Here is a 72,089-nt window from a genome sequence, read left to right as displayed (position 1 = left end):
CTTTGACTGAAATGAGCATACGAGTTTTTATTTACTTGTTTCCCTGTTTGGTGATTAATTTCTTTTACTTGTTACATCCGATGCATGGGACGCATCTGGCAGTGGACAGTTTTTGTGCTCTCTCGTCTAGTTCCAGGTGAAAGCTTTTTTTGTTGTTATTTTGGTAGAGCAGGTTTTGTTCGCGTGTGTTTGTCTTCTATCCCAGGCAATAAATCTTAACATGATTGTAAACCTGAGACTGGGGCAGGAAGAGAACACAACAGAAGGTAGTAAAAGAGGAGACGTTGCCTCCTCTTTTACTACCTTCTGTTGTGTTCTCTTCCTACCCCAGTCTGAGGTTTACAATCATGTTCAACTTACACCAGCTCGCCTGCACTCTGACTATTTTTTCGTTAATAAATCTTACATCGGAAGCTCAGAAGCATTTCAACCAGAGCGATTAATTTGCGGAGGAATTATGTCAACGGCTTTATTAAGCAAAAAACGCAATATATATCAGTGGGAATGGTAATAACCAGTATAATGGCACAGGCGCAGGCGCGGCAGCCCGATAATGTCAGTCGCAGATGTACTCATAACGACACAAGTGCATACACACCATGAAACAAGGTGATCAAATCGTCATACCGGTATAACACACACTGAAGTTTCTTTATATATTTTTCATTTATCGACATTATATCTTATGCAACATCCTGTTTATGATGAACTCCGGTAATAAGCGATACGTACACGTTTCACGACGGAAACATTTCTTTGTTTGGAAATATTTAGCAATTTAAATTTGCCACTTGTGCCCTACTACGTTTTCTAGAAGCCACCGTGCTAGACAAAACTTTGTCCGCTATACAGGGTGTCACAAAAGAAAATTTGCACGGTCTTTTTTACCGCGAAAATAAACTAGGCATCGCCGAACGCTCATTCTCCGCCCAAAGGTAGAGCTAGAGGTCACAACCAGATGCCGAAGTTTGAGCCCGATCCGATAACTTAATCAAAAGTTATAAGTGATTTTCTGAAAATTTCAATGGGAAAATGGAGCCCATTTCTTGCCCGTTTTCGGTTTCTGGTGCCATAGAGCCCCATGTGTTTGAAAACTCCGTCGGCCGCCATTTTCCCATTGAAAATTTCAGAAAATCACTTATAATTTTTGATTAAGTCATCGGATGGGACTGAAACTTTGGCATCTTGTTGTGACCTCTAGCTCTACCTTCGGGCGGAGAATGAGCGTTCGGCGATGCCTAGTTTATTTTTGCGGTAAAAACGACCGTGTAAATTTTCTTTTGTGACACCCTGTATATATATTAGAGTTAAATACTTGTTGCGGAGTCGTGATTACAAAGTTGTGCCTAGCCCGGTTGCTTCTAGAAAACGTAGTAGGGCCCACATGAGTATATTTGGTGTTCAAGCGGTGTTTATGCGTGTTTTGTGTTTCCTGTAGAGCATCGTTCTATTGCTTTAGAACTCCACACATTTTACTGCTTTTTATTTCTTCATTCGTCTCCCCTTTTCCCGGCACTAATTCGCAAAACGTCACAATGCCGCGCGGTTGATCTCTTTATTTTTTTTCCAGTGAACTTGACTCTAGAATAACTGACAGTGGCAGTTTACAAACAGCATGTTGCCGAATGAGTCGGCGACCGATGCGTCCCGATGACTCTTGACCGCTTTTCCTCACCGAAGCTGCAATTTCCTACATACCGCGGTGTCAAGGAAAGGGTATGGCTAGCCTTGCCCTATGGATCATTTGAATAACCGCTTTCTGAGAACTACCATCTTGGTACACTGGGCAGCGGTGTGTAAAAGGAAGAAATCACGTTCGGCCACCCTCGGTGCAGTCAGAGACGTGGTTCGCAACATGTACTGTGCGTAACTTGCAACGTAAAGCCTAAAAAAAAAAAAAAAAAGTTGGAGATAACTGTAAGACGAATGCAGGTCTTGAAATTACCTGCAACGGCACATATCGGTGACTACATCACTCGTGTCGTAAGCGAATAGTTGGCATGCCTCTCCTGCTCATGTTATATGGCGAAACCGAGGAACAATAGCCATTTGCGTGGTCTAACAAATCACCTGTATCGAGGAGGACTCCTGTACCCCTCAGACGAACTAAGTAATCTGCTCAACATTCTGAACATATTTGCGGCAGATGTGTTATAATGCAACGTAAGGAACTGGCGACCCGTCGAGAAACTTGCCAGGTTAGCAAAGCAAGCAGTCTGTGACTCTCCCCTGCTAGTCTGGCTAACCAACAGCGGAGCTCATCGAAGTGAACTTGTTCGTCTCATTTGCACAAAATTCTGCTGGTGACCTCTAATGAACTATGCTTAAAGTGAAACAGAAAAAAAAGGAAGAGTACATGAAGTATTGTGGCGAAAGCCTCTTTCTCGTAAGTTTCGAATGTTGAACTAGAGACCTTCCACGGTGTAGTTTGTTATTAGCGGAGAGGCACAGTGAATTCACCCGGAGTTTTGTCCTACGCATTCACAGCTAGGATACTTGCGTTGCAGATCCCCTCCGTGGTATATAACAACCACACGAAAGACACCGGCAGAGGTCAATATCTTGCCCATTGCCTCCAAGAACGCAATTCAACGCAGTGGCGAGATTGCCTTTTAACTATATAGGTTTGATCTATTAGGCCTGGTTTAATGTGTGTTCTGACAATGTGCTGTCAACTCCTTTCTCGTTATTTTCAAAAAAAAAGTTTCCGTCAGCAAGCCTCCTGATTCGAAAGTTAACACGACACGTCTAGTCTCAGGTTATTTTTCACTCGGGTTTTAATTTGTCTATAACCAATTTGCTGCCGGTCGCTTCCTTCTATATTTTATTTATACAGAGCTATAATCTCGAATGCCTCGTAAACCAGCAACAGTCCGCAAGACTAACGCGAGCGGCTGCCAAGGATTACTCGCTTCGCCGGCACGATAACCCATTCCCCGGCGTACATGCTCCCGCAAAATGTTTCCCTAACCGTAGACACTGGCGCTGATTAGCGCCACCAGCCGGGAGTCACGCGCACTTTTTGCCAGCTGCCCTCGTATTGCGCGCGCTCTGCGTTGACAGGCATTGTAAAGCTTCTATAGGGGGCTCTGCACTGACCCGTTCGCGTCTTCCAAACACAACTGCGATCAAGCCTTAGCTCGCTCGACCTTGGCACTCAGCCTACGGTCCAGCTACACAAGTTGTGTTTCATCCAGCTACACAACCGTCCAGCTACACAACCGTTTGTATTTCATCCTGTCAGCGCTTCATTTGCTGTTTAACTCAGACAGCCTACGTGACTGATGTCTCGTAGTTCGACCTTTCCTGGTTAAAAGGGGTAGTATACAAGTCATTATTGTTTGGTCGTAAAAGAAAGTAAAAAGTTTTCTGAAAGTGCACGTGGTTTTGACTCCGTCAGTTTTAGCCTCGGACCACCGGGTTCGTCGGCCATAGGAGACACATTAAGAGCACTAGCGCAATACTCCGGCCTTGAATTCTCTTTTCAACGCTTACCGTTGCTACCGTTTACGGGTACAGATTTATGCCATCGAGAAGGCCATGTGAATGCAGCAGACACATAGCCTCTATTGCTTTGATCCACTGATTGCAAACGCCTGTACATACGACTAGCATATAATCTAAAAGTGTCACGCATACGGTGATCCTGATTTCTGATTCACTCTACCTCTTTCACGTAGTCACGTAATCCGACTTCAAGCTGCGAATTTACTATTAAGTGAAAGCCTGTTCGCCCTGTTACGGCTACAAAGTTTTTTCGAGAGGGGGTGTCTTCAGAGAGCAGTCCACGTTCACGCATGCACTCGCATGATCGAGCGATTCAAACAAGCACAGCAACAACGGGCAATATGCGCATCAACTAAACCACAACAGAAGGACTGACAAGAACACCACTTGGCGCACGCCTCCCTACAATTGCGAGTTCACTTCACTGTTGGGGTCAGACATGTACACGCTGCTGAACTAATGTAACTGCGCACTCGAAAAGTATAACTACTATGTTACTCGTTACTGCGGCTCAAAAAGAGCGCGTTACATTAGCTTGAGTGTGACTAAATATTTTCTCTATACTTTGAATCGTCACTTTTATGAACTATAATCTGTTTCGTACTTATACCCGTGCCACACGGGCAACTCGAATGGCGTTTACAACAATTGACATTTGAGCGGACGGCCAATCGGCGCGCGACACTCCGGGCGTAGTGCATTCCACGCGCGACAGATTGCGAGCTCATTCGCCGATCACACAAATGTTATTCGTTGTAAATGGCATTTGAGTTGCCCGTGCCACACGGGCAACTCAAATGCCATTTACAACGAATAACATTTGTGTGATCGGCGAATGAGCTGTCAAAGCTACTGGAGCGAGCGCGTGGCTTCATCTATGGTTTTGTTTGCATGAAAACGCGTGCAAATGATCAACGATATCAAGCTCATGCTTGCGCCAGTAGCTTTGACTGCGTTGCACACTAAGTATGAAACAGAGTATAGTGGCCCCCATGCAATATTCGGCGTCACTAATAATCCCCCGATTCTTACCGCGTTTGATCATGGATAACAGCGGCCATGCTGATACACATTGTGCGCATCTTTTCATGGCCTTCCTAGCGTTTTCTTGTCGTGAAAATTAAAGGTCCTGTCCAGAGTGAAAACCAGGTTTGATACTTGGGTTGCACACGCTCCCCTCCGGACGTAACTAAACATTGTTCGTCGTTGCTCTAGCAAAAAGTCAAAAATGTGCATTAATTCTTTCCTCTCTTAAAAAGAAACGTGGGCGTTACCATGTTACCATAATGTAACCGGAACGAGACACTTATTATGAGTTGTGAATGCGAAAGCATGCAAGCCGCTCGTCCCGCTCCCTTTTTCGTCTGCTGCTTACTTTTCGTCGCCGGTCGGCGCGTGTGCTCCCCTGGTGACCTTGGACACTCCGCGCTGATGGACACGCAGCGCCATGGGGTGAGCGGTTGTGGAAACTGACGGGCGCGGCCAATGGGAGCCCCGTCGACACGCGCCAGCCAACGGAACCTAAGGAAACTATATGCCGTTTTTGCGCTTCAGACTGGTGAAGTCAGCTCGCTCCATGAGACATGTAATGCTTCTGTATTTAAAAGCACGTTCCGTGTAACGCGTCACGTAATAGTCTGGTTAGGATCGCACTGAATTGTGAACGCCGACAGGCGGAGGCGTTCTTGCCGCAGTTTCTGTTTATATGGAGTCATTTGTCTTTAAAACTGCGTCCAGTTTAAAATTAGTATTTGTACGTTTAAAACCGAACCATCAAACCATATCGCTTGTGCATGTGAACGTCCTCCTAAACTTTCCTGAGGGCCGACCTACAAAGGACGTACTCTCGACATATTTACACGCGTTTAGTGGGCGCAATCGCGGCATTTGGCGGGAGCTTTCCGTAGAAGGAAAGAAGGGAAAGTCGTTAAACCACATAAGCCGCTTTTCGTCGACGCCTCCTAGCCGTTTGGTACAGTGCAGCAGGACTCGCGCTTCTAAATAAGAGTTTAAATCAAGTTATTAAACCAGATAAGATGTAGATCAGCTGCTTTATTATCGCGTTCCGCAAAGGGACAGAAATAACTGAATGGTAACCAGTAACGACCGCCTAATTTGCTAACGCTTGTCTAAAAAATGTACATTGCGATTGTTAAGTTGCCAACAAGTTCCAGCAGGGGGACGATTGCAATCTGTGGTCAAAACCCTTCTTTCTATAATTTTTTTTACATCGTTTGCCATAGAGAAAGTACATTTTTCTTTCTCAGTCGTTCATCGCTCGTTCGAAGGAGATATGGCGGTTTTATGCAGCTCACCGAAAAACCGCTGAAGGCAACAAGCGAACGGCACTATTCGGCAGCCGGGTCGAGCAAGCCAGCCATCCGCAAAGCTCGATAAGCCGATCCTCAAGCAAATTAACCAAGTTGCGGCTGTCAATTCGCAAGCTGATTGGCCGGCACCGCGGCGTACGCTTCTGGATACGCCACGCCGAAATACGCAGAAGCGTCGAGATCTGTCTCGGTCGGATCACCGAAAACATACATAGTTACGCAACCTTTGAGGCGTCGAAGATGCGTTCACTTTTACGGCCGCCCTACAATTGAGATTACGCCCGCTAAAACTCCCCAAAAGTGCCTCAAGAAAATGCCCGATGGGGTTTGGCCCTTAAACTTTATCGAGTGAATGCGTGTACTGAGAGCGCTATTATTATCCAGGCTTCAAACCCCCCGTTATTTTTTTTTGGCAATTTGAACAAGCCAATTATTAGTTTGTGTCAAGGTACTCTTGTTTGTGTTCCTTAGTTACCAGAAACCGAGGAGCTCTTAAACTCTTATGACGACTCTCCCCTCGCGCAACTGGCCCCCCACTGAGAATCATCTTCTGCTGCCGATGTCATTAATTTTGTCTTAACCACGTCTTGTGACCCCGTTGAATTGATTTCTTACCTGTCCTGTCTCAGTAGCCATTTAATCCAAATGTTTTCTTTCATGAAGTTACAAAGTATTTTCTCTTCAAATCTGCTAAACGCAATCGTGATTACGCCAGAGCCGATTTTGATAGTACTAACCATTAACTGTTCGATGTCATGGACTCGTATCTAGAGCATTCTTAGACTAGACTGTTGAAGCCATATTGGGTTAAAACTTAAGTTACATCATTGACCACCAAGTGCAATACTTGGCGCGTTTTTAAATCGAACTTTAAATCGCCTTGGTTCAAGGCTGCTCTCAAGAAATTGAGAAATAAAACGAAGCGTTTGTTCAACTAGAGAGTTGATGTTATATTGGAGTTGATGAAGGCTAAAATGCTATTAATAACGCTAAAAACCTTTAAACTCAAAATTAGCATCGAGGTTTACTAAAAAACCGAAATCAATTTGAAGCATTGAAGCACGGGAGGATGGCTTGGGAAAGCTACGTGGCTGACTTCACTCCGTCCCCGTGACTGGCGCAGCATGGGCTACGTGGTGTTTGAAAAGATCTGTGTTACGTAAAGTTACGTGGTTTTAGCTCGGCAGTTCTTTCCTGAACCTACCGCAGTCGAACCGCTTTACCATGCAGCTGAAGGAGCACCTATAGGGAAAACGCTCGCCGCTCGCAATGTGGGAGAACGCTGCGATCTGCTCACCCCCAAGCCTTACTCTTCGCGCAGTTTGTCACTGACTGACGGACGAAGTTAAAAGAATCGCTGAAGTTGTCGCCATGTGCTAAACATCAGTAGGTCATTAATGTCATCCCACAATGACATTGATTAAAGGTGTCGTTTCCACGGGACAATCGACGGAGGCAGCATGATCGAATTTGGCTACGCACTTGTACTCGTCTCCATACCCTGCAGAAAACCGCGGTTGACCTGGCAGCTGCGACTTGGCTTAATTTGAAATAACATCTTTGGAAACGATTTAATTCTTAATTTTTTTTTTAGGATCATAGTGGCGCAGGAAGCACCCAAATCAAGGAGAGCATGCGAAATATCCACCCGTCAGCGTGTACTAAATGCACTGTGTTACGGAACGTACAACTCAAATCGGTCCAAGCAGGTAGTTTTAGCGTACGCTATACTGTTGTGTATTGCATATGCAAGAGCCAGCAACGCTATACTAAAGGTGTCATTTAATAAACAAATGTAAATACCACAGCCATGTCTGAGTTCACACATCTTTAATAGTTTGAATAACTAGAATAAGGTATCTAAAACTCAGTTTCCATTCATTCTAAATCATTACCAGGGTAAACAAACTTTGAAAAAAATGTTTTACATCAAAGGGCGTAAGAATACAATGGCATTCGCCCAAATTACTCCAGCAAACAATGCCTGTACGGGCAAGGGAGATTAAAATAGTTGATGGACAAAGAGATGAAAGCTATTAATCTTGAGGGGTATAATAAAAGTGTTCAGATAGTTAATAGCAGATGTTTGTAGGAAGGGCTGTATTGCCCAAGCCCACGTTGAGGAAATAAACATTAAATGTGCGAAATGTGTTGCAATACACTGGGATGAAGGATATTTGAATGCACACCAGCCGGCGCAAAGGACGAATGGCATCGCTCCAGCCCCTTTTTCAGCGCAAAATTGCAGGGACATTTCTCCGGAGAACTTTGAAATATGTAAAATAAAGTTAGGTGTTCTGTGGGGAAGCAGAAGCAGAGGAATGTTTTATAATTCCAGGTTCTTACCGCAACGCTGGAATCAAGTTTTCGTACCTTTTAAATTAATGTGGAAACGGATACCTGAGAACACAATTTTGTGTTTACGCAGTGTCTTCTTTCCTAAATTTACGTGTACAAGTAGTTACACACAAATAAAAATTAGAAATATAAGGATAAAAAATAGCCCGAAATATAGTTATTGTGCTTATCTATCGACCTAATAACAGAAAAGGTTTGCCAACTACGTGCCGGTTGGCATTGTTGTAGGATTTTGATGTCGCCAGATTACACCGGCTTTAGTAAAACGTGCTTTAATTTATTGGTGGGATCAAAATATCCAAACAAGTATTAAAGAAAAAAAAACCTGCAACCTGCGCACAACTTTATTAATCTTTGTTTCTTTGTTTATATACCGATAGAAATTTTCATTTCATGTGCTACTTCCAGCAACATTGCCCGGATTCAACCGCAGATGCAAGGCGGCTTTGGGGTGATTGGGCAAGCTAGGTGCCAAAGTGGTAGCTTCCATATACATTGATTTAATGGCTGCTGTCAAAATAACTTCTACATAATACGCAGCACTACAAAATGTCCAAAAATAGACTCAGGGGGACATTGGAGTGTCACCCGCCACAGTGAGAAATGATAAGCGATTTGACATGGCTTAAAACATATACCTTAGGCATAGAATAATATCTAGGATCTGTAAAATGCAGAATCCCATTTAAACAACCGCTTCGAAAACATTTCATACGAGTAGCCCATTGTACCTTTGTATTGTTTCCCGAAAAAAAAAAAAAAAAACACATATACGTATATTTGAAAATATTGTTTCGCTTCACTATACATATGGTTGCATGGTTTTATCGTTCAGCTATATACTAGCCTGCGAGGTAGCGAATGAATATTGTAAACATTTACACCACGAGCTGTTTCCCACGTATAATAAACGGCCGCAGTTTCCACGCTTCATTCCTTGGGAACAGCTGCCAGTTCCCAAAATATTCACGCGCGCGCAAGTCCTCCCCCCACCCTCCTTTCTCCCTCCCCCTCGCATTGGCCTTGAATAACCACTACGATGCTAAAATGCGAGATCGTTCGGCTGTACCACCGCAACCAACGGTCGCTGAAGAAGCTTGGAACCATGATTCTTTTTATTCTCTTTTTGAATTAGTTACACGCCCGATCGTGCACGCACAGCAGTTCTTAGAGCTACATGAGAAAAAAATGCATAAAACAAATAGTAATATGGTCAAATGCAAGCTCTTCGGTCTCCAGAAATCTTCGAACATTGCTTCTTACCGAATTAATGCATTCATTCACTCATTTTGAAACCTTTAAAAAGCTTTAATGGGAATGAAAGGCGTTAAATACCGCACCCATTCTTATCATTGTTATAGATTTTTCCGTTGCCCTATTAACTAACGTTTTAATAGTTGATCTTGTCTCGTTTGTGTTTAGTATTACCCTTATTGTTTCTTGCTGTTCAGTTGTTTCTGGCTGTCTTATTGCTTCTTTTTATCATATTGTATTGTGTTGTTTCATTGTTTTAGTTAATTTATTGCTCAGTATTCCCTTATCGTTGAAGTTTGTTATATTTTCTTGATTTATTAAGGATTTTGCTCGTTGTTTTATATTTGTGTTGTTTTATATTGATAATCCGAATAATGCAAAAATACAAGCGAATTGGACAGGAATAGCAATAATAATCCTAGGATTTTTCTTTGTGCTTTCTGCTCGGTGGACTCTGCTGTGCGAAGCTGATATGTATAATGATGTTAAATTTCATTTTCTATGCAGACCTGAACGTGTGGACATTTGGAATGTTTTAATATGTATAGCGCTGACCCTGTTGATCTTTCAGTTGATTCTTCTACCAGTGTATTGTAAGTTATAATTTTTTGTTGCCCACCCCTCCAAAATCTCCAATCGGAAATGTAGTATCAATAAATAAACAAATAAGCAAAGGGGATTGTCTGGCAGACAAAAACAGGGGTTTGCTGGATGTGCACGTTCAAAAATAGTTAAAAGAAGCATTGCCTCTATGTGCCTACAGGCGGCTACCAAGAAGTCCTGCAGGCACAGAGCCCAAGAAAGTTCCGAGAAGCAGGTAGCGCGGCTGGAGAGGGCGGGTTTCCCTCAGGGCACTCTGGTGAAGGTACCAGAAGGCCTGGCAAAGGGAATTAAAGGGACACAGCAGCAACCCCGCGACAGAAATACGGCGAGGCCGGTTTTAATTCCGTACATGCACACCGACACGCTTAATCTTAAGAAAGTGGCCGCTCGGTACGATGTACAGTGCCCCTCAAACTTAATGCCGTCACTAGATCGTTCGGTTTACTCACTTGTTCAGCTATTCCTGAACCTAGTGGTCGAACTACTTGGTGAACATTCGCGTCCCCGATGAGAACCCAACCAGGGAAAGGTATTCGAGCAGCTGCAGCGACCAATTTATCTTTGGGCAGCATGCAATAGATCAATATTTGCGTAACCGAGTGTAACCGAGTGGCGGCGTTAAGTTTGAGGGGCACTGTACATACACGTGGTGTTCACAGCAGCCAATAAGCTGTCGCGCTTGTTCCGTAGGATCAACGCTCCGAGTGATTCAATAGATCCCTGCTAATTCAGGAACCGCACCAAAGAAATATAGAGCACCGTGGTGGTAGTGTACAAAATACCCTCGTCATGCGGATGTTCTTATATCGGCCAGACAGGCAAGTACATCAATGATCGTGAGCGCGAGCATGCTGCGGCCACGCTAGCAACCCCGTCCACACCATGCCCCTCACTGCAGTCGTTGCCCATGCGCCCCGTCATATAGCGACAGCAGAGTTTTAGCTAGGTATCTAGACACGCTTTCTAGACAGCTACATGAAGCTTTCAAAATCGAAGCAAAGAGTGATAAGGGTATAAGTCACACGTAACTGTCTTTATTTGGAAACGAGTATTCTTTTTTTTTTGTTATGTGGTTTACACCGGAATCTGCAGGGACGGTCTGTTTTACCACGGAGCAGCTTTTTTTTAAAATAAACGTTAAAGGCAAGTGCGGCCTGCTTCATCTCCTTTATTGTCCCTGTGCTTTTTAGCTCTTGCCTGCTATATCAGGAACCAGCTGGCCCAAATTGCAACTTTAATTAAATGTTGGCTTTTTCATTTCACTGGTGTGCAATCCCTCCATCGTTGACTCATAAATAAATCGGCTACTATACGATCTAACGTAACCCAGTGGTCTGGGGGGCTATGTTCGAGAAATGTTTCGTTTCTCCTAAAAAGAAATGGAAGTGACGGTAGTGACGATATCGCGTCTGATTGGCTAAAGGCTGCAGTGACGAAAGAGAGGACTTTCGTCATTTAAGCCTCTACTCAATCAGATGCGATATCGTCACTTCCGCCACTTCCGTTTCTTTTTAGAAGAAACGAAACATTTGTCCGAACGTAGCCCCCCTAATTAATCGTTCAAACCTTGGCGCTCTCCTGCGAAGAAAGCATCTAAAAATCAGGTGCACGGATTATTCGAGTTCGAAAAGTGGGCAGTTGTCAGCGGACAAGTACGAGTTACTTAAAAAAAGTAATTGCATTAAGTTACTGAGTATGCACGTCAAAAGTAATTTGAGTATAGTAGAAATTACTCAAATAGAAAGTAATTGAGAAAATTTCTAATTGCCGTAAAAAAGTTGCGCATTACTTTTGAAGTTACTTCCGAAGTTACTTTGCTATGCTTTTTATGCCAAAACGAAAGTACAGAGGTTTTAATCCGTTAGCGAAATTGTGCTAGCCAAATTTGAATTGGCTTGTTTTTCTTCACAGATATGCTTTAATAGCTGGTTCTGGTTCTGCGTACCTAAGTGTTTTGTACTTTCTTGTTTGTTTGGTCAATGAGGGGCTGCGAATGTCTCATTTCTACGTTGAGGTTTAGTCCTTCCTGAGCTTGATTTTTTAGACAGTGTTTGCTTGTTTGCAGTGTTGCGTTAAGTACATCTAAAAAGTACTTGAAGGAAAGTACAAGGTAAAGGAGAGGTTATGTATTTCAAGTAAAGTAGTAAGTACACCGGGTGCAATGTACTTGAAGTAAAGTATATAAATACAATATATTTCAAGGTAAAGTACAAGCGCCTTTAACAGAATCTTTCGTTAAGCCCTTTCAATCACTATACAGTGTTTTTTTAACTGGTATGCATTGCTCCAGGGGTAGTTCGAGGTGCATCAGGTTTTGACGGAAATCTTAGCAAATATTGCAGCAAATATTGTATAAGGTGAAGTCGCCACGGAGTAGTTGTTTTACTCTCACTGACGAGCTGTTTGACACAATCAACTTATAAGGCACTTATTTTCATAGGTCATACAGACGCCATTAGTTCACTCACAGAAACGACTAGATGACGTCTCGAAAGAGCGCATTTTCCCACGACGATACCACCATTTTTTGTTTTCAAATTCGGGGAAAGTCGGGAATTTTTCTTTCCTCGAAAATACAAGTACATGTTCAGAGAATTTACTTCAGATAAAGTACAATTTTTCTAAACTGTCGTACTTTAAGTACAATGTACATAAAGTACGTCCCAACACTGCTTGTTTATTATTTTTATATAAACACGTTGGGGGAATTACTACAGGTTTTTTGAACGATCTTTGAATCTTGGAAGATCTGCATATTCCGATTTTTGGAAGGAAAGGCAACGCAAGAAGGTAATCTTTGCGTTGCCTTTTAGCACGCGATTCTTCGAGTACAGCACAAACTACGAGAGCACCAGATGGTTTTCAGAGCAGGTGCTGCATTTTGTTGCCTCCTTTGAGTGAGAATGCAGTGTGTGCACCTCCTGTAGCGGGCGAGAGTTTCTACGTTGAAGAGAAGCGGGGACCAGCTCTTTCTTCAAAGGGTCAAGTCTCCGTGAGCTTCGCAGAAACGCCAGTCTTCGGCGCTAATCCCGCAGTTACTCGGCCTCTCTTGCGTCGTGTCTGTTCGCCCTCTGCGCCTCGTAGCAGTGTTGTTGGAGTGTGACTGTGTGTGTGTGTGGGGGGGGGGGGGGGGGGGGGGGAGCGGGGCCGGGCTTCTGAAAATTTTGAGGGGTTTCGGACTCTCCCAACCATTTTCTCCCCCCCCTTTCCCACGCCACATGCTTTCTCCTCTTGGCAAATATCAGCTGATCTTCCAACATCTGATCTCATCTGAGCATGAATGATTGTTGATAGGCAAAACAACCACTAAAATTCGAAAGCAATTTTTAACTTGTGTAGAAGTTATTAAAAAAAAAATTAAAGTTTAACTACTAATTACCGAAATAAAAATGTAATTGAAAATTAGTAAACTACCCTGAAAAGTAGTTAAACTGCAGTATATTGAGTGAAGTAGTTTAACTACGTACAGAGTGCGACACTGCTAGCGCGAACAAACGATCCCCTGTTTTTCCACTTTTTCTCTTTGAAACCAAGCGAAGTTATTAATGCTACGGAAAAAGCTCATTTATTTCTGCAATGTAAGCGATAAAATGTCGTGCTCGCTAATATCATTTAGAATTAAAAAGCGGAAATGCTCCGATGTCGTTCGCACTAATAGTCTCGCGATGTGTACAAGTCTGGTTGTTAGGGACTTTTAGAACAGCCTATGCAAAAGCTTCGCATATTCAAAGAAACAGCGCCGTCGACACGCGCCAATCCAAAACGCAGTTCGGGCTTGGCGCACGAGCCGTTGCTACGACCCCAATTGTTTGTGTACGCCATTCCAACAATCGCTGTTATTGGAAGCAGTTTTTGTGTTAACGATTTAGCGATTTTAGCACTTTGTAAGCTTTTTGATTTGAGTTCAGGATATTGTTGCGTCCTCGATCACTTCGGGCAGATGAAATTTCTTAAAATGAATCCCACTCGTTTATATATTATGTATCGGCGAATTCAACTAGCCGCGAGTAGAACTATGTCGACATTTACGCATATTGAGCGAACGCCATTGGTCCAATGTGGATCTGGATACACGCAAAACACATCTGTCAAACTACAACTCGTGGCAATCCCAGAGAAAGGCAAATCTCTCTGTATGTACGGCTGGGACGTGGGGTGATATGACGTGACGTCCGCTGTTTCTCGCGACAGAAACGATGTCTTCTTGCTTACGGTCGCTGCATAAACTGAGAATCCGAATGATGTGGCGGTTTCATTCTATACTCGAGGACATCGCAGAATTCATGCTCGCGGCAACTCGTGGCGGCTTTCGATTCTTTAGGGATCAATGTCGCTAACCGCGTGACATTGGTTACTTCCATTAAACGCGCCAAAAAAGAAAAAAAAAAGAAGCGAAGTCGCGTTTGTTTTTGCATGCTCTCATTGACTCGAAGAAAAGCCAGTTCTTCAGTTTTTTCCTATTTTTGCAATACTCCGTTTCAAACTTAGTCCGACCACACCCGACGCTACGATCCAATGAAGTCAATCGAGCAAACGCCAAAAGTGCCTAGTCATGGCGCTCCTTGTCTCCACCAAACATGTTCAGCCGTCAAATGCTCTTTGTACCTCTACACTGCATTATGTTTTACATGCTCGCACGTGCGTCTTCGCTATTCCCCGAGCTCCTTCGGTTGATCGCGGTAGCTCCGCAGCCGATGCCATTGCGGCCATTTGCATAAAAGACCGTCGAAGAACCAATCACGTAGCAAGAAGCGCGAACGTAAAATAAGGCCTGCTTTTATCAGGCTGTTAGTGCCCATACATCGAGATGCTCGCAGTTTGACGAAGTCGTATTGCGGAAAAGGTGTCAGTGAGATGTCCGCTGCATGCCAGGAGATCCCCAGGTGATCCTTCGCGACTCCTCCCCTTGAACGTGCGTGGCGCCCTTCGTTGGTTTACTTTACTTTTTACTTGTTTTACCCTATTCCCAAACTTTATGGAGGATTAAATACTATAGGTAGGGCTCCGTGTATTAGGAGTTTATTTTTTCGTGAAATTCGGAGGGTGTTTTTCGGAGTTCATTTTTTAGCGAAAATTCGGTGTTTATCGGAGTTTATTTTTCGTAAATCTCCAATTCTCCAAAATTCGGTGATTAATTTTGGAGTATTTCCTATTAAAAAGTAATATATAATAGCCGGATGCAAAACTATGCCAGATAAAGAAAAAACGCGCCTGTATCAATTAAGATTTCTTCAGTTGAATTTCGATGAACGTCGATACCTTAAAATTAATAAACTGCCGGAGGTAGCCGCAAGGAAGCTCGTAGTCATCCCATCTATCTATCCCGCGGTCGGGATAGATTGATGGTGGAGCGGTTAAGGATGTAATAGAGAAGTTTTAACGGTCCCTCTTCCCTATTTTATACAATCTCATAAGGTCCATAGCTTTCACTGTTACTCCCCCTCAGAAACATATACCTTCTCCTTCCTCTAAATCCCAAATCCCATGGCCCAAACTGGAAACCAAAAAAATGACCGCATTCCACGTGGCGAATGATGTTGATTGGGGCGAAGCTCTGGTGGTGCTGATGATACTGATTTTATTGTTGATAGGTAGTGTTGATGGTGCTGATTTTTTTTTTATTGCTCATAGGTAGTGCTGAGTTCTGGGTTGCGTTTCGACTTCATTATTACTGCTTTGGGAACGTATCTCCACCGCTTAAGTCAACGGTACATGTCAGAAAGAGAATGTGTGGTATGGAACGCGGTTATACGCATTTGAGCATTTGACCGCAGCGCCCTTTCGTCCATAAACGTTGAGCCAATGCATGCAACGTTTAACGCGATTATATACGCATTTGACCGCACCGCCCTCTCCTGTATAGACGTCGAGCGGCTGGATGCAGCGTTTCATCCATAACAGAAACCCCAGCTCTTGAGTTACTACCACATCTCAGAGCCCCCTACTCGTCCCGCAGTCGTGGCCGAGTGGTTAAAGGGCAACTCCGGTCCATACTTTCGATTTGGGTATTACGACAGTTTTAGTGCAGTCAGGGCGTCCCTGAATTGTAAGGTGTATTTTTTTTTCTCGTTATAGTGCGTTGTTTTAAAGATATCGACGCCTCAAAGTTTTGTTTGGGGCGCGGCCAACGAAACCGAAACTATCCGCTCGAAACACCGACAACGCTGGAAATCAGCCGCAATGTGAACGTGACGTCAGGATCGTTCTCGTTCAACGAGTACGCAGGCCGAGCGGTACCTAATTCTGTTGCGCTAGCCGTCTAAAGATGGGAGGTAAGATGATTTTATTTTAATCCTGTATACGTGGTAGTTATCCAGCATATGTAGCAAGAGTTAGTGCGTATACCCTAAAGCCAGCGACTGGAAAACCCGTGAACTCGTACGATGCCGTACTTGGCGGCCGCCGCCGTGCGTGCGCTATGCCGTACTCGTCGCTTGTATACCCAGAAGCTAGCGACTGGAAAACAAGTGAACTCGTTCGGTGCCGTACTCGGCGGCTGCCGCCGTGCATAAGCTCTTCCGTACTCGTCCCTTGGCCTAAATTGTGGTCGGGGCTCCGTGGATGGAGCGGCGTTGCTCTAAGCCGCGCTCCCAGTGATGTACAGAACTGGGGGCCCTATCGCTTTCGCGCGGCGGGTCAGTCCCAGACATCAAGTTTCGAGGCTCTCCGGCATGGGCCGCGGCGCCCGAACACACGTGTGCTGGGCTGTACACGTATGTTTTTTTTTTCGCTCTTTTTTCCTCGGGCGCGTAGAAGCCGAAGTTCAAAGTCCACTCGTCGAACAGCGTTTACCCACACCTTCTGCGATTTCCGGTCCGTTGGAAACTTGTGAAAAAGTACCTAGTTGCGCAGCGGGTTGTGTGAGAAGCCCACAGCGCTACAAGTTGTACTCAGCATCTTTCGAGGAACAGCTGGGTAGTCTTGGGCGCACCGAGTTGCTCGCTAAAACGAGTCTCGGAGTCCTCACAAGCAAATAACCAAAAGGCTATATTGAAGCTACACGGGCTTCAGATAAAAGCAGCGGCTAAAGACGCCAATCACAAGCCGAAGTAACGGTGGTAGGGCCTCAAAGAAGCGCACTCCCCGCAACGCCCGAGCCGGAGGAAAAAAGAGAACGATACGGACGTCACGGCCCAATGATGCTTTAGCGATCGGCAACCCGCTGGCCGCCCGCTAAGGAGCAGCGGCTCGCGGCGGGTCGCATTTTTATTATCGGCATTAGTTGAGAATGCGGCGTCGGACGGACGTAATATTTTGGCTGGGGTCGTATTTGTGTCACTACAGCGATACCAGTAATTTATTTCATTTTTAGTTTTGGCCGGAGTTGCCCTTTAAGGAGATGGACTAGAAATCTATTGGGGTCTCCCCGCACAGGTTCCAATCCTGTTGGCTGCGCAAACATTTGTTTCGTTTTATGTGAGCACGGACGCCGGCTGGGCGGACGGACGGACGGACGGACGGAAGGACGGACGGACGGACAAGGCTAGACCTAAGGAGCTTCGCCCCTGAAAGAGTGGCTTTTTTCGTGACACGAATGGTACGATGACCTGCTTCCCTGATCCAACCTCGACGAGACAAGCCGTAAGATCCCCTTTTGACAACGGTCCGAGGCTTGAAAGATTATTATGGTGCCATTTTCTCAGGTCCATAAATCATGCGCGGCTCACAATGTGAAAAAAAAAAAAAAAACTTTTGTGTGTGCAAAGGGGGGGGGGGGGGGGGGGAGGAGGGAGGAGTGGCATGGGCACATAACGATTCGGAGTTTATCGAATAACTCCAAATTGACAAAGATTTTACCGGCGGATGTTTTTCGGAGTTTTTCGGATTTATATGAAAACACGGAGCCCTAACTGTAGGGTGGTGCGAACTGCGGTTCGAATTGAAAAACACCGCGTCTTTGATAGCCTTCACAGTGCTGTGGAAACCGATGACATTTCATTGCAGTGATAAAGATAAGAATGACGCGATCGATCCAAACTGTTATTCACCCACTCTATTAAATACCGATTATTTGAAAGCAGAAAGGAGACTGGGAGTTATAATTCGCGTAAGACCATTAGTCGGGTTTTGTCGGGAATGTTCGATGGCGTGAGGCGGCTCCATGAAACACCGGAAGGTGACAGAACGCCAGTGCGGTGGGCGACCTAATCGGACGTAGTTCTGGCAGGCAATTACTCACCCCGAACAAAGAGGAACCTGCACACCCTCCCCACGCCCAAAAAAAGGGAAAAAAAAGAAAACAACAACAACATCAACGTCAACAGTAACACCTGTGAAAGACACCCAATCACAAGGCGGTCGGGTGTTCTAACAAAAGTTTATATAGTTCCTAAAAACCTAAGGGATATTCACACGGGGGAGAAAATCCTCCACTTGCACTCCGGGATGCATCACGTGGTAACAACGTGACACCTTTGCGTGGAGCCTCGCTGACGTAGAAAGCTCACGGGAATGGGGGAGCTTTTGTTCGGGCCGCACAAACGCCTTGGCTCGGGATCCCTCTGCAATTGGCGGTATTTTGTTCGCGTGTCTGGCAACTTTACTGATTTTGCTCACCGGTTTACCGGCGGTGGCCTCGGGATCGCTTAGCTTGTAGTGGCTTACGCTGTTGCGCACGTCGTCCGAGGCAGCCGAAGGAGTCTTCGATATTCACCAATGCCGTCCTCAAGCCGCTCCTGGTACAACTGGTTTTGAACTTTACGTTCCTTGTGTCGCCTCCACCCATTCAAGACGCATACTATTTTTATTACCAGGAAGCAGTTCGTTGTATTCTGCATCTAACAGCGCTGCTGCACTCTATAGAAAAAGGAGAAAAAGGTAGTAACTGCGCGTTTTCCTCCCTTCTACTGAAGCGCCCTCAAGTGGAAATGAGAAGATGGGAGGAACGAGACGTTTTTCTCCTTCACCAGGCAGACGGGCGGAAAGTTCCGCCCTCCCACCTCGTTTTCTTTCGCGATTTTTTTCGAACACGTCTCGCGTATTGTTTAATAAACGTTGTTGAGCTGACCGAGCCTCAGCGGCAGCGAAGGCCGACAGCTATTCCGTCTCCCAGTCCAAACACGCTGGATATCTCGCTTGCACTGACATTATCCGCGCTAATTTTGTCAAACGTGCAAACGAAGCCGCTAGAAATAGCGAAGTTCCGGAGCACTGCCAGCGGTGCTACGAACACTGGGCTAAGATGGCTGTCTCCGGATTGCAGAATGACATGACGACGTTGACAACGTTATGCAAATCGCAGAAACTGCGTCAAAGACAACGAGGTTTCGCTGTGGGTGACTGCGTGTCTTCTGTGCTGCGTTCGGCTCTGTTTTCTGATGATGTGTGCCAACCGACAATCAAACTGGTTTTGTATAACCGAGAGTCGGCAACATAGCACAACATCGCGATGACAGCTAGTGTTGTGTGTTGTGGTGTTCGCGTATCAGTGGTGTAAAAGCAATATGAGATTACGTATGCTGTCGGGCATTCATGCCAGGCTGGTCGGGCCGTGATCGGAGGGGGCGGAGTGTCGCAGGTTGACATTTCTAGACTGACTAAGGAAACCTCTCGAATATCATCTCAACTAGGCTCGGGGGCACGACCGAATTCGTGGAACATGCACTCGTCAGATGTAGATCATATTTCATATGTAAACAGAGCTTAGAATATCCTACCGTTGAACAACCCAGTAGGAAAACTGCCATAGAGTATGCTATCAAAAAAACTTTGCAGTGGCTTAGCTCGGCTATGCCAGGATGTACGTAGCGTGAGCAAAGGTTCAGCTATTTATTCTTAGCTTTCCTAATTGTCTAGGATTAGCTTGATTATCATGCTTAATGTTGCTTCAATGACACACACACGGTATATGTATTATATGACACATGTATGTTTATTTATTTTTTTTGCTCAACGTCTGGTTGCTTCTCTATTGCCACAAAGACGGCTCGGTGGTCAGTGTAGTAACACGCTGCCGTCTCTATGGCCTTAACGCAGTATTTGGAATTGATTATCTTTCTCTGATACACAAGATCAATGGTGGTTCCCCATTGGGTAGGCGGCGCCGCTAAACTCAACGTTTCACGCAAGGCACTACTTACCGGCGTCAAGTCTTTCATGTGCCACAGTCTTTCACACACGTCGCACACACATCCAAAAGGATTGTTTACGAACTCCGTCTCGACGGTCCGAGTCGCACTGGCGCTTTCACTAAGTTTCACCGTATAGTCAGTCAATCGGCGAGCCTTGACGTTAATGATGGCGTTTTGTTGTTGCTGCTGCTGAGATGGTCGGGCACGTCGCTCAGCCTCCTGGTGACGCCGCTTTGCTAGACGTTCCTTCCTTTGCTGCGATGTCTCCGCAGCACGCTTAGCCTCCTTCTGTTCGGTCTTCTTACGCTCAACCGCTAATTGCCGGGCAACTACTTCGGGGTCCGAGTTAAGCTTCGCCGCTCTTCTGCGCCGCTGAGGTGCAATTTCACTCGCCTTCTCCATGGCTATAGGTCTGTTTCTCTCGGCCACGGGAAGCTGTAGCGTTCACGAGACGCGACCACAAAAGAAGCGCTTTCAATAGCATCCGCGAGACGCGACCATTTAATGGTAACGTGAAGCGTCGTCCTAGCGTTCCATCATGTACACTCCACAGGCAAACTAGCGTCTGTATAGCTTCCCCCGGATTCAGTTGCCTTTTTGGCGGTGTCTTCAACATACATACGCTTAAGTCCTCGCCATATGAACCTGGAATGTTTGTCATTATTTTAATCATACAGGTTGTTTAACGCTATTTCTAAACCTACTCCTGAGTCACTCAGCAAGTTGCTTGTCTTTTTTTTTAACAGATAGTTATGAATCTGATTTGTATTATTCTCAACTTCAGTGTTTGTACTGTTCGAGTTCCACAATGTGTGTGGAATTCATTGCACGTTTTTCTCTTTTGTACACTTTGGCGTTTTTGTTGTTGCATTGGTGAATAAGTCTTTTTTTCATCCCATATACGTATCAGTCACGACTTCTCCCTCATTCTTGTAATCCCCCTCATGTGATGCATCAATAGATGCTTTTGAGGTCAATAAATGAAATGAAACGATTGATCTAAGAAACTATCAATGATGAGCTTCAAAATTATATGCTTGCTGATGTCGGTTTAAAATGAAACGTACCCTATGCAAATGAAATATATTTTAGAAATATAAGCGCAAATAACCTTGAACGTTTTGAACAACGCCTAAATCGTGAAGACTGGAGTGCGGTGATATCTATATTTCCTCTCACCCTAGGATGGACTAAAGCTAAAAGCTGCGGGCCACCAGACCCAATCACAAGTCACTTACAAATTGCGTAGTGTTTCGCTTCGATGCACGTGTCGGTGCCTGCGTCTAGGATCACTAACGGGTATGGGCGGACAGTGGTTCGAATTGGATAGCACTGAGTGACTTATAAATTTTACATTGCAAAGAAAGCTACGACATACAGACTCTTTGCAGTGTCAAAGCTATAGAAAGGATGGAGCGCTTTTTGATTCGGAGCATTATGCGTCCACGCCTAATCAATGTTAAGCATATCATAGTTTAGCGTGTAACGTGATTGGACCTAGTGGCCGTGGCTTTGGCCTTTAGTCCATCGTAGGATGAGTCACAGTATAGCACATCGGCTGACTACTTTCTTGATAGATTCATTATTTTGTGCGATCGTTGTTGTCCTTTCCGATTTTCCCGCAAATCTCGCAAACCCTGAGTTACGCATAAAATAAAAAAAAATAAAAATGCCGTTTGCCACCGATTTTTGTGCATAAAAGACACACAACTATCGTTTTTTTTTTTTAAAGAACAAACACTTATTAGCCCAAATTTTTAGACATGCAAAACGTGCATACCGCAATATTTTGTTTGAAGGTTCGTTTTACGCACATATTAATGGTCATTCATCATCAATAAAATCTATTCGGTCAGGCGTTCCCCAGGGAAGCATCTTGGGCCCTTTTTTATTCAACCTTTACGTAAATGACATTGTAAATATCAGCCGATCAACGAAGTTTATCATTTATGCTGACGACACTAGTTTATTTTTTACTGGTGATACCGCCTCAGATCTCATAGATACCGCGAATGATACGCTAGAAAAACTAGCGAAATGGAGCAAATGTAACGCTTTAAAAATAAACATAAATAAGACTAAGGCAGTTCTATTTCGCCCAAAGAATAAACAAGTTGACATAAACAAGACCGTATGTTTAAACTCTTTTAGAATTGAGTTAGTCTCTTCTTTTAAAACATTGGGTATTTTTTCTCAGAGACAATGTCATGGGATGATCACGTTAACTACATTATATCCAAATTGTCCAGCATTGTTGGCTTGATATATCGTAATAAACACATATTTCCCCTTAAGGTAGAGTTGTTAATATATAATTCATTATTTTATTCCCATATAGACTATGGTCATCTAGTATGGGGCACAACTACTTTTACTAACTGTAAAAAAATATTCATTTCGCAAAAAAAGATTTTAAGAACTATTTGCAAAGTCCCACGCGAATGTCCAATGGATTCACTTTTTACTCAACTGGGTGTAATTAAAATTTTTGATTTGTATAGATATCGCCTTTGCGCAAAATATATGATTAAAAAAACATGCATGTACATCATCTTGAATATTTAGCGAATCTAACACAAAAAGTACACTCGTACCAAACGCGCATTCTGCAGCCCTGGCAAGTGCCTCTTTTTAGAACAAATTATGGCCATTATACTATAGCATACACACTACCGACCATCCTTAACCACCTTCATATGCACAACATAGAACTTGACACGTTATCGGTGGGTACCTTGCGGGACATGATACTCTCTGGGCAAATCGGCCACGTTTGAACGGTGCCTTTATGTGTATTTTCTGAGTACTTTTACTTATTTTTTTGTTGTAAAGGGGAATGTGCCTGTGTTTTGTGTATTGTACAATTAATTAACGTAGACTATTTTTCTGGTTTTTCCTTGAACGATGTGGGGCAGTGCTATTTTTTGTCCACTCTTAAATATTGTATTTTGTTATAGTCCCTTGAACGATGAGCAAGTGATGTTATGCTATAGTGCCTGCTTATTTTCTTTAGTTTCATATATCTCATTGCCAACTGTTCAATCTCTTTTTTGTTTAGTGTTCGCAGTGTATTTCTTTTTTTTTCCATGCACGCTGCTTGTAGCTGCTGCTTTAGGGGGGCTTAGGACTAGTCAAGCTGTACACACAGCTTTTTTCCAAAGCCCCCACCAACACTGTACCTTTCTTGTTGGAAATAAACCTATTATTATTAAGAAGGATTGACTAGCACTAAATATTGCCACTTGGACTGGAGCCTCAAAAAGGCCTTCTCCGTCGCCGTTGCAATTCGTTCAAATAAAAAATGACAGGATGGTGAAGAATACTTGAGCAACAACAAATAAATGGCACAAGATAAGAACCACCGGCCACCCCCAGAAGTTTCAACGTTTTCGAAGAAGGAAACGAGAAAATTGATAAAAAGGAACGGGATTTTACTATAAACATAATGCTTTAAAAAGCGCAGGCGTCACGATGAGCTATCAGTTATCTAGTTATCGCTGGTGCAAGGAATTTGACCTCTGTCATTGTCAGGGATAATAAAGGTATAGAAATGTTTTTTTTTTGTGGTGGGGGAGGTAATTTTTTGTGGCAAATGATTCAATGTTTTCTGTTCCAAATCTGTTGATGTGACCGCACAGTATTCTAGCATCACAGAAATAAGAAGTACAGTCACTGCACGTTCGGCCGTGAACGATGATTGGGTGAAAAGGCTCATCTGTAGCCTTTAATGCTTCCAAATTGTGTTCTCTGAGTCGATGGCTGACGCATCTCCCAGTTTTTCCGATGTATTGACTGCCGCAGTTTAGTGGAATTGAACAGACCTTTCCCTCTTCACACTCCACGAACTTTGTGGCATGTTTTACATTGCACCCTCTGGGACCGTTTGTGGTTGTCCCCGGGGTTAATTTGTTTACCCGACCGAAACTAGCAAACGGAAAGTCCGTTGGAAAGAAACGTCACTCCCTACAGCACTTGGGAGTAGTTCTGCCGAGATCAGCGAGGTGGCGACTGTATCGCTAGAAAAAAGCGAATAATCGGTACACAAGCTGCTGACACCGACCTAAGAGATGAAGAAGCGAATTAAAACATTCTGGCGGGCTAGTTGGTTACACATAATTAAATTACAAATAGCGCTAGGACGAGGACAGACGAAAAAGTGGACAGGACAGGCGCTAACTCACAACTGACGGTTTTATATACAACGTTAAAGAAGAAGGTGAAGGAAGCGGATGAGCGGTACGTCAGTTTTCACGAGAGACGTTGTTATGTCCCTCCCAATTTCGGGGGCTCGATCCGGCGTGGGTGGCACATGCTTTCCCTTTTGTGTAGACCTTTTTTTTTTTTTTTCGCATAACATCATTACGGCGCAACTGACTCATCCTCGACCCATAAATCCCCCGGAGAGGACCACATCCTAAAAATAGCGAGGCGCAAGGCGCGACCGTTTTCGTCCAGGCGCTTCAAACCCGCTGACAAAGGAGAGACAAATTGTGGTTTCCGGGAAATTCTGGGCACATGCGCTAAGCAGTACATATCGCAAAGCGCAACATATCTCAGTTTGTTACAGAATTCTGCGTTCTTCACTGACTTAAAGATTAAAAAAAAAAGTATCCCCACTGCCGCCCACTTTTCTTTGACGGTTGGAGAGGGATGACGCAAGCTGCATCCCTCAAATAGGAAGTCAACCCGGAAGGCTTGCTTTAGAATAAACGTCCTTTATTTATTTTGACAGCATTTACTGTATTTATATTTTTTTTTTTACATTTTTCGGGACTGGGTGTTTTGGTTTCTGTACTTTATGTGACTTTCTTCTAGAGATGTTTTCTTCAAAAATGCTATCACTTATTTACTTACGAAAAAATACACACGTTAAGGACAAAGAAAGGAGGAAGTCAAAATCACTTTTTGAAAGGAATAACAATACGGGATTGTTTTTAAGAGTATATACTCAAGTCACGCTTTCACTAAAAATGGTGCAAAAATAAACAAAAAAACTGGGATATCTGTAGTTGTAGCGAAGAATAATTGCCGTGAGTAGTTTTTTTTTTTTTTTTTTAATAATTCGCGCAACTTGATGTGTAGTTGGGTAATTTAAAGTACTTGCCTTTGTCAAGTCCGCTCAAGTTATTTAAGTGAAGCGTTCACGAGACGCTCATTTGGAGTTTATAAAGTGTGTAGTTAAGAAGATCCAGAATACAGGTCGCAGTTTAAAAAGAAATAAAGCGGAGGATATCAGCGTTGCCAACTGTGCCCCATGAAACGATGCTCGTGTGTCTACTTTCGAGCAGAGCACGATAGTTGGTGTCAATGATCTGTGGCACTCAAGTCAAAGCTATGGGAGCCCATGAACCCGCAGCTTGCACTCTTCACGGCTTCTATAGTGTCACAAGTAGTTGTTCCCCAAATATTTATGGAGGAAGCTCAGAGAATGTGAATGCCGGAAACACGTTTTGACTCTTATGCCAAGTCAACATACCCGCGACACTGAGGCATGAACTCCTGGAAGTTCATAGGATCACGTGCCCTGTGTTACGTAGATTAATTAAGATTTCGGTAAATACATTATTCCGACTTTGTCATTTTCCGCTTGTCCTCTGTCGATCAGATCGTTTGCCTCTCTGAGATCTCTGCGGGTAGAAATTGCTGGAAAACCTTTCATACACCGTATTACAGCACCGCTCAGAGCAGCCGGCGTTATTAGCTAATCTATAATCAAATTTGTTTTAGCTATCGAAATTTCAAGTACTGCTTCACTGCCTGAACATAACAACCTTTACCTATATCAAGATAGATGTTTTTAGCGACATTTTTTTTTTGCGGGAAGAGTGAGGTAGCATTTGCACTTTTTCAATGAATCCTCGCTGTGTCCTTCACTTCAAGCCTTGCTCCGTAGTTACCACTTGATGTGAATAATGACTAGCTAATTGCACATTTTAAGGGGCTGCCTATTTTGTTCGAGATTTTGAGAAAAGTAGATCGTCGCAAAAGAGCGAACACGAATAATTTAGTAGGAAAACTGAACCTTAATAACAGGGTTTTAGTGAGGATGGAACCAGCGAACAGTCTCTTGGTAAACCCTCTGAGCACCAATTAGGTTAATAGTTTTCGTAAGCCTGCAACCAGAAAAACCGCTAGTTCCAAAACGAACACTGGTATGTCACAAAAACCGAACGGTGGCTCAAGCTTGATATCTTTTCGGACAGCGAACCTTTTTATGACATAGAATTGACAATAGCCGGAGTGGAGTTGCTATCACCGTCATTATTTTCGGACGAGACTATGCACAGGCGAACGTAACACTCCGAAGGCGCCAGAACTTCGCCGCAGTTTTCCTATCTAATTAGGCAAGTCGGTGAAAAAATAGGCCATAAAACAAGTCGGTTGTTGCCTTGGACTTTTTAATTAGCTTTCACACTCGATGCAGTGGGCGATCACACTGATTACGGTCTTTTTCTGGAAGAAACTCCGAAGATGGCTGTCCTCTTGGTACTATAGCTGAACAGTTGCAATGTTTCTGACTCTCCGGGAATGCCAAGTAGAGCCATCAAGTGAAAATGGGGTTCGAGCCGGGCGGCTCTTGGTCTTCGGACCAAGAGCCGCCCGGCTAACATTTAAGCCGCTGAGAAATACAGTGTGCTAAAACATGGTTTCTTTGCAACCCGCACCATGCTTTGGTGAAATAGATGGAGGGTGCGAGCGTACCTCTAAAAACGAATTTTAGTCCCAAGCCAGCGCCATCAACTCTGCATTTGATTGCACCTGTATTTCATAGTCGTTTTCTTTATTGCTCGACATTTGCAGAGTTCCTTCATAAATCGGAGCCGTTAACTTGCCACGTGATGTCGAGGGACGAACCCTCTCGGAGGCGTCTGCCTGAATATCGTACCGCGATGCGCGCGATGTACAAATCTATCTCTAATCGTCTCAACCAGTAAGAACGGCTATTCGTATTACACTCCAGTGGCTGGCCTGGGTGGAAAAATGAGAGAAGGTTCTTTTGTAACTGCCAGCTGAATGACCACAGAAATGCCATGGAGCGCCCGCCGTTACCACTGCCTAACATGTTTTAAAATAAACATTGATGACTGGTACTTGGGATGCATCGTGGGTCAGTTTGCACTCAGGATGATCTAAGAGTGTCGAAAAGAGTAGGAATATTTTGAACGTGTGTACGTATGATACGAATTCCCCAGTTTGTTACGCAAATTCTTCGCAAATGCTGAGACGGCGCAACCCCGATTTGCTTTTACAGGTTTCCAGCACTGGCACTTCTGGGTCTGCTCACGCACACGCATACGTTGACGGAATCCACAGAAGAGCTGACTCCCAGTGTGTGCGAGCCCGCAGACCAGCCAATGTCCTGTCGCTGCGACGAAGTGCGGGACCCCGGCATGGAGGGCGGCACTGAAGTGACGTGTTTCGTGGTCAGGACGTTGTCGGCCGACCATGCCGTCTTCAAGTCCCTGGAAAGGCTACCGTCAGTCGTGGCGGTCACCTTCACCGCGTTCGGGGAGAAGTACAAGTTGGACTTCGTGCCCAGTGTGTTCCTGCGTCGGAAACCGCTCCTCCAGCGCCTCAAATTCTCGCAGGCCGAGCTGGGCTCTCTGAAGAGTCACTCTTTCTACAACCTCTCCAAGCTCGCCGTCCTTTCTCTCGATTCCAACGGGATCACGCAGCTCCAGAAGGATTCTATCGCCCACTTACCACGGCTGAAGAAACTCGAACTGGGAGACAACAAACTCGAGCGTTTAACGATGCGTTCCTTCCCCTACCTTCCCCTGCTGACCTATCTGTTCCTTGAGCGGAACCAGATTGAGGTCATCGAGGACCTCGCCTTCGCGGGGCTCTCGAAGCTGAAAGAGCTCGACCTGAGCGACAACGCGATGACCAACCTGACCGAGCGCACGTTCGAGGGCCTCTCCCAGGTGAAGCGTCTGGACATGTTCAGGAACAAGCTGCGGCGGTTGGACGCCCGGGTCTTCATCGCCATGCCCCTCCTGTCCGAACTCGACCTCAAGTACAACGAGATCTCCGAGGTGGATCCGGTGGCCTTTGATGGACTCGCGCACCTGACGGTCCTGTACCTGTCCCACAACCGCTTGCGAGTCTTGCCTGCCAATATGTTCGTCGGGGCGCCCAATCTGGTGACTGTGGACCTTTCGCAGAACAGGCTGCTCACGCTTACCTGGAGGACGGTCGAGGACTTGAGGAAGATCGGCGCAGAGTCCTTCGACATGAGCCTCACTGGTGAGCCCCTTTTAAGGAACCGCGAAGATATGTTTTCTTTCGGTAGAACTAAAAAAATAAGGTAACTACGTTCATTTTCTGGGTGTACATATTATGTCTTGAAATATGGCGCTGATGCATAGCTGTAATGTCAACTGAGCAAAACATGCTAATCCATAAATACAAAACGTAACGTGAGTGACTTTTTAACGGTAACGGTAAAGCGTTGCTTTTATATTGAGGTAACGTAGGTCGGTAACGGGTTCCTTTTATTTGCAAGTAACGAGTAACGTATCCCAGTGAGAAAAAACCTCGAGACAACGAAAGAAAAAAGGGGGACAAACACAACACCGCCCCTAAATTCCTACGACAAGACCTTCACTCGTGAGCCCCTTTTAAAGAAACGTGAAATTTTTTTTCTTTTGGCTATCTAGAGCTCAAAAGAGGCGGTTCACAAAACATAAGGCAGCAATCAGCGTTTGATAATTTGCACTGGTTTCTTTCTTAAAAAAATATGCATTTGTGAAATTCACATTCGTTCTCCACACCAACTAGAAATTTGTTTTGTCTCGACCCGGCAGTCTCGCAGTGTATTGAAAGTGAACAAGAGCATTATCTCCACTCTAGACCCATCAACTTAGACGGGCTTGCCGGAAGTTTAACACGACGAAGTCGTAAAAACTCAAAAATAGAAGAAAACAAAAATTAGAAAACGTTGCAGCCGACAGCCGCGTCAGACGATGAGGCGCGACAGGAAGGAGCCTGTGGCGCCTGTAACCAGAAAATACTGTTTGGGAGAGAAGGGTCACCCGATAACCGGCCATCAGCTCCCGATTCACAGACCCTCTTAGTGTGTTTCGTTACTCGAAGAAATCAAATAATTTCAATTTCACAGTCGCTGTAAATATTTTAAATTCTAGCTCTACGAGATTACAATCCACGAACGTTATCGAAGCTGGTCGGTGTGATCAGTCGCACACTGGACGCCATACTAAAAACAAAACTCTATTAGAGTCACAGTTGTATATATATACAGTACTATAGTATTTGCTACCAGCTCGCTGCAGGCCTCGTGACATGACAGTGCATTCCGAGGCCCAGTTATCGCAGTAGAAAGAACCCTAAATGGAACTCTTAGGAGTCTCAGAGGGAGCGCATAAGCTAAGGAAAGAGAAGTCTTACGTTTCTTATCAAAACGTCGGCTGCCACTCAGAGGCTTCTAGATATTGTATACCCCAATTTAGTCTCCGCGCTGCTTTTAGTGATGATCCTCACGTCATGTGACCTACGCACCCATTAAGTTTCCGCCCAAAATTTAAGGGCAAAGATCGATATCACGTCATCTGACGTCATGAAACCTATGTACCAATTCAGTTTCAAACTAGCGGAAAAATTAACATCACGTGACCCAGCGTCACATGAAATGTATAGACCAATTCCGTCTAGAACATATGGCGCGAAAGTTGATGTCACATGACCAGTGCTGGCGGTAACGCGTCACAGGTAACGGCGTTACCGCTAACGCTTTCTTTTTCCGGTAACGTTGTAACATACTACAGAGTTTTAGGGAACGGTTGTTGCACATCCGATGGGGTACGCCATGCCCTCCGCTACGAACTGCGCATGCGCTACTGCAGAAGTCTCCCACAAGCGCAGTTCGTACCGGACGGCCCATCGCACTGTTATCGGATGTGCAAAAACGGTTCCCTAAAACTCCCTAATAGCTACTTTTTGAAACTCTGACGGGTAACGTACTTACGTTATTGATTTCGAATAACGTGTTATGTAGTTACGTTACACGTTACATATTCATCCCAATACTTTTTTTTTAAATAAGTACACCGTAAAAGAATAAGGTAATGAAATTCAGTTTCTGGACTTACATAATACGACTTGAAATATGGAGCTTATATATATTTGTAACGTCAAAAGAGTAAGACGTGTGAATTCATAATTACAAAAAAAGTAACGCAAAAGTAACGTACGTTACTTTTTATCGGCAACGGTAACGCTTTCCTTTTATTTGCAAGTAGCGAGTAACGTATTTCGTTACTTTTCTTCGGTATTCCCCACAACACTGGGCATGACCTACGCACCGTCAGTTCCCTCGCTCAATTTAGCGAGGAAATTGATAAACATGTAGTTTTTTTGTCACTCCTCGAAACGTGTCAAATGTATTTTAAACTAATTCACGCTATCGCTGCTTAAATACTGTATTTCACTAATTTTCTCACTTTGGAAATAAAGGTCACTGCCACTTTCGTTTTTTACTATCTTAGTTTTTCGTTTGAAGTTGCACGTATATAAAAATATGATTCGATTTCTAAGGCTAAATGCAGGAACTTGCCACGGAAAGCCGGGTCTCGCGTCGCATCATGCCGTGGAAACATCCAGCGGGCCATTGGATTCGTGAGCCTGTCTATTATCGAGTTGAGCAAACGACTTTCCGGGGTTCGCTCAATGAGCCCGAACGATTTAGAGAGAGGCATGGCGGCGTTCTTTAGGGGTCTGATCGGTGCGACCTTGCGGCCCCTCCCCGAAATCTCTGGGGTCTTTCAAGCAAACTCGGAAGACGTCGTCGGCGCCCTCCCACCGGCCTCCCTCGGGGAGAGCTCCCTTGACGGAATAGTCCAAAAAGCGGTGCCCCACCTTCCTGCTCGCGGAGCGGAATTCCTTCTGTATTCTGTTTAGCCGAGAGTGTATAGCAGCTTGTTATTGCTACGCGCTACTGCCCCAAAAAACAAAAGGTGACATCACTCCGAGTGTCATTGTCCAGCCCGGAGATTTGTCATTTTAATTTCGAAGGGCATGTTGTTTAGAAACACGTAAAATTAAGAAAAAAAAATCACTACTTTTCCGTAATCGTGATTAAACTCCGCCTTGTTACGACGTGGTAATTCACGTCTCGTAAATATGGACACCGTTAGTAGGGATAGCCAGCTATGCGGGAAAAGGCTGAAAGTGAGGAGCTGATGCGTGCGCGGCGGTGGCGTCGGAACGCTGAGCTCTGGTTGGAATGATTAGTGGGAGGATGTGAAGTTATGCTTCCTTTCAGCTTCCGTCCGAGCGCAGCCGAAGCTACGTGTGGCCGGAGCCAATCACACGCCGGCAATAGGTCACGCGATCTCGCCTGCACTTTTGTATCACTCCGCTGCGCCGCTGGTCGTTCGCGCCGCCCGCGCTCGCCGAGTATTTCGTCTGCTACAGGTGTTTCAATGGTATCGCCTGCAACGGTTTAAAAAGTGCCCTTTCACATCCTGAAGTTTAGTAACAGAAGATGTCAATGCGTAGGCTGACCGCTGACGTCTGTGTCCGAATTTTCCACCTGTCTGGCATTTCGGCATAGTTTCGAGATGTAAGTACACATTGCATGGTGCCCGATTACCCGGCCGATGATATTTCCTTGTATTGTCTGGGTATACCAGGGCTCGAGGCGCAGTACTCTCCACCAGCTTCTCGGCGTTCAATGTGATAGGCAGGTGAAGGGGTGCCCTGATTTCGCCGCGTATCAGTGAATTGTAGTGGCCTGGACGCTTCTCTTGTTTACAACGCATTCGCGGTACGACACGACCGGAGTCTCCTGCCGATTTTGAAAGTAGCCATTCTTCACGACCTCTCGCGCCTGACGCGCGAGAGGTTGTGAAGCGAAAGGACGTTTTGAAGCGACTCAGTGAGGAAAGCAACGAAGCACATGATTTGGACATTACGGGAACGAATTCACAAAGAAAAACCGAGCGCTGCAACCGTGTTGCCAGCGGATGTACGTGTTTTCACCAAAACACGTCCATTTACATATATTAATAAAAACATAAACTTCAGATATCTAATTCCTTTAGTTACAAATCATTCTGAGCAGTACACAACTGGAATATTGTGCTATGTTTAAGCACAAAACAGTTACTTAAAAAAAATACTTTTGCGGACTACTTTGTGGTGCGTAGGAATGCTCTTTTCGAAGTTGCGAACCATCCCTCAGCCGTTGGCTGCGCTCAGACGGAAGCTGAAACGAAGTACAGCTGCCCTTGTCTCTACTCACACTCCGAACGGGTTCGAACGTCGAACGCCGGTATCTGGCGTCCGGCGTTTGGTGTTCACGTTCGAACACATTGAAAGATTGAGTAGAGACAAAGGCAGCTGGCTTCGTGTCTACCCCCTAATCTTTTAACCAGAGCTAGCGCTCTGGCGTCTCCGCGAGCTCTAATAATTTCCACTCCCGCATTTTCTCTACGTAGATTGTCATATTTCTCGGGAACGAACTGGGTAAATGCATGTAATTTTTGTCTCATTATTAACGACGACTCACATTATAAATGATGTTTCATTTTTTTTTTTTTTTTGGGGGGGGGGGGGGGGCGGAGGGGGTAAACATCGCGACACTGTTAGCGCGAACACGGCATCGGCGCATTTTCGCGTTTTACTTTGAAATAGTATTAGCGAGCACGAAATTTTATCACTTACATTAAAGAACTAAATGAACTCTTTCGGTAGCAATAAAAAACTTGGATGACATATCTTGGTTTAAAAGAGAAAAACTACAAAAACCGACGATCGCTTGTTCGTGCTAACAGTGTCGCCCTCTCTACCTACCGGGTGATTCACGGAGATGGCAGGCTCTTTAAATCGACCGGCAAATTCGGTTTCCTAACCTATCGCGCTGCGACTTTGTGCAGCGTTGCCCACACATGGTGTATTTTTTCTGTAAAATTTGCAAAGAGCGAACTTACCTGAGGAAAAAGTAAACAAAGAAAAAGTCTTAGCTCCTATGGAAATGCAGCGACGCCACCGGTCTTCAAACAACACGCGCCGTGTCACACATGAGACAAGAGATGGCGCTACGAACGCCGCCAACGAACGAGCATACGGCGGCGAGAGCCAGCGTCTTTAGCAGACAATCTTTTCGACTCAAAAGCAGAGCGCGTTCGGCAGGCAGCGACAGTCGCAGAAACAAAAACAGGCGCGGTAACAACAAGGAACTGCAGTTCCTTGTCTGCTAAATACGCCGGCTATCGGCGTCGTCTGATCGTTCGTTGGCGGCAGTTGGCGTGGCGACCGCTTGCGCCATCTCTTGTCTCCCGTGCGAAACGGCGCCGTGTTGTTTGCAGACCGGTGGCGTCGCTGCGTTTCCATAGGAGCTAAGCCTTTTTCTTTCTTTACTTTTTCCTGAAATAAGTTCGCTGGTTGCAAATTTTACAAAAAAAAAAAAAAAAAGCACCATCTGTGGGCAACGCTGCACAAAGTCGTAGCGCGATAGGTTAAGAAACCGAATTTTTCGGTCGATTTGAAGAGCCTGCCGTCTCCTTGAATCACCCAGTATATTAATGAGGCACGACTGGAAGAGCGAACGCTAAGCCACTATGTGCCAATCACAGGAACAGAGCGAAGCATGTTACAACTCCCCACGGGAGTCTGGCTCGCCAATGCTACATCGTCATATGCCTCGTTCCGGCGCTCTGATTGGCTCCATAGGGCTCTAGCTTTGAACATTTGTCGTATACTGAAGAAAACTATAAAACGTATTGGAAGTAGGAAAAGTGTTTAATCTTTGCCAGTTCTCTGACGGAGACGACTAAGAGGCCACACTTCGCATCTCCCTGCAAACGGGCATTTCGCTCGATGATATCGCAGAAATCAGCATGTAACGGTGCAGAAGAGCACGTTTACCATCGCTAATTCAGAATTATTTCGTGCGTGATGAGCACGAGTCATACTATAACCAGGTGTAATGCCGTGCTTTTATCATTCGCTTATCAGGAACATTGAAACTGCGCGTCACCCCAATATTGCAACTGAAACCACATACATTTTTTTTTCAAGTGCAGGTAACAAGGCTGAATTTTTTTAATGCAAAACGTCTACAGAAGGTAACTCTCGTTTCTCCTTAAAATGTGAAGCACGTGTTACGGTCCAACAGTGTTGGCCGGCTGCCAAACACCTACGCCGCGCTCTTCGCCAGTCGCACGATGCAACTGCGATGAAAATTACACAGGAGGACACGTAAGACTGCTTACGTGTAGGAATGCGAAAGCATTGTGGTCCCGCGTGGTCGCATTACAGTCTACCACAGGAAGCACACAACGAGCACAGATGAAGTCCGAAGCGCACCCTTTGCAGACGGCGCTCGGCGGTGATATCACGCACCCCCATTGCGCAGGCGCGGCGCTTCGCCAGTTTCACGGCTTCTGTGACGAAGCATCTGCGTTGCCGTGCTTTTCTTTGTGTTTTATTTCTGAGGCGCGTCCGCATTGACCTTGGGGCATCGGCGCCCCCGCCGGCTTCACGGCTTCCGTTTCTAAGCATTGGCGTTGCTGTGCTTTTCTTTGCGTTTTATTTCTAATGCGCGTCCGCTTTATCTTGAACGGCACCTGCTTGATGACGTGTTTTCATGTCCATCTTCCGGGCACAACACCGACGACGCCTTTTCGCGTAATGGGACATATAAGGCTTTCACCTTAAAAAAGAAAAGCAGGAACAAAGTGGACTCGGAGATTCTTCGAGAAGAGTTCGCCAGCCGCGAAAGCTTTGAAAACAAGTGAACCGTTCAAAACGAGGACGTGGCGACCCCTGACACAGCATCGCGTGCCTGGAAGGCTGAAACTGGTGTATATGTTATCTGCGTTCCTTGTAAAACGCAATTCTGCATGTATTATGACGGAATGAGCAAGAGATTGAAATACAACGGCAGTATTTATTTCACGCATGGGAAGGATCACAAACTCTCTAGAAATATCATGTCTGTCACGTCACAAAATCCAGAATAATGAAGTGGAGACGTTCGTGCTAACCTTTGGGAGACATCACCAATAGCGAGGGACGTGTGCCTCGGCGACCGAGACAATAACTGGAGTGACTCTAACCGACGTAATAACCCCTGTAAGTGGCCTCAATCGAAGATACCCGTAGGAGAGAAACAAAAAGAAAGAGGGGCGCCGATTATGGTCAGTGCTGATTGTTTACGTCACGACCGGAGTGGTCCGTCTTGTGTCTGAAAGGGTCCGCCTTGTGCTTCCTCCCCGTCATGGGTTTCGTCTCGCAGAGGGTCTTGAGACGCACGTACTCAGGAGCTCGTACCCATATGCCGCCTCGCCATGACCTCGGAACACCAATCACGGTTATTTCTTTTCGGGGCCCGTCTATTATGTATATGTTTTCTTTTCTTTATGTGTGTGTGTGTGTGTGTGTGTGTGTGTGTGTGTGTGTGTGTGTGTGTGTTTGTGTGTAAGGGGAAGGGGGGGAGGGTTATTTTTATCTAATTTGATCTGGTTGCGATTTTTTATAGTTTGTTGTGTATTGTCGGTATATCTGGGTATTGCTCACTTCTGCTGTAGCCCCAATGAGGTTTATACCTAGATAAAAAAAAAGAAATATAGCAATCCTTTTTTTTATAGATGGTTGACCGTGTTGGGTGAGGGGGGGGTTCGAATTTACGAAAAGGAAAGAGGGACATTGAAGACAAACAGACAAGACAGGCTTTCGACTTTCAACAAAAGGTTTACTGGCTTGACATCGCCTCCTGAAGCTCGACGGGGGTGTCGGGGAGGTTGAGAGGGAGGGTGGTGGGTGAGGGAAGCGTGAGCCATGTGGCCCTGCTCGCAGCTACGCGTGTACGGCGTAAGGTGAGGTCTGCTGTGTGTCAGTCGACAGTTCGCCGTTACACGCAGGCCCGAGTGGCGACGGTGCCCTCTTAGGGAAAGGAGGTGGAGGGGGGAAGGGTGCGGAGAGGAGGAGAAGTTGCGCCGGGGGTGCCCTCTTGGGGAAGGAAGGGAAAGGGGGGGGGAAGAATGCTCGGAGAAGAGAAGGAGCAGAAGATACGGGAATTTGGACTTTTTTTATGTCTTTGAAGGAACCCTCTCGCCCCGCAGGAAGCGAATCTCTCGATCGGAAAGAGAAAAGGATGAGCTGGACAGGTTTGAGACAGAAGGTTTGATATGTAAAGACTCGAGGATTTCCCTGCCGAATCGAGATTTGTGCCCGCTGAGAATTTCGGTTTTCGAGAACTCGGGAGTGCACGAGGGGCAGTTTTTGGCGTGAGCCACGACTGGATGAAAGGAGCCGGGAGAAGGAGACGAGATCTGCTTGGCGTGCCCCTGGAGACGGTCATTCACGCGGCGCCCCGTCTGACCGATGCACTTGGCTCCGCACACAAGAAGAGGGATACTATACACCTCCTCCCTTGTGCAGGGCCGGAAGCACTGCGCGTGTTTCTTGTGCATGTGGGTGGGGGTTCTGGGTTGGTGACTTGCTTGTACGTGCCTCCCAATTTAAAATTACATGTGAAAACAACCCTGGTACCGAATCGATGTGCAAGTGCGCGCAGTCGGTGTGCCGTGTTGTGGAGTAAGGAATGCACGCAAAGCGTACAGACCGAGTCCCGGAGGGGGCCTTCTTGGGCGGCTCCTAGACTGCAGGGTGAGCTTCTTGCTGATGTTATCTAGGGGTTCCACCGGGTAACCCGCCTTCCGGAGCCTGGTTGCCTGCAGCGATAGGCTTTCTTTGATCTTGTGATCGCAGGACTTTTGCAAGAGAAGGAAAGGAGAGACTGAACAATTCCAGAGTTAACGGTTTTTAAATGATGGAAAGAGAAGGGGAGGACAGGTTTCTGGGAGTGCTGTTGCAAATACCAGCATAGACCGTGAGACGAGGGGGTTAGTCGAAGATCGAGAAATCGTAGGCCCTCCTGAGTAGGGTCTTCCCTTTTGAAGGTGAGGCCGTTGGCGTTAGTATTGAACGCCTGAAGGATGGGGGAATCTGAGTTGGATACAGGATGAAGAACGAGGTAGTCGTCAACGTACCGGAAGATCTTTCATTCGTTACTCGAGCGAGCAAGATGCTCCTGCACCGCGCTATCCACAAAGAAGAGATAAATCTCACTGAGGATCGGCGCGAGGCAGGAACCGATACACACGCCCGGTCTCTGAATGAAGACTCTTCCCTCGTGCTCAACCAGGGTGGAGCTCAGGTATAGCCGGAAGAGATCGAGGAAGCCTCCGACCGGGATTCCGGACGCGTTTTGGAACCTCGTCATTCCCTGCGGGTCGATTGCCTCGGACACAGAGCTCAGAAGAATTTTGAGGTCGACATTGTAATACATGTATGCGACATCCACCGAGAACATGTTGTGGTCCCGATTGGAGTGCAAAGGTCGGATCAAATCAATCACTTTAAGGGAGCCCTTAACGCGGAAGGGGTGGGGAAGATCAATAGAGGAAAGTTGCTTTTGTAGGAAGAGGGCGAGAGGCTTTAGCTAATGCTCGAACCTATTTCTTAATATGATAATAATAATAATAATAATAATAATAATCAATAATCAAGAGTAATTTCTATTAGGTGTCCAGGAACAACCATGCGGTTTTTGTACTGGCACGCCGAAACTTACACACTACAAAAAATGAAAAAAAAAAACAAAAAAACATAAGAATCTCGACACATTGAGTAAAAGATATGATACATATAACGCATGCTGACGCAACAATACGATATACATAACAAGAAAAGAACGGAACAGAGTGTCCGAACGCAGAGTAGAAGACTGCCACAAAAACGAATATACCTTATTAAAATAATATAAATAACATCACAATCACGGCACGTTCAGCGAGACTCATACAAGACTCTGAGAGACTGACAAATTCAGGCACACAAAAAACATCAAGATCACTTGCAATGCCATTATATGCCCGACACATGCGAAACAAGGGGTCCAGGATATTTAACGTCGGAGGAGAATAAAAAGACGTTGTCAAACGGGTCGCTGTTTGAGGAACTCGTAAAGCTATCTGTGGGCGCAGTTCTGAACAGTCGGTCATGCCATGAAGGAGTTTGAAAAGGAAAAACAGATCTGCCTTTTCTCGACGGTGATATAAGCTGTTAATGTGTAGGACTTCCAATACACTGTTATTCTTTGATAAAGATGTTTCATCGCGCAGATAACAATAATAATAATAATAGTAATAATAATAATAATAACTTTATTCACAATATATTCCGGGTGCTTTTCAAAAGTTTGCAAATGTTGCTGAAAATCGTGTGGTTGAGAAAAAAGAAATGTTTTCGGGTGCAAACTGCGTCTCGGCGGATCCAAAGGATTCCAAAACAAAACATACTAATACTCTAAATAATCACATAAAATGAAATAATTAGCCTCTTAATGAGTGAAAATAATCACATGGTTTCAGTTAGAAACTTGCGGAGCATTATCGAAGATGCCTATATCAGTGTAATTTTCGGCCGACTGACTGCTGCTGCACGTGGGAAGTGCGGTGATGCACTGTATACGCAGCAGGCGCAAGGCCGGCGACGAAGAAACGCGGATGACGTTCCTATTTCTTGAGGTTTCGCATCACCGTCCGTGTGCTTGCTGCACGAAGGGTACATTTAGCGCCCCTTTGCACGTCCCCAGTCCTTCTAGTTGTTTCAAAATTATTCGATGAGGGGGGTTTTTGATGACGCTCGAAACATTTCTTATTGGTACCATCCGGTTTATTTTCCCAATTAAAAATAAATTATAGTGCCAATTGCAATGTCCTTTGCAATCGTCCGCCATGGTTAGCAGTTTGTTTCCGAAAAGTTTATGTTTTTCTCGAACACCCTACTTTAGAGACGTTTGTAAGTCCTCGTAAAAACACTCGGTATATACATATACTTGTAGATACGGCGGGAGCTATGGAACAAAGTTGCACAAGCAGCTTAACTGGTCCCCAGCCCCCCACCCTTCCCCCCGCAGATGCACAGCGGTGCAAAAAATAATGTTTATATAAATATTTCTTGACAAACGCAACAAGAACGAAAGAAAATATCAACAAACAATAAAGTGAGGAAAAAGAAAGCTTCGAATGGCCCTCACCTTCATATGGATAAATAGTAACACACAAACGCTGTAGAAGTTTAATCACTGTATTGTAATTTCGACCTCAAGGAAGGTAAGAGATAAACAGCAACAAATGTTTATTCTAAAAGATAAAATTCACAAAGTTTACTTCAGTTAGAATATATCTTCTAAACGAAACGTAACATGAATATTTTTTTTCTGCACGCATCAGATTTGTTAGACCATGCAACTGTGAGGCTCACATTCTTGTTCTTTTGACCACTTCTTATCCATGCAAGGGAACGGTTCCAACCTTTTATTGATGCAAGTAAAAAAACTCTTTTCACAATAATTCATCTGTCTAAAAATGAATGTTGTCGTATGCCCACCTTGGGCCATGACGAGTCACGAAATGAACTTGTAAATCTCGATTCATAAGTTTATTTCATTATTATTTTTAGGGGCGAAGCTCCTTAGGGTGTAGCCTTGTCCGTCCGGCGTCCGTGCTCACATCGATCTTGCTGGTGATCGTGCTCGTGAGCTCACGTGCTCACGTGCTCGTGTAGTGCAAAAAATAAAAAAAAATGATTAAAAAATTACCGCATCTCCACGTGGGGAATGATGTTGATTGGGGCGAAGCTCGGGTGGTGCTGATGATACTGATTTTGGTCACAGGTAGTGCTGATGGTGCCGTTTTCATTCATGTCAGTAGGAGAATGTGTGGTTTTCTTCTTGTTCTTTTTTTAAGAAGACAGATAGGATGGCAACCCAGAACCCTCTACTCTTTTTTTTTCTTCTTTTTCTTCATACTGATTTTGGTCATAGGTAGTGCTGATGGTGCCGTTCCCATTCATGTCAGTAGAAGAATGTGTGGTTTTCTTTTTTTTTTCTTTTTTTAAGAAGACAGATGGGATGGCATCTCAGAGCACCCTATTTTTTTTTTTTTACCTTTTGTTTTTTTTTGCTCTCGCTGCTGAACTCACGAGCAGGGGCACGCCGGACGGCCGACGGACATACGGACATGGCTAGCCCCTAAGGAGCTTCGCCCCTAAAAAATGTTTGCGCAGTCGACATCATTCGAACCTGCGCGGGGAGACCCCATTGGATTTGTAGTTCATCGCCTTAACCACTCGGCCACGACTGCGGGACGAGTAGGTGGCTCTGAGATGTGGTAGTAACTCAAGAGCTGGGGATGTCATGGATGAAACGTTGCATGTAGCCGCTCAACGTCTATACAGGGGACGACGCTGCGGTCAAATGCGTATATAATCGCGTTAAACTTTGCATGCATTGGCTCAACGTTTATAGACGAGAGGGCGCTCCGGTCAATGCTCAAGTGCGTATATAACCACGTTCCATACCACACATTCTCTTTCTGACATAGATGAAAACGAACGAAAGGCTCGACATGATGCGGGTCAGCGTCTACGCAGACAAGCACCAGCAGAGCTTCGCCCCAATCAACATCATTCACCACGTGGAGATGCGGTCAATTTTTTTTCGTGAGCGTGGAAGAGAAGGCTTATTTATCCCTTTAAACCGAACTTGACAGGTGTGAGTTTAAGGCCTGTTCTCACATGCAGCGAAGCGCTGATGTAGCGCTGCTCATGTGCCGTCAGCTACTTATCGTCTGCGATGAACCACAGTTTTGACGGTGCGATAGAAAGCTGGTGAACGCTCCCGTCAGCACGAGCTTAGCACGAGGTCAGCGCTAGGCTTGTGGCGCTTCGCTGCATATGTTAACAGGCATTTATTAGCGGCGAGAAGTTTTAGTGGCGCCCTCATCTGGTTACCTTTCGTGACGTCATTACATTGCGAACAACAAGTTCGATGGTGTTTCTAAGGAGCATGGTGGAAGCTTGAAATCATTGCGCTCTAAAAGCAGCACTACCAACACCGTCGAAATTGAAGTTTTTCCATTCCTCTTATTTTTGTCGACGATAAATCCTTTGCTGACGTCATAGTCAGCATTCGGCCAATGGTGGTAGGCCGACCACAGCGACGCTTTCGATCGCGCACGTCGCTAATACGAAGTATTCACTGGCGGCCATAGTTGTGTCCGCGACTGCTGAGCGCGTGCTGATGGCGAGCTTCCACGGTTCTTTTGCAACGTGCATTCCACAACATCAGGATTGCCGGTCTAACCAGCCTATTAATGTGGGCTCGTTCTGAGCGTGTGCTCTATACAGCACCCACAAATATTTCGCCCAGTGAATACTCCTTATTGTTCGAGTCGCCAAGTCAGTCAGATCAACTTTATTTGCTCCCAGAGATGGAGTAGGAGCCGGTCAGGAACCCACTAAAAAGCCCCCTTCCATCTCCCCCTTAGACGACGGCCAGGATCCCGAGGTCCGCGGCGGCGTCTTCGGCCAGACGGATGACTTGTTCTTGCACTTCAGGGTCGGTGCTGAGCAGGGTGGTCTCCCAGCTCCCAAAGTCAACTATCCGCCCCAGCATTTTGTTTGCATTTGCTCCACGATCTATTCTAGCGCATTCTCATATTATGTGATTCAAGTTAGCCGTTGGCCGCATAGTTTGCATGCTTCCCTCTATCTGTCCGGATACCATCGGCTTATCGTCGCCAAGGAGCACAATTTCGTGTGTCGCAATGCGCCACCAGAGTAGCGCCATGGGCACATCACAAGAGCTCGGGTCCTTTGCTTCAGAGCTTCGATAAATAAGCAAACATTTCAGCACCACTTCGACAAAACAGTCGGCAGCCGTTTCTTTTTTTTTTTTTTTCAATTTTAGCACGCGGTACACGCTGATGTCCACGACACCACCGAGTGCACCAACTGTGGTCAAAAATCGGGTAGCGGAGTTCAATAAAAAAAAAAAAAAGTCAACAAAGGCAGAACCACTCCATATCTGCAAAGTAGTTGATCTCACGGTTGACTGGACTAAAGCGGACTTCAATATCGTCTTTTTTTACGAAAACTTGACCTACACACTCTAAGCACCTCGGGAAACCGAACATTTCAATAAACGTTACCTTTTCTCGAGTAAAAATGCAACCAAACATTGCAACACGGCACTTTGCGGGGGTGATTTTGTTGTGTTTAAGGTAATCTCTACCTTAGCTGGCAATATATGACTTAATTTCTATTTTTAATGATTCGACAATTGACCAAGCCTGCGAAAAACCCACCTCAAGTCGCGCTAAAACCGTTGATTTGCACATGAAAAAAAAAGTTACGGCAGTTGATATCATTGATCATTCAAATATTGCTGCACATACAAATATCTTGGTGTAACTATATCAAGCTATCTTCGCTGCTAGTAGTACATTCAAAACTGCTATTCATTACCATTTCCTAAATTACGTATGCGTCATCAAAAACACAAGAAAAGCATCAGGGGGAGTATCGCGTTAAATTTCAAGCGTAATAATCCCTTGTGCGATCGAAGTTGGAACCTGCTAACACAGTTAGGAGCCCGAGCACGAAATACAAAAAAAGCCCAAACTTAATAAGGTAAAAAAAAAACTATTTATGAAAATCATAAGACGCTAAATTTTAGATCTCCATAATTGGCAGCAAACAAAATAAATAATTCGATCAGCGTACAAAGATTGCAAGATTAAAATTTTTGTTCCTATTTTTATTATAAGCTGCCCATTGGTTTTGTTTATATTACATTATCTTCTAGAAAAACTGTAAATCGATCAGTATTCTGTAGTGACATTATTCGCTCGAACTAACATTTTCAAATAATCTTGTTTCCCGCGCACATGCGTCCCAAGAAAACAGATTAATCGGAAAAAACATTGTCAGATTATAATAATAGAAACAATTTCAATCAGTCAATTCCGCCCCACATCTAAACGAATGAATGATTTCAAAAAAGCCATCGAAACTTTAAAAATGCCAATATTTTTTGTTTTATATACGCATTTTGCGATTCAGACGTTACAATATAAACGGTTGACTGAATATTGCTTATTCTGGAAACGTAATTATACAATTATTTCGTTCGTGTAGCTTTTAGTGGGGCTTTTTATTTGAGTAGAAAATAGTTGTAGAAATGTGGTTTTTGCTTTACATTTTCCCTTTACTTACCGTTGCCTGGTTTTGAACTTCGCACTTCTGGGGAATACTCCAAAGACCCGCCCTACGTTCAAAATGCACACAAGTACGCAAAAACAAAACACACCTAAACTATTTAGAACATTTTTACTGCCCTTTATGTTGTAGTGATATTCAGTGCGCTTCGGCCCAAGTTTCGGGTACTTAGGGCATTGTAAGCTTTATTATTTCCGGTTATTTTTTTAATATGTAAAAAAATAAATAAAATACGCGGGCAAAAAAAATTGGCATTGTAACTACAGTCGCGGACGATACAAAAAATTCCAGGCGAGTGCGTGGCTCCGAAGATTTATCGAACAAAAGATGGCTGATTTATCATCGAAGCTATTGTGAACACGAACAGCATTTACAACAGATTCGTCGATTTCTGTCTAGTTCCTACACACTTGGTTGGCAAAGCATAACCTTGTCAACACCGATAATAGGTACGCTCGGTAAAATGAAAAAAAAAAAATCTGCTTATTGTCATTTCTTTTGCTAACGTATGATCAAACTCCCGAAAAGTGATCGCCCACTCTGCCGCATCAGTGGTTTTGGCCACGATTAATTTCATTTTTTTTACGAAAGGCCATTACCTTCGGCGAAATGAGCGTCGATTCAGCGACAACTGGTCAAGCGTGGAGTGACAACGAAACCGCCGCTGGAGCCACGTAATGGTTCAGTTATCTTCTGATAGATAGTGGGGCAGGCCTTGTAAGCCACATTCTCGCCTCGTATTTTAATATCATTCGCAACTGTAGACCACTCGCACGTTGCTGAAGCAGATATGCGAGTAGAAAAATGTGCTCTTGTATTTTTTTTTGTATAAGAATATATATATATATATTACATTTCGCAAATCAACAAAGAAACACACAACCTCGCCTCTTTCTCTTGAACAAGTGACTGGTTGTTTTCTGTAAGTCATTCACACGATGAAGGGAAGCCAACTACGCGGAACACGTGCAAATATCAAGAGACAAGTGAGGAACAGACGAGGGCAATACGGAGTTTTATCAGTTCTTCCGCTATCTTCAATAGCAATACTCCGTACAGCCCGAAGGACTTTGCGCGTGCAGCGTAGCATCATAGGGCACCGTTGTCAGATTTATCGAAATGATTTACTAATGATTTTCCTGGACGCTAAAGGCACATTTTTGATTTGCTACACAGCAAGCTCAAAATATAGAGAAAAAAAAATGATACACGTTGTATTTGGGGGAGAGACTGATTTTGGGGATATTTGATAGAGTGTTGTATTACTTTTTACCGAGTCATAGCCTAACTAGATAAACCTTGAGCCAAACTGCCATTGCCTTCGAACTAATAAAAATCGAGGGAAGCTGTCATTTACAGGAGTTTTTGGTTTCGGGAATGTTGTTCCCAATTACGATAACCAATTACACCTATCACTAAAAACGTTCGATGGGGCAGACGTTGGCAAACGTTGTAAACAAGGCACATAAAACACCTAATTACAAATAAAGCCAGCAACTGTCTCTCCTTCTCCTTTTTTTTCTTCTGGGGGGGTGGGGGGGGGGGGGGTTGTATGTGGTTTATGAAAGCGCACTCGGTGCGTTTGTATAAGCCGAGAGTGTCGAGCACCGCTGGTTTAAAATACCCGAAGCTGTATCTAGCTCTATTTTGCAGCGGAAGCAGCTTGCTCTATACAGTTCAAGAACAATGGGCGTGTTCTCATTCCGTCGAGTCGAGATTCTTTTGGGGCTGAATGCACACAGACAAAAGCGCGTGCAAGCGCGACTTTAAACAGCCGTGGTTCCTGCATGTACAGTCCTAATCACACTTGTCTATAACGCGCGAGCGAGCGGCTTTCTCCGGGGAGCGCTGGACTGGTGCCATTCGCGGTAACTAAGCTAGTCACGTGGCGCAACATAGAACGGCCCGCTCGAGGGGTGTCCTGCCCACTCTATCAGCTTGATAAGCGATAAAATAAAGTGCTTTATGATATATTTTTGTTTTTTTGATGACGAAATCGTTGATACGCCTTCATGCTTTACTCTGATTATTGTTCGAGCAATGATGTTTGTAAAAAGCGTGCGAGCAGCCTTCCGCGTTCGCCGCCAGCTGATAGAGTGGGCAGGACACCCCTCGAGCGGGCCGTTCCATGTTGCGCCACGTGACTAGCTTAGTTACCGCGAATGGCACCAGTCTAGCGCTCCCCGGAGAAAGCCGCACGCTCGCGCGTTATAGACAAGTGTGATTAGCACTGTACGCCCCCTATTGTGCATTCCTAAGTTTGTACGGGATGGGGTAAGCAGCTACGAGTTGTTGGCGCTGCTTTGGCCAGCTGGTCGCCGAACCTCCCCTTAGCGAAAACTAATACGTTTGAAATATACCACATTCTAATTTGAGTGTATTTGAAATACAGTTCATAATTTTAAGTACACGAAAAATAGACCGAAAATATAAACTTCTCTTTTTTTACTTAGTACTAAAATATACTTCTAAAAATCATTTTAAAATACATTTACTTAAACTACATTTGAAGTTCCCTTCATGCGTTTTGAAATATGTAAATACTAAATTAATAGGCAGAAAATACCTTTCACGTATATTTCTTGAAATATTTATTTAATTCATGCAAAATATACTCCCACCCTAAAAAAATGGAGCAATCAAAAATACGTGAAGAATACTCTTAAAATACCTGAAAATCTTAAATACTGTTGTGTTATACTCTAAGTACCTTTTGACTGCAATACTTTGGTAGTTTGACTTAAACTACCAAAATATTGAAAAGCTCCCCTTCTAGAAGTCCACTTCAAGTAGGTATGGAGTACACTGAAGCGCCTAAATACAACGTTTGATTAGTTTGTCAACTGAATTGCGGAGCATCGCACTGATAAATCAGCCCAGTTTATGTTATTGTCTCCTTTTTTCTATCAAGGACACACCTGATCAGTTCCTTGCACACCGATCACAAACGGGGTTCGGGAACTACAACTACAACATTTGCTGATGCTGGAAAGCTTCAGCAGGTGCTGTGAACAGATACGTTTGGAGTGGTTTTGTTAGCACAATGTTAGTTCACTGAACGTGTATACTCACCATTGTACGTGATGTGAATAGTGACTTTAATATAGTGATATTAACTACCATATTAAATAGTCAACTACTAAAATGGAAAGGCAAAACAACTACTGTAAAATATTTATTTTTCGCGGGCTCAATATTTCGCGATTTAGGTCAAAGGTGGAGTTCTGGAATAATTCGCAAATTCTAATTTTCGCGACGCGCTGGGATCGCAATATAGATTTTAATATTTTTCCATTTCCGCAATTGTTCACGGGACCTATTTTTCGGAATTGTAGGCGATTCGCGAACTTTGCGAGAATTCGGTCCTCACGAAAATGAAGTCGTTTACAGTATTTTAAAGTGAAGATACTGCCTTGCTTGCTTCGTCCTGAGTGGTGCTACGCAGAGAAGCAATAACAGGTATTTTATGAGCCGTTTGTGTGGATATTGTTTTAAGGACTGCGCCGCATTGTTATTAGTTGTACCAATGCCTTTTACTAAGAGATATCGTCCACGAACTTCAAAACACTGTTTCCCCTTTGACATACTCCCGATGAGAAGATCGAATACTTGGAACCTTAATAAGCGCAGAGGAGGTCACCGAAAAAATGATTACCTTCAATATGTAGGCTATATAAGGCTCCAGTCAACTGGACTGTGAATGAGCTGTTCAGTGCGTCATAGCGTTTGTGTTTTTGTTCGTTTCTAATGTAGCTTTGTGAGATGTATCTAGTAGTGCCTTCAAATACCACAGGGACACCATTTGCTGACAAAATCGAAAATAAAAAAAAAGTTGTGTAACCGGTTTTTAATGCACAAATGGCATCTTGAGTGTGAAGGGATAATATTTTTGGTATATCTAAAATATTTTTTGATTCATATTTATAATGTATTTTGAATACCTTACGAGCGTATTTCGAATGCGGCCAAAATAATACAGAATAAGTACAAAATGAATATTCGTACTAAATATATTTCAACTTCGTTTGAAGTACGGCCTCTTTTTGCTAAGGGTCGCTCCTTTCAAAGAAGCCACTTGAATTCAAGGTCCGTGTGAATGAAAGCAAACGTCGTGCGACGTAGAGAGCGACATGGGAAAACTATTTTATTCATGCGTCTATTAACTTTGGCGGCGAATGCAAGCACCAAGGTTCTGTGAACCTCGGCAGTTACAGAGCTTTGCTAACTAACGGAAAGTTGGGCGGCGTGTTTCTTTCCCCAACGGAGGGTCAACGCAGATCACGCGTTAAATTACTGCGAAATTTCAAAGTTACAAACGCGTTCAGCATTGTTTACTTGTCTAGGTTTTTATCTTCTACGAAATATAACGCTTCACCCAAAACGATTGAACTCAAGAGACGAATTCCATTATGTTATATTTCTTCTTTGTTTAGTGGTCCCTCGAAGTGCAGAGTGCGTAGATTTCCGGCATCCACTCTCCCAAGTTTCTGCGTGAGTACTATGCTCTTGGGACGCCAGTATATGTTTATCGAGTAACGAGCCCCGTCTGAAGTGTCGTCTGCGAACTACACACGAAGGGCAGTCCAAGTTCCATCCACCCGTCAGATTACATTGGTATATTTTGCCGATGTATCGGTTTTTTTCGCGTTTTTTGCTGCGTACTACTGATGCTCATAAATAAATGTCATAATGCATGCGAAGATGGGTGCTGACTGTATTGGCTTTGCGCGCAAAACTGCTCTCTGAAAATAAGCAGTTCTCGTAGACCGCGTTTCAACCTCCGCTAAGCCCTCCGCAACGTAGAAGTTGCTACTGCACCTGCGCCCCGATAGCCTTGACTGTAGTGTTCCAAGTATCGTAGCGTGTTGCGGAGGGCGTTGCGGGGCGGCGAAAACGATCTACGAAAACTCCCTAATGGTGACAGCGGGAAGCGAGGGAAAGCCGGGAGGGTGGACGCATGCGCAGAGGCTCACTGGAGAAAGGTCAATTATGGGGCTTTTTTGGGGGTCAACTTCACCAGTAATCATTGTCATAAACAAAATGGCGTCCATACTTGTTATTGAAGCAGAAGCAGCATCGCCATTGGACCGGTACAGAGCGGTCATCGTGTTGACTGAGTGACTAATACGGGGAACTCGAATGCCATTTACAACGAATGACATTTGAACAATCTGCCAATCAGCGCGCGACACTCCGATGTTGGGGCGTTCCACGCGCGACAGATCGCGAGCCGATTCGTTGATCAAACGAAAGTCATTGGTTGGAAATGACATTCTAGTTGCCCGTGTGGCACGGGTATAATTGAACACTTGGAAGGCCTTCCAAGTGCACAGCGGGGGTAGTATTCCGGGTGATAATTCTGAGAGTGTGGGTCGCGCTTTGTAAAAAACTCATTTTGACAGACATAAGACCGGACTTAAAAATTTAAAAAAAAAAAAAAGAAACGTCCTACTTAAAAAAAAAAACAAAACAAAAAACGCATTGCTTTTGTTGTCAGTGTGTAAACATTTCTCGAGCCACAAAAAACAGTACTAACGAGATAAAGATCGAACTCTAGACGAGATAATAACAAGTGAAAAAAAAGAAAGTAGTCAAATCATGGAAAAAGCCCGTCCTGTTTCCTTTTTCGACAACACCCGCAGGGAGTTCGGTCACGGTAGCAGCATTCTCGGACGCCCTTGTCCTAAGTTTGAAGCGAATCCGCAAGGGTGCTATTTTCTTGGACGCCGTGCTTCACGCAGAAACGTGGTCGGAATGTGTTGATAATGTGGCCGGAATGGAAAAAAAAAGAACCTCTGTCGCGATGATACTTTGAACAACCACTATACAATCTCGAAAGTGACCCTTGTCGCGTCCCTTTGTTGTCGTGCCTGGATGGTGAAAAATCATTCTTAGTATTTCTTACATAAAATTTAAAAAAAAAGAAACCTCGGGTCAGTCCTGTGAAGGAGGCTGTATCGCGCTTAGTTTTAGAGGCGCACCTTTTTAAGCTGTACTTAAGTTTAGTGTATACCGCTCAGAAGGAATTCTTGGTGTTCATCAGTTACGAAATACAGGGTGTCCTAAAAACGTACCAGGTTTTTTTTTCCCCGACAAAATAAACTACGCATGACCGAACGCTATTCTACGCCCAAATGTAACGCTGGCGGTCCACACGAGGCGCCAGAGTTTGAAACTAACTGCTACCTCACACAAAAAGTTATAAGTGACTTTTTCCAAATTTTCTATGGGAAAATGGCAGCCGATGGAGCTCTCGAATACATGCAGCTGAATGACGCCAGTTACCTGAAAGAGCCAAAAACGGGCCCTGTTTTTCCATTAAAATTTTCAGGAAGTCACCTATTGCTTTTTAATGACATAACGGATACTCCTTAAACTTTTGAATCTGGTTAGAACCGCTAGCACTACATTCTAGGCGAGGATGAGCTTTCGGCATTGCGTAGTTTATTTGTTCGGTAAATGAAAAGCCGTAACTGTTTTATACCTTTTACGACTTTCTTTCTCCACGAAATGGCAGTCACAAAAAGAAGGGAAGAACGAGCAGTGTTCGCCATTTTAACTTGCATTGTTCGCCCTTTTAACTTGCATTAAAAAACTAGCAAATCACGGAACCAGAAAAACCAGGCAAGGAGATGATTTTTCTGGTTCCGTGACTTGCTCGTTTTTTTAGCACATACTCTATACGGCTGTGTCATAACGCATTTTATTTTTTTATTTTTTTATCATATTTTATTTTTATTGGTGATACATCACATGGGCTGAATTTTTTCTGTTCTTTTGTTCGTGACACCGCAAATATATATTGCGATTTTGCGTTCAATAAACTCAGTTGTAAGTCAGCGCTACGTCCGTGTCACTTCTTTGTCTGGTCCTCGTCTTTCTGCGCTGTGTTTAATTATATAATTCCGAAGCTGCCTAGAAAGCCAAATTTCCGCGAAGATTTACTTTATTTGTTAAAATTTTCGTTTACCTCCCCCCCCCCTTTTTTTTCCATCTTTTATTTTTGAAGTTACTGTCAAAGATTGGAGATCTCTTATTTTTTCAGTTTTAAGCCATTTTTTCCACGTTGATACACAAAAAGTTTATTTATTGCCGGAAAACGGGTGCGGTACTTAATTGGATTAGAAAAGAATAATGACGCAAAATGGAAAGGAGTTCACAAACCACTAGCGGAAGCTTTTAACAGGAGGAAAAAATTCAGTGCCTGTATAAAATTAATTGATGTCTACATTCCTGAAGTACCAATGCGTTCCACCAAATCCACCCGCATAGTCAGATAATAATAAAACGCCCTAATTCTAATATTTTAGTTTATTTAGCTTATTTTTAAATACGTTTCTTCGCGTGAGAATAGTTGCTTTATTTCGGTAACCAGTACATATACTTGGACACAATGTCTGGAAGGGAGGATCTAAAAAAATTAGTTTGTACTACGTATAATAAGTTGAATAATGGGGAACGTTATAACAAATACCTAAGAACTGGCTCTCATTGGCTGCTTCAAGACGGAAAAACGTTCTGTTAAACAACGAATATTTTCAGTACTAAGGCAACTCAATTCTGTAATACTGTAATATATAAACCTATACGGGTTCCACCTCCTGGCCGGGGCTTCTGTACATCAAATTATGACCCGAAAGCATTCGTAAATTACTATTGCTATGTATTCTTTTGATTCGCGAACAATCTGGAATATAGAAAGAAAAAACAAGCTCGTCCGAAGTCAGTGTTTTCTAGCACACTTAACTTCCATACAAAAAGTCTTCATATATTTCAAAAAGAGTGCATGTATACCGTGTTTTGAACTACACCTCACAATTTTTTCTCGCTGCGGACGTGTTTTTGGTTTTGTTTTCGCTATATGCTTATGATTGGTGCTTGGTAACTTGAATGTCGCCTTTTTGTCTGCCTTTTTATTTTTTTTTCATATTCACATGAGTGCTCTCGTTTGTTTGTATGTTCCACGTCTGATGTCCGATTGCTGGTCTTGTCTTCCGTTCAGTGATGTGTGAATGCGCTTGTTTTACTTGCATATTTTGTAAACCGCTAATGCTTTGATACATTTATGTATTTTCAATTTACGGCGCGCTTACCGAAACACTAATGCCAAAAGGCAATCCATCAGTAAGTAATAAAAACAGGTAAGCAATATAGCCATTCATAGAAAGGCTCAAAGCGTCAAAAGTGGAGTCAAAAACGAAGTTCACTACACGTCAAAAAAAAAAAGAAAAAAAAAAAAGCAGCGACATGAACATAATAAAGAAGCAAGGCAAACGAGCTAGAAAACAAGGTTAAATTTTGAGAACAATGAGCGTAAATTCCTCCTAAAATCCAAGCCAAATTAGCTTTCCCATCCCTGAAATTTCGAAAATGCACGTTATGCAATTCATTTTTAAAGTATTTGAGGAGTCACATAACGTAAAAGTTGACGTGTGTCACTTTTAATATTTTTACTCTTCAGAGGCAAATTACGTTTAGAACATGTTGACTGGTATATAGTATTTGACATCAGTTCACGTAAGGCTAATAGGGAAGTACAAATAAAACAAGTAAGTATTAGAGCAGGGGTCTCAAACACGCAGCCCGCGGCTTGCTGAGACGCGGCCCGAATTCATCCGGCGGCTGCGTCCCTCGTTCCCTTGTCTCCAGCACTACGCGTCTCATCGTTTCATGTCGTCCAGTCATTTTCACTCGAACCGTAGCTCTGCTCTAACGACATGTTAGCATCTTTTGCACTATTCTGTTATATATTTTTAATCGAGTATTGTTTGGTCCTAACTTTTGCTTCTCGGCTCTTCGTGATGTTCATCACATGTACGGCAATTCCCCTCTAGGCTCCAAACACGATCCTTTTGCTCATGACGCACCTGGAATTCATGAGCTCTCGCTTAGCAGGAACAACTGCCAAAAATAAAGCACCAAGCTCAGTCTTGTAACCGAGAGAAACTTCAATTACAATACAAATATTGTCTGATTCTGAACTTAATTGAAGGATAGGGAAATTACACTGTGCTTCCATCGATTAATCATTATGTGTATATGGACCCACGTTTGGATGATCAATGGAAAATATATCAACGGTAAAAATGATCATTTACAATAAGCAGCGAGCACGAGCTGTCCCCTTTACTAAAAACAAGAACAAAAACATGTAAAGTGTCGTTGAGAGACTTAGCTCCTTTGTAACGTAAAACACCATCGCTGTTTTTATTTATTTGCCATATAATTTTTTTTAAAGGTTGGCTATTGATTTTTTGGGCGTGGACTCTCTGGTGCCTACACCTTAATGAGTTTGAGACGCCAAAAGTCAGATTTGAGAGTTTTACGTTCCAAACCGACGATGGGCATCTGGCACGACCCAGCAGAGGCCTGAGGATTAATTTCGAGCACCAGGGGATTTTCTGACGTGCAACCGAAAGCTCGGTTTTACGGCGCCTTCTCCGAAATAAGCCTCCGTCAGATTGCGGGCACCTCGGCCGGGATTCGAACCCGCCACATGGGGATGCGTAGGCCAGCGCTCTCGCCTCGGAGCCACCGAGGCGGCTGAGTTTGAGACCCCTGCATTAGAGTCTGTCGGGGTTAGAGAAAAAGTGGTTTTTTTTTTAAAGCGAAGGCAATTTGCGAGTTGCCTTTGGCTTCAACTCGTCAGCTTGAAAAATTCCAACTCAACTTGCAAAGCAAGTTGAGTAGGAACCTCTAGAGAGCAACGAAGAATTTTTTGTTTTGCTCAGTCTGGCTAGCTAAACTTTAGAATAAAAAATTTTCTTACATATAACGCATATAAGGAATTACTTAGTTTTTCGTTTACGCATATAGTTTTTTTGTTTTTTAAAATATATTTTATCAAAGTTGAACTTACTTTTTTTTTTTTTTATCAGGTTGCGTTTTTCACTTTGCCCGGACAAGAAAACGACCACTTTACTGGGAAGGATGATACGTCTAGTAGCGCTTGCCGGGGGCTGAGATCAGAGCTTTTCGTAAGCCCCAGAAGTAGCTATGGAGGAAAATAAAAACGGCTAAAAGCAACAGCTGCTTTGCAATAGAACGCACGCTAGTGTGGCTTCACGTGGCACTGTGAGGTCACGCGACACAATGACGTCATATGTGACGTCCAGTGACGCGGTCTGATGTCACGTCAGGCGGTCGCTCACGTGACTTAGCATCACGCTACACCGTGACGTCATATTGGACCTATAAATGCTGTGCATTTAAAGCGCTGTGGGATATGGAATTTTTTTTTTTTTTTTTAAATAGTAGTTGCTGGCGAAAGTTCGCCTTATTTAAACATTGATTTTAATGAAGTAATTTCTCGGGGTATTAGTGCATAATTAGACAAAATAAAAAAGCGGAAAATAAACAAGGTTGAGTGGCTGCCTGTCCTGACTGCTCTCTTGTCTGTCTTTTTTGCGCGATTTCGTGTTCGTACCAATTTTTTAAAAGTTCCTAGAGCCCTCTGCGAATTTTTTATGTGACAATGCACCATATTTACTCATTTCCAAATAATACTGCTTCCCGTTTCTTCTGCCTATCGAGGCTTCCTTCGTTGTTGGTTGCGCATGTAGCGGGTGTTTCACTTACATTGGAGCAATATTGTAGTACTTCCATTACTATACGGTGAGCAACACGTTCATCAGAACACTATTACTTACGTAGCTTTTAAGCTCGCGTTCATTTTGTTTTTTTAATTATCTTTTGTCCCGTTTCCAGGTCACCCTTCAACATCACCTTGAGTTTCTCTTTGTTTCTTTTTTCGTGGAGTTTGGAGGAAGAGAAGCCTCTGAGCATCTGAAAAGATTACGACCCTTAGTCGGAAGACACCGTTTCGACGGTGACCCTTTCTCCTTCGAGCTGCCGATTATTCTTCCCTTATGAGAAGTGATGTTTCGCGCTTAGTGGACGGACACGTGGCTGCTTCCGCCATTATTATTTTTTGTTTTGCTCTCTTATTTTAGGGAACATCATTGGGGGGGCTAAAAGTAAGCTCACAGCCAGGTCTCCTCCTTTTTTTCGAGAAAGAGAAAACCGGGAACAAGACGAATGGGGGATTCTTGCGCCATTCCTCACACTCGCGAGCGAGGAGAGAACGAGCATGCAAAAGTGGACTGGAAGAAAAACAAAACAAGTAACGCAAAGAAACCATGGGGTTTCGACGCGGACGCCTCACTGTCGCGATATTCTTTATGGTAGGAGGAAAGCAGAAAAGTTGTCCCCGTTCGACAGTGCAAGCTGCATCCATCATCGCCGCTTCCCACGCCTGGCGGAGACTTGGATTTCGGAATTCGGAGACAGAGGCGCCTGTCTGTCCCGCCTGAGGGATGATGGTCCTCAGTCGGCCCGCTTCGATACTACGTCACGAAGACGCAAAGATCGAGACAGGATGTAGCAAATATCTGCTGACTGTATTTTTTTTTTTTTTTTTGCTGCTGACATGTTTATTTGTTAAGAATATCCACCCATATTGTCGGGGGGATTGCCGAATACCTCCACGAAGATGCGAATGCCGAATCGAAAGGCTCCGAATTTTTTCTTCACGGAAGACATGGTTCAGGGGGAATAGTTAAACCTCACATAAACAACAGAAAGTACAAAGGAAAATGTCAAAGGTGGGCGTCCCACAAAAACACAAACGCACAAAATTTTCTTTTTTTTTCAGGTTCTTGTTTGTTTGTCTTTTCTATTCCCATTTCTATTTTGTCCAATTATGCGCAATCTTAATTGGCGCTTAACTGGCTCCTTGCCATTAAAGCTTAGTGCCTGGAAAAAAAAATGGGGGTTAATTGCCTGACATGCAGATTGGCACTAAGATATTGTTCAGCTTGTTTATCGGAAAGCTTAACCCTGGAAAACGCGCAGTAACAACAATCTAGCACCCTGGACCCAAGTTGAAGACATGATGGTGCAGTCGTTTCTTAGAAAGCTGGACTCGGTTGCGACACGCATCTCTTCTAGGCACGCTTGATGAAGTTTTTCTTCCTTTCTCTTTTCCTTGTATTTCCTTACTTTTTGCGTCTTCTTGAACGGCGCGTGAGCCAGCGTGACATTCTATACGGAGCGCAAGTTCGTCTGCTTCCTTTGCGGGGCTTGTGGTGACGTCAGAACGCCGAGCTCCGTTTGGTTCTGCACCAAGGATAGTGGGTATACCTCAAAGTATCTTGCTATGAGGTCTACCCACTATCCTTCCATCAGCGCCAATGAGAGCTCGGGGTCTTTGTGACGTCACCGCAACTCCTGCGTAAGAAGGAGACGACTTGATCTCCGCATTACCCTCTCCCTCGTTCTCTCCTCTCGTTTCTTTCTTCTTAGGCCTCTCAAGGCTTCGCCTTAATTTGCTTACGCCACCTCCACGATATCATCCTCTCCTCCCAATCGCAAAGCCGATATAAACTAAGCCAGCGATCGAACCTGAAATGCCGATTCGGATGATTCGCACCCCACCAGAAGTAATGGCTATCTGTCTCTGCAACTCAACCTATTTCGATTTTGCACAGCGGCGCCATTTTCATGTAATGAAAATGAGAACGTATACTTATATTTTGTGTCCGTGGATGTCAATGCTTTACCTTCGGCTATTTCAGTGTTACTGTCGCCTTCGGAACCTACCAGTGCTGTTTGAGCTACAGGGGATTTCCCCCAAAAAAGCTCTACGTTTTTTTGTTTTTTTTTTAATAAATTACGCTCATTTTTCGCCCTAATGTAGCGTTAACGGTTCGAACACATAGCCAAAGCTTCAGAAATAAACGTGATCCTAATAAAAATGATCCGATTTTCTGAAAATTTCAGTAGAAAAATGGCGGCCGACTGACCCCTCGAACACATGGAGCTAAATAGCGCCAGTTTTCGAAAACGAACAAAAAAAAAACAAGCCCCATTTTGCGTTGAAAGTTTTGGCAGAGCGTAATTTTTGATTGAGATAAAGGTTAGTTTTTACACTTGCATATAGTTTAGACAGGCTATTGCTACATTTGGGCGGAAAATGAGCCTTAGGCAATGCGTAATAAGGAAAAATATGGAAGTTTTGTAAATTTGTTTCTGGGAACACCTCGTTGATAACGCATCTTGTTTAGCAAGAATAAAAAATAAAGATCGGATTTTGATTCCGCGTATTTTCTTTTGCCCCATGGATTTCAAAGGGTCGGTAATTCGTACGCTACCAAGTATACTATAGCCGATGTTAAAAGTAAAAATTTAGGCCTCTCTTTTATATACATATGTGCCTATTTGTCCTCTACTTATTTTTGTTACCCACTCCTGACTCATGTGAGTTCAATTGAGGTTTTACGGTACAAAGTGTTTACGACCCTATTTTATACAAAAGTTTCTAGAAGCTATATATCAAAACTACTTGAGAATTATTTTAGTTAGCTTAACTATGGCACGGTTGACAATTCTTTTCATGCCATTTTCAGTACGGACTAAAACAATCCATACACATCAGGATGTAAACAACGATGAAAGTAAAAACACACAAACACTATTGATTTAGGTGGCATGAGGGCAGGTAGGTATGTAAGTTCCAAATAGGACGAATACTTACGACCACGTGATTCTTACGATATAAAATATTAACGCAGTAATATGATCAACCAAGGAGAGGTTCAAAACTTATCCCTCACGCATAGTGCTAGCGACCTCCGCCACCTTTCTAAACATTGGAGTAGCACCATTTCGTTAGGTGTTCGTAAAGGACCCATTTAGAGTGACAATATAAACTCTAAAAAAAACATCAGTATGTTTGGTATTCTGGTTTTATTTTGTTTTATATCTTTTATGCTTCCGAAGCCAACGGCGCGCAGACTGGAATCCGTAGTTTAAGCAGCAGTTATGGCCAGACTAGAATGTCAAACCACCGAACCAGGAAAAAAAAAATCTCAAATTGCCCTGCATTTGTGTTGCGACGTGGAACATTCTTGGTGTAGCGCTAGTAACTTCCAGGCATTTCTTCTCGAGCTGCGCCTCCGGGTCTCTCCACACCTCTTCACCCCATTCACTCCACCCCACTGACTCTACCCACCCCCTCACCCCATTGGTTCCTCTCCACCCTATGGAGTCATTGACTCATTGACCATTGACTTTCCCCGTCGGGTCGGCCTGTGTCCCAGAGTATGGGAGTAATGGCTTGTTGCGTGCAAACTGATTTCATGCGAAGGTTACGTGACATAAATTTTCCCGCTAAATCGAGCGGGGAAGCTGAATTGGAGTATAGATCACGTGAGCATGTCACGCGGCGTCTATGTTTTTGTTAAATTTAGAGGGGAAACTGAATTAGTGTTAAGACTGATGACTGGGTGAGATGGTGGTTCATGTTATTTAAGGTTAGAGCGCACCAGAAGGAAGCACACTCACGAATACAGGCAATTTAAAAAAAAATCACAATCGCTCAGCGTTTTATTGATTATCTTCTTCTTCTACGTACAAAGAGCAAACATTGTACTAAGAAGATAATCAATACAAACCAAGAGTTGAGTCTGCGCTGAGCGATTGTGTTTTTTTTTTCTTTTTAATGTGCCTGTGTACGTCAGTTTTATTTTCTTCTGGTGCGCTCTGATGTTAAATACGATCAAGTTGTGGTCAGGTTACGTTACATGAAGTACCGTGACGTCATTTTTTGCCCTTAATTTAGAGTAGAAATTCGTGGTTATGCTTTATGAGGCTTCACTTCACCTGAAAACCCAACCTACAAACGTTTCATGTTAAAAGAAAGCAAACCCAAACGACAGAAGGCACACACGGGTCATGCGGTCTCTGGAAAGATTGATCCAAAGACTGGGGCACTTATCATCGTCCCGGATGACGTGGCTCGGGTGACACTCGGTGTCTGTTTCTCACGTCATGTCGCTGTCCGGGCCGCCCGAAAGGACCGTCGTTGCAGACAATTAAACAAAGGCTCAGCAAATACTCGGACAACCGCTTAATCGATCGGAGCAAACAGAACGGGAGTATTGGATGTATGTCCTTCTAGGATTGCCTGGAACATCATGTGAGGGTCTGATTTTAGAATCGGGCAATAAAAAAAAAGTGAGCGCTTCCGCGGCCGGTGATGAGACGGGACCTAAAAGTTCTTGGTTAGGCGAGACTTGTCGACAAAAGCGCGATTTTTGTCTCTTCACAAATGCGAGATCGGGCTATTTTGACGAGGCCTTCTAATGTATAAACGGGTGGTGAGAAATAAGGCGGGCACCGACGTGCTTGCCGTGAGGGTTTTTATTATTATAATTACTGCAGGCCTTTTCTTGGAGGCCATTACAGGAGAGGTTTAAAAATATATAGGCAATTTCACAAAACCTGTAATGGAATAAACTTACTCTCAAAAAATGACAGAGAAAAGACCCTTAACAAAACTTTCAAAAAATGATTTAGCGGGCAGCTGTTTGTGCACCTAGGTGATGCCAATTCACATTTGGTCACAAATTGTGTAAGATTGGTTAGTAACAACGCTAACAAAGCAATAAACAGCCTCCAGTCTTCAACCTCCAAACACGTCTGTATTCGTTTCGACGATTATGTCCAAAAATCTGAATTCAAAGCCCATTAAACTTTTTTTTTTCATTCACTTATGCTGAAATAGTGAGTGACGTGTTTGATTTAAATATCTTCGCCGATAAATGGCACTTTGAAGGGTTTCGATGTGTACTTCGCTAAATTTGGTGCAGTGCACATTTCACTGTATTTCATTTTGTTAATAATTCATTCAGTAGTCCCCACTGAACTAACTTTTTCTCTTATTATACTGTAGTCCTATGCTCGTTAAATTATATTCGGTATTAAGAGAGTTAACCCAGTGTCCTATTATACATGTTTACTCGTTATTTCTAGGCGCCGAGAAAGTGAGGGTGAGGAGCTCATACGAACGGTTAGTGGGTAGACTTAAGTACAGCTGCCCTTGTGCCCACTACACTGGCCGAACGTGTTCGAATGCGAATGCCAAACACCGGACGCCGGCGTTCCGCGTTCTAACGCGTTCGGAGAGTGCAGTGGAAACAAAAGCACCTAGCTTTTGCTCTACCCACTAATCATTCCAATGAGAGTTCGGCATTCTGACGTCACTGCGCGCTCTTCTCTCCTTCTATCCGTCACTTTCTCGGCGCTTTCGTATTGAAGTACCTGGTTTCTAAACTAGATATATTCTTCTTAATCCCATAAAATACACACGAAAGCTTGAGAAGACGCGCTGTTCTTCACTTCCTTCTATGAAAAATTGCGTACCTAGTATTAAATAACTTTCTGCACGGGCATAGGCAGTAGATTTATTGTCATCGTCCTCGTGTGTCGAGATGAATTGATGGAATCAATTGCGTATGTCTGCTGTCCCCTTGGATCTGGTATATTAACATGTGCTCAGAAACCGCGGCAGCGAACACATCCAACACACTGCATTTTCTTCACTTTTTCATCGTGCGCATAAGTGCACACGAATATCCATCCGGTTGTGTCCAAGTTGAGGGCAACTTGTTCGAAATAAAAGGTATTATTTATGTAAAATAAAGATTAATCTTAATGTTTTCTTTAATTGGAACGTTTGTGTCGCTTCGGTAAAACTGTAGTAGGATCGACACTGTTTTTTGTTGGAATATTTTCTCGAGTGAAATAATTAATTTCGTTAGACAAGCAGTCATCGTGCGCCGACAAGGGAGCACAATGCATGCTTGTGAGACTTTGGCGGCGCACGTCGGGTACAGCTGTGGGTGACGAGCAAACGGTAACGATGCATGACGGCGTTAAAGGCCAACGGCCAGACTCGAGATTCTGCAAGTCAGGAGATCCTCCTCAGAATGGGGGATGAGGAAGCAGGCAATGGTCGACAGGGTAGGAGGGGAAGATAAAGAAGCGGCGGAAGAGTGGAAAACGTGCACTGGTCGTCGTTGTCTAACGTTAAACAAACAACAGACTTGATCGAGGTGTAAGTGACGAGAGGAGAATCCACCACCAACGAAGCCACCACCGGCTATACTCCGTTTCACCTTGAGTCCGAGCGCAGCGGATGCTAGGAGCCATCGAACCCAATCCAAGGCCGGTTGAATGTCACGTGATCTTGGAGAGGGGGCACAGCGGCTGCGGAAAGCGGCTGCGTTTACAGAGCGGGATTGGCTGGGATAGCTCGTAGCGTGCGGTGCGTCCGGACGTCAGGTGAAAAGGGAGTATAGCACCGAACAAAACCCCGCCCCACGGTCCGCCAGAGACGCTCACTACTCCGAATATGATACGAACAAACAACGAGGGGGGCAAACTGTCCCTCTGTCTTGAAAACAATGTCAGCTGTCCATGCGGGACGGGTTCACTTTGAAGGAATGGTCGGGGGCATTCTCTTCTGAGTCACCTATGTGCGCGCAGCTGGGCTTTGCTTGTGTGAGAAGTCTAAAGAACCGCAGGACCAAAATTTTTTTCCTCCAATCAACATTACAAGACAAAGAATAAAAGTAAGAACATAGCGACATTTAGTTGCTACTGCAAGAATAGGCCAGATTTGTCGCCTATTCTTGCCCTTCCTTTCTAAGCGACGTCTTACAATGTATTCTCGTTGCGCTGTGATCTGCCCCATACTCCAATGATCGCCCCTCTTTTCTGTCTCCCCCAATCTGGGCTCTTGAACAATCAGGCAGTCGACATCATAGCAACGAGAGCAAGGCGCGAGATAAAAGGGAGTCAAATTAGACACACAAAAATCCCAAAAAACTGTATCCGTTACTTTCCCGGCGACTTTGTGCAAGCGGTGTATTCTTTATCGAGTATCGTTACCGGAGCGCAAAAATGATCTGTTAAGACTCCTCATTTACGTGTGGACGGGACCGAGCACGACGGCGCACTCTTAAAAAGAGCGACGAACAGTGCGCGCTTGGAGTATTTGTGCATCATCACATACGTACACATTATTTGATCAGTAGAATTCATTTACTCCTTTTGGTGCTATAGAAACGTTACAGGACGAGCTAGCGCAAGTACCCTGCCCGCTCCGCGGTAGTTTGTTGGATACGCAATTAGGTTCACGACGTCTCTATCGGCCTTCCTGTCGGTCATGCACAGATTCGAAAGCTTTCAGTACTTACGTGACTGCCTTAGGGGGTACAAAAGCTCTCATTTTGGTCAATCGGGATCGGGTTCTGATGTTGTACGGGCAAAGACTGACAAGGCGGTGCAGCCACGAGCTTTGGAACCCCGAATAACAAACAAGCTAGCTTACCCGAACCAAAGCACTGGAGCAGAGCGGTAAATTATTTCCGCGACGGATTCAAGCGACGAACGTGAACATCAGGCTTATTATTTGATTTGCTGCAACACTATAGACTACAGCGACAGGATGCCTCACCAGTGACAAATTCCATGTTCTTTTGAAAGCCGCCGACGTCACGTCAGCATCGCGTTGCGGTGCGATTGGTTACCGCTTCGCAGTGCGCGAAAGCGGTTGGCAAGAACGCTCCCCACCGCTCAATATCAGCCGCTTGCGGTTGAGAACCCGCGGATCCGCATCACGATGCGGACCCGCTTCCAATGTGAACGCGTCATAAGCGCGGCACAAGAACAGTGGCTCAGTTGAGCCGCGCGCATAGCGGACGTGTCATCGGAAGAAGTTAGTCGGTGTTTCGGCGCATATCCTTTCCATTGAGTCCAGCCTTTAGGGCGATTGACTTAGGACCGCTGGATTTGCGTCTGTTGAGGTGTCTCTCTTTTCCGGCGTTTGTCGAGCCCCCACTCTTGCAAGTAGACCAGGTGCTCGAAGTTGCACACTCGGACTGCCGCAATTAGCTACCTCCGCGCTTGACCTTCGTGATGACCAATCGCAGCGCGGCGCTGGTCATTCGCGGCCGTCAGAGATCTCGTCAAGTTTCTTGCCGAGTGTGTAATTTAGAGCTCCAGTAGTGCTCGACACTCGTGTTGCCGATTCCGCTAAGTAAATTCAGACACAGAAGATTTTATTAGGTGTTCATTACAGTTTTCTCACAAAACAGCCTGCTGACTTGTCGAATGACTTGATTAATCCCCAGACCATTCTCTCTTCCTTCTCTTCCCAGGCAACAAGTTCAGCTGCGACTGCCGCCTCGCCTGGATCTTGCACCTGGAAAATGCCACCAGGAGCGACAAGTTCCGGCGCGAGCTGCGACACGTCAAGTGCGACTTCGAAGCCCAGGGCAACCTGAGCAGCAGCAAGGTGTCCCGACTCAGTGCCAGTCAGCTGGGCTGCTCCGAGGACTACGCGAAACCCCGCTTCGGCACGGCATCGCGCGGCAAGGTTCCCCCGCGTCGTCCGTCAGTCGAAGACAAGGGACAACGCGGCGACGACAACGAAGGAAACAAGATCGTGGACGAAGGCGCCGTTTCGAATGGTCATGACACGGCCACCGAAAATGAACGCGACCGGGACGCGCAGTCGATGGACAACGACGTGGAGGTGGTGCTCAGCCAGCAGAAGGCGCTGCGCAAACATCCTTCTGGGTCTCGGAAAAGCAACGGGAGCCCAGCTAAATCCACGGCGTTTGCGCTTCAGGCACTCCAGTTTATGGGACTGACTGCGTTCTCCAAGACCCTGTCTACGTGTAGGTGATCCATGATAGAGCTTATTAGTGTGTTTTTTTTTTTTAACGAAAACGATTTGTATTTGTTGAGTGAGAGATCTGAGTGATAAGGAGATCGGATTAGCTAGAAGGCGGTGACCCTAGTTTTCTACGATTAGCGAGAGAATGACGGATCGACTTTTGTGCCACACGATTTTACTATCCCAGCCTCGAACCAAGCAAGCCGGATCAAGCATCCAATATACGAGGCTGTACAGTGAGGGTATCGCGCTTATTCCCCGTTTCGCGTCAAAGGTTTTGGTAACAGTGCCGTGGGCAGGAATGTTTCACAAGGGCGGCTGAGGTGGCTGGCATGTGCATGACTTGGCGTGCGGAGAGAAGAGGGGGCGTCAAAATGCGCGCGCATAATATAGGGTCGGTTGGATTTCGGGGGGCTGAAACCCTTGCTTGACAATATTGCCTGAGTCATCAAATTGCAAAACTGGTTGTTTCAATTTCGCCTTTCTTTTGTGATAAGTTTCCTTTACGAAGAAAAATAATTCGTAAATTTCCCGTTAATTGTTGCGCGAAAAAATACACCTGATAAACTTTAGGACTGCGAATCTGTTTTAGCGATAATACAAAGCAGCAGGACTGACTCATTTTACCTTGAATTGGAACTGTGTTTTACAAATGTGCGCATGTTTAAGTGCTTTCTAAGTGGCACTTGGCATGATATTCTAGACCCACGTACTGTTGCGAGACTCGTCGAGCGGCCCCAGGCGCTCTCACTAAGTGTACTTTTTGCACCTGCACAACAATTACGAGGGAGCTTCAGCTGATCGTTTTTTGCACTTGGATAAGAAATATCCGATGCTGCTCCGACGCTGTCACGCATTCGCGAGAAAATGACACACTTCGTACAAGAATACTTTCCGGTGCTGCCTGTCTGGAAATCTGGAATATCTGGAGTCTACCGATTGTCCTAATGTGGCTGATTGCAGTTTTTATTCGACTTCTTTGAATGTGTGCTCGACGGATTATCCTAAACGACTCTTTTTCGAGTAGCATTCTATGACACAATTAACTACCGTATATTCTTTTCAAGCGAGATAATGACCGCTCTATGTTGTAACTGGTTTTCATTTGACATTTAATCAATATGGTAAGTGTTAGATATATAACAACCAGGGTGTCAGCAAAGCAGCCAACCCTTTTACCCGCTAAATACGCGTTTTAAATATCTCCAAGGAATTTAACATATTTTTAGCTGATACCCCCGCAATAGTGCAAAAACAAGACTGCTCAAGCTCCCCATTCTTGAGGAAAGGACTGCGGCCGGCCCTTGCCGATGCAGTGGCAATTCTTGACATTCTGTACACATGAGGCACCGTTCCGGAACAATATTCACAGTGCACCACATATGTAGAGTATTTTGCTGCCTTCGTTCAAAGCATTCTATTTTGAAGACCATTATATTGAACTGTATATATGTATGATACTCTACTCCACCCCCCCCCCCCCCCCCACCAGTCTGTGAAGCATACTCCAGTTTGGTTTCTGTGCACAACACTTCAAAAACATTGTCTATACTATCTATCTTTCCCAGAGCACTTGTTCACAAAATTACTGCAACCTACGGAGCGAGCTTAACGAATGATGAGTCTAAAATATTAAAGGAATCGACCTAAATGTGTAGTCTGGGATGTGAATGGGAGCCTACGGTGAATACTGTGACGAGGCATGCGCAGTGTCGCTGACTAATTTCATTTCATGATACATTGTCATGACTGGGGGTTCTTTCGATTTCCGTGCATCTCCTGCACCAGCTGCACTTGGTGCATACCGTCTTATTCGATTTATGAGTGCAGCCTATCTGAAAACACAACCAGAAGTATACATTTCCTTGCACTTTTCTCCACCGCTGCGGGCTGGTGCAGGCCAATCGAATGAGCCCTGCGTCGGTGTTAATATAAGAGAGTTCATTTACACAGCTCGTGACCCAAGGTTGCAGAACTAATTCTACAGACTAGTAAATATTGGCAATCATGTTTTACCTGACTTACGGAGTTCCATGCCTGTGTCACTCTTTTCAATTTACTTTCGCCCAAAAAGTAGCAGGATGTATGGGTTTCGAAACACAATTTTCCATACCTTAGGTAAATGTATTGTTCTTCGCTGGAAAGAAGTGTGTAGACTCCTAAACAGACTCCCGAACAGGCCGCGTTTAAAAATAACAAACCTGACTATAAAAATATCGAACAACGTTCGAATGACTTCATGGTCGATGGCACTGCACAGTATACAGCAAACGATGGGGCATTTCTTTTTATGTAACCGAGTTCGACTATTTGCTAAATCAGTACATTGTTAAAGGCCTCTCGACTGGACCAGATGCGCACGTGATTGGCCCTGGGAACGGGTCACGTAATCCAAAGTAGTACTTTTCATTGTGTCACCCTGTAGTCACCTACAAGGGTGGCGGTGCAGCCACCTGATGAAATGTTCCGACTATACATTTGCTAGATTACGCTTTGTATATAATGTCCTGCAGATTCCCTATTTTTATGATTCCGACAAACTGATAATTCTGCCCTCCCGCCTCTATAATGCCTCCGGCATTGCCACTGAATTTAAAATAAAGTATATGAAAACCTAACCCTTCTTATTCCGAGAGCCAATTCTTTCAGACTGGGCCGTTCATGCGGCGAAAGCCTATTTTTTTATATTTAACGCACCACAAACCAAGAAAGTGTTCCCATGCATTACGCAGCGTCATGTGCTCCAGATTCTGATTGGATGCCTTCGGTTTCTGTTTCAAAGTGCAGCCACGAAATGTGGCTCACGGATTGGCACAGTGACTGTGTTGCTGCTGTTTGTTCCGCGCTCCGATACATCCAATGCGTAGCCGGATAGTCCAGATTTATTCCTTTTTGACCAAACATGTGGGGATGGAAATCGCCGAACTCTTGCCGAAGCAGAGCGCACGCGATGAACAACGCCAAGCTAGGCATCTGGACCAATATTGGCGGTACAATACCGGCGACAGAGGACGCCATAACTTCTTCTGGCGCTAACTGTTTCAGAAAAAAACTTCGAAAGTTTCTGAGACAGGTAACACGCAGAGCGAAGAGTCCCACGATGGAACCTTAAATTCGAAACATGGCTCCCATATCCGTCCAACTCAAGTCGTTAAAAATTGTTCTTGCAGTTTAGCGTGGCCAACTGACGCCAAAATAACCTGCCTGTGGATAGGGGACATGACGGAAGCTTGATTGGACAGCCCTAGCCAAAACTACTATATTTCTTTGTCACCGGAAAAACAAAGGTATTTTTTTATTGGGAACAGGGCGTTAAGCGACATATTCGTTTCCTAAAAACGTCGTTCATAAGGGAGTTGTCCATGATAGCAAGACACACATCTACTCATATGGCCAATTCGTTCTCCAGTATTTTGCCCATAGTGCGGGAACTCATATTGGCGGGCTCCATATTAACAAAACAGAACTCAACCGAAATTAAAAAGAAAAAGTTCGACGCGCGTTTGATGTATTTGCAAGCAGAGACAAAGAAATGAGAAAGAGATAAGCGTTGTCACGTGAGTAGTCGAATCCAGAAGCACGCGACTCATTAAAGAGGCGTTTTCTGCTGCCTCCTCGTCGTGAGTAACGACCACTACAGAGAAGTCCCATCGTCACGTTGGAGCGTGGCCCCGGGCTAATGCGACCTGTCGGCGGCGCAGAATGCCGAAACGGTGCTTAGGTCCAAGCTGCTTCCTGTTTGACGGCCGCTTCTTTGGCGACTGCGGTTAATGAATCGCGGTGGTCAGCCGCTCAAGCATCGATCCGAGGACGCCTTTTTAACGTAGCACATCTCTCTCCCTCCCTCTGTCCGGAGCTTCCATCTTGCGCGTGGCGAAGCTTGCCGTTCTTGTTGATTAATTCCCGCGGAATCGGGCGAGTGTTGATCGATACCGTTCGATCGCTACTCAAAAATGAAAAGTACAACTCCAGCGAGTATTGATTTCTTGATCCTCTCTCGTTGTTTTTTAACCTTTATACGTTTTTTTTAAGAGAAAAGGGTTTGGCTCGACGCTACGCAAAAGCAGCAAGCTGTACCTGATCACAGAGACGATAGTATTTTTTGGTAAATTTTGTATGAGCAAAACAAATATTAAAAAAGGAAACGAAACTTTCAATAACAATGTAGGAACGATGTATAGAGACCCTTGAGTGTTTTTGTCGTTTTTACCCTTAGTCTCGGGGTTGATGTCATGTTCATGCGTAATTCATCGCGAAAACAGTTTCGCTATTTGGTTAGATGACTGAACAAAATACGGGCGAGCGTATAAACTTTCGTACATCGTGGAAAGACTGAGCAAGACACACACACACACTAAGGTCTTAAACTCAGCTACGAAGTTTATTTTGTCTTCCTAGTTTGTAAGCAAGACTCACAACCGGTCTTTAGGGGTTCGAAGCAGTGTTGTACACGTTCTCGCAAAAAGGAACGAAAGGTCGTTCCTCCTTCCTTCTGATATTTGGAACGCGTTCCCGTTACAAGTACCATATCTAAAAAAGAAACTCGGTCCCGCTACAGTTAAAAAAAGGAAACGTATCGCTACATATACGTTACATTTGTATTTTGCTGATTACCATATTGAGTTGTATCCAACCAAGTTTTATATTTTTTATCTATCCCATCAAATGCCAACATAAGAATTTGAATGCCGTGATGGAAGTGCACCTGGAGTAGAAAACAAGTGGAAGCAGATATTTATTTCATGATATATTCGCCATTAAAAATCTCAGCTTTTAATTATATTCATGTTTGTGGTAAGCTATGCAGGCGAGCCAAATGTACTGTTGCAGTGCACGAGCGTTTTACAACAACCTCGCACGTTTTAATCTAACAAAGTCCCGTGTTCGAACTTAACAACAGTTACTCCTCGATGTTGCTGTAGCGACATCGAGAAGTAACTGTTGTTACTTTTCGATGATAAATGCAGTGAAGAAGAGGGTAGGACTTTTGGGAGGTCAGTCTTGGTAACTACAAGTCCTTCTTCGTGAAGGTTGGATTCGTTGTCCAGTTTGAAGGTTAGGGACAAGGGGAGAAGGAATAACGGTCAATATCTTTTTTTTTAGTGATCAATGTTTGGGATGGAAAAGTGCGTTCGATGTCTCGTAACCTGTTCTTTTGCTGTAACTGTAGGTCCCCAACGGTTACCAAGTGAGGGCAACACAAAATAAACCCAAATAGAAGTAACCAAAACGTTAACGAGATTGCGCTCTTTGCAAATACATTGTTTTTACACTTTTAAAATTTTCCTTTTAGAGATAAAATAAAAATTACGCCAGTGGGAGAAAAAAGGAACGCCGTTCTTTTTTCCGTTCCATTAAAAATGTAACGAGTTCCCGTTCCAGTTGCACCGATGCAAAATCGAATGGCGGCGTTCCTTCGTTCCTCCTAAAAGGAACTCGTTCCAGGAACACCGTTCCTTGGAACGCCGTTCCGTACAACACTGATTCGAAGTCTGTTTCTAGCAGGAAGGCTCTCGAGATGTTCACCTGCATCAACCCACAAAAGTAACAGCCATTAAGCGCACCCAAAAACAGGAGACCGAACCAGCTCCAATTATTACCCGCCTGGCGATCATCCCTCCCCGAAGGAAATTTTTTTCATTTTCATGAGACGATTACTTTGGTCTATTTGAATATTTAGATAACCTAAACTGGGCACACATATACAACATGACTGATGTAAACTGTGCGGTAGCAGCGCTTACTAAACACATCGTGTCTGCACTTGAGGGCTTCGTTCCTAAGAAACGTCCTCAAACAACTCGTTATCTTCACTGGTATTCTTTCGAGCTGAGATCAGCTTTAAGATCCAAATTGCATTATCATAGGAAATATAAGGCTTCTAACTCAGTGCTCTGGTACGCCAAATTTTCCGAATGACGTGCGCAGGCAAAGTCGCGCTTGCAGCGCGATAGAAGAGTGCACCATGAGTCAGTACAGCGCAGTTTATATCGTGACCCATTGCAGTTCTGGAGGTACAGTGCCCCTCAAACTTAACGCCGCCGCTCGGTTACACTCCGGTTACGCAAATATTGATCTATTGCATGCTACCCAAAGATAAATTGGTCGCTGCAGCTGCTCGAATACCTTCCCCTGGTTGGGTTCCCATCGGGGACACGACTGTTCACCAAGTAGTTCGACCACTAGGTTCAGGAACAGCTCAACAAATGAATCAACCGGACGATCTAGTGCCGGCGTTAAGTTTGAGGGGCACTGTACATCAAGAACCGTACAGCCACAACTTCATCACTAACAAACATCGCTGACTCGTCTGGAATTCCGATCAGTGAACCCGAAGATGTGGCGAACGCTTTTGCGAACTATTTTGCCTCTTTTTATTCTTGCCGCCGGAATGGTTGTGGTAGCGATTGCCTATCAATTCCATTCTTTGAAAATGCTGACCTTAATGTTGCAATACAAAAACTAAAACCCAAGTTATCGGTCGCATTTGACGGTATCCCGAGTTTTATTTTCAAAGGATGCTCTTCTATTTTCACACCCATTCTAACACATATTTTAACCTTTCATTATCGATTTGCCCTTTTCCTTCAATTTGGAAAAACGCGATAACCGTGCCGCTACATAAGTAAGGAAGAACAGATGATCCAAAAGACGATAGACCATTTTATTATTATAGCAAATGTTTACGAAATAGTACTTTCGAAACATATTTCGAGCTTTTTGAAACATAAGGTCCTCCCCTCACATCATGGTTTTGTGCGCGGAAGATCAGTGGAATCAAACTTGGTGTCTTTTCTTAATTTCGTTTCGCCTATTGTGTGTCAGCGGGGTCAGGTTGACGCTGTATATTTTTATATGTCTAAGGCATTTGACTTGGTTGACCACTCGATACTTTTACAACAGCCGAAATCGTACGGTATGAGTTATACACTACGCACATTGTTCCACAATTATTTGTCCGATAGACACAACTTTGCACGCATCCTTGGTCATCTCTCCCGGCCTTTTGTCACCCTCTCTGATGTTCCCCAGGGGCCCATTCTTGGGCCGATTTTATTTAATGTTTTCATAAACGACCTTAGCACATTCATGTGTTCTACATTCAGAAATCCTGCAATACGCCGATAACATCAAGTTATTTAGGCAGATAGTATCTATAGAGAACTGTGTGAAACCAATGGACGATGTCAAATCAGTGAGTAATTGGTGTTGTCTCAACAGGCTGACACTTAATCCCGCTAAGACTGTTGTTATGTCATTTGCTAAGAAGCTAAGGCTTTTTCATTTTTGTTACCAAGTCGGGAATGCCCCATTGCAAAGGGTGGATTGTACTCGTGATCTTTTAGTTTATATAGACTCTTCTCTGTCATTTAATACGCATGTCAATAACATTGTCAACGCCTCCTTCCGTACGTTGGGTGTCATATCCTGAATTACACGTGGGTTTTCACTGTCGCCCTGTATTATGCAGTTATGCTTTTCATTAATTAGGTCCAAGCTAGAGTTTTCCTCATTTGTGTGGAATTCTATTGGGAAAGTCGATTGAGAAGGTCCAGAAATGTTCTATTCGATTTTTTTACGACCGCTATGTTGGTCGCATTGTTTACTCTGAATATAGAAGACTTTTAGAACGATACAATTGTTCTACTTTGAGTGCCAGACGACGCGACAGAGATCTCGTATTTTTGTTCAAATGCCTTCACGGAGTCATTGATTGCTCTGATCTAACTTCAGCGATAAATATTCATGTTCCGGGAAGATTTTTTCGAACTTCTCTTTCATTGAATGTTAATCAAATCTTCCATACCTGCCCCATGAAACGCATCCAGACCTTGTATAATACTGCCGATGATTCCTGCATTGACATTTTTTACCCATCTTTTGCAGCGTTCAAGTTTCCTCTTACAAATCTATAAATTTTAACCCATTTTTCGTAGCGTTCAAGTTTTCTCTTGTCAATTTCTAGAATTCTTCTTTTGCTGTATGTTAATTGTGCGTCATTACAAAGGCGAAAGTTATCCATGAGCACAAAAAGAAAATGAATGAATGAATGAATGAATAATTGAATGAATGAATGAATGAATGAAAGACATCCGCTCTTCCAGACACCGACACTTGTAGCGCCTTCACCCCTTAGAACCCATCGAAGCGTCTTGGCTAAATTTTACTTACCTTTCTGCACCCAGCAGACTTTGACGATAATCAAGAAACTAAAACTGATTCTAGCAATCATAAACTTAAGCACTTTAGAAAGCTCTAAAATAGGATTAATTGCCCGAACCCCCGTGTCGCAGAAGAGAAAGCAACGAGACCTTGTGAAGCCACTTAAGCCAAAGTCCACTCCTCATCCATCATGTCGTGCATCATGTAAACGACGCGGTGTTGGTGGTGGGCATGCGGAAAGAATTATCTGGGGACACGCGCCAATCATGTTCGACGCATGTTTGTGGCACACAGGCTTCGAACATTTCTGCAGGCAGTTTTTGTATTACCAATGTGGCCGTCATACGAGGAATGCCTCGGACATTGTCGGTACACTGTCTTTGCTATGACATAGGAGCAGTGCGAGTCCGGTTTTAGCAAGCGATTGAAAGGAAAGCAATGCTGCGATGGTAGCAATGAAAAACAAATTAATAAGTCACTCAGTTTCCTAGTTAATAACTGTGAACGGATTTACGACCAATTTAACGTTTCCACTTTCTTTCGCTAATACGGTTGTCTTTGGGCGAGCCAGGGTACAATCCTTGCATTTGGTTAAATAACTTATTTTCATAATTTTGAGATTTTGAAGCTACTTGGCTTTTATATGCAGCAACGCGGGATTTGGCACGCAACTAACATTAAGGAGTCACCTTATAAAGGGGCCATGAAAGCATTTCTCAACTTCTTCCTCCTTAGCTTTCCTCCTGAACTCAAAAGTAAAATTTGAAATCCCGCGGTCGTCACGTCCTAGGAATGATATGTTCACTCACGGCACTCTCTTTCCACGAACGGGGATTCATATATTCGTCGACGAGTTTATTGCTGACGAGCTGACGTGCTTTGGATACCGCGAATGCATCACGGTGACAAGGCGAAAAGCTTTCAAAGGAAAGTAGGTACGAAATCGTCCGTTATATTTTGGAAGTTTCGTACCAAAAAGGTAGCTTTTGACTTTTTACTTTCTTTCTCTTGGCGCACTAAACGATATGCGATTAGTAAGATTCCAATCTAAAATTATTTATCTCAGCGCAAAATTTATATCTCGGCTCCTGTAAGGTTACAGACGCCTGGTTCAGGAGAAAAGACAGATATTTTCACTGTGCATGCGTTGTCCTTGTGATCCCTCCCTTTCCTCCCCCAACCTCCAAC

The 72,089-nt window shown here is 44.3% G+C and overlaps 2 protein-coding genes and 1 non-coding gene across 3 annotated transcripts; 1 reads left to right on the top strand and 2 right to left on the bottom strand.

The window, feature by feature from the left end:
- Positions 1–19,927: 19,927 nt before the first annotated feature.
- Positions 19,928–20,524, bottom strand: LOC120846898. Its single transcript, XM_040218805.1, has one exon. It carries the CDS (start codon positions 20,522–20,524, stop codon positions 19,928–19,930), a length of 597 nt encoding a protein of 198 aa, XP_040074739.1.
- Positions 20,525–26,765: 6,241 nt separating this feature from the next.
- LOC120846899 (insulin-like growth factor-binding protein complex acid labile subunit) lies at positions 26,766–62,747 on the top strand. The gene is made up of 3 exons (XM_040218806.1): positions 26,766–26,812; positions 27,375–28,369; positions 62,218–62,747. Exons 1-3 carry the CDS (start codon positions 26,766–26,768, stop codon positions 62,745–62,747), a joined length of 1,572 nt encoding a protein of 523 aa, XP_040074740.1.
- On the bottom strand, positions 40,215–40,296 carry Trnac-aca. The gene has a single exon. It is a non-coding gene; the product is annotated as a tRNA-Cys (tRNA).
- Positions 62,748–72,089: the final 9,342 nt, after the last annotated feature.

This window comes from Ixodes scapularis, unplaced genomic scaffold, assembly GCF_016920785.2.
Source record: "Ixodes scapularis isolate PalLabHiFi unplaced genomic scaffold, ASM1692078v2 PGA_scaffold0__279_contigs__length_252992795, whole genome shotgun sequence".
In the NCBI taxonomy this organism is placed as follows: domain Eukaryota; kingdom Metazoa; phylum Arthropoda; class Arachnida; order Ixodida; family Ixodidae; genus Ixodes; species Ixodes scapularis.
This window is presented reverse-complemented; position numbering and strand designations above follow the sequence as displayed.

Bases quoted from the DNA above. Each gene is read 5' to 3' on its own strand.
- LOC120846899 (XM_040218806.1), top strand. From the start codon at position 26,766: ATGGTTTCTTTGCAACCCGCACCATGCTTTGGTGAAATAGATGGAGG. The intron at 26,813-27,374 runs GTGCGAGCGTAC...TTGCTTTTACAG, and splicing joins TTTGGTGAAATAGATGGAGG to GTTTCCAGCACTGGCACTTC. The intron at 28,370-62,217 runs GTGAGCCCCTTT...TTCTCTTCCCAG, and splicing joins CTTCGACATGAGCCTCACTG to GCAACAAGTTCAGCTGCGAC.
- LOC120846898 (XM_040218805.1), bottom strand. From the start codon at position 20,524: ATGGAGAAGGCGAGTGAAATTGCACCTCAGCGGCGCAGAAGAGCGGCG.